Below are 72,089 nucleotides of genomic sequence, written 5' to 3'. Positions count from 1 at the left end.
GATAGCTGGAAGAAAGCCTCATGATGTGATCTGATATAACACTGACGTGTGAGATATGCTTTCTCTTTTTGCCTCTTACTTCACATCTTTTAAAGACCATCCAAATTCACAGTGTCATCTGTGTTTGTCATGGTTCAAGAGCTCTCATAATACAACTGCAAAAAAGAAGATTTTTATCATAGGGTTGAGTTTTCAGGAGAGGAATGTACTCAGTGAATTTGACAAAACGCATCTGAAAAATGAAAAAATGCAAAATTGTGTGTGGCTTGAACGTACCTGACCATACAGGAATGAAAGCAAAAGGAGCATCCAGTTCCCTGAGCTGGAGGTGATAAAGCACCTGCCTGTAGGCTGAGCTCCCTCCTTGTTGCCTTGTTGCTCCTTGTTGCCTTCCCTGAAGATCACTCAGCTTGGTCCATCCAGAATAATGGCACAGCATGCTCAAGGCACAGTCTGATTTTAAAACTTCTTTCATTCCTAGAGAGCAATAACAAACACAAAGAGAGCAAAGCAGATCACGTCATATGTAACATTTGTTAAAAAGAATTTGCTCCTTGGACTTCTGCTTTGGTTAGTAGAAAAACATTTATTTACATTTTTGTCCAAGGCTACAGCATGCTTTCATAAGCAAACTAGGTGAAAAGAACGGAAATTTCTGCATTAAATATATAATTTACAAGCAAGTCATCATCAGCTTGCAAGGTCATACCTCTCCTTGGCTGAAAGGATCTGGTCTGGGTCCAGTATTAGTCAGGATTTTCATCAGAAATATTGTATTAAAGAGAAAAGTACAGCCTAACAAAATTTCTGGATGACAGAGCGTGTACTTCTACTACTGGCTCTGGAAGTGCATTAGGCATGGGGAAAATCCCTGGATATGGCTACAACCTCACCCAGCACCCAAAAGTGCATCCTCAATAATCCAGGAGTGAATAAATCTCCTGGTAACACCCTGATTTGTAAACCTTTTTCATGTGTTACCTAGAACATGGAAAACTACAGCTTGGTTCCTCACTTGTAGCCCCAGGCTAAGTCAGTGAGAGATGACACAGCCATTCTGTCCAGGGAATAGTTGATCTGACCTCTCCTTGCCAGGGCTGCAGCATCCATGGTGATCTTCCTCTCATGCAACCCAGGGGACAGCTGTTCTTATGAAATCTGATTTTTTTTGTATTCACAGGTCAGCAGACTTCTGAATCACTCTTTACTGAATTTCTCCACTCCATACACATAATTAGCTTGTCCCGTGCTGCTCTACCCATATTAAATGAAGTTTGATTGCAAAATGTCTCAGTTACTGTTCAGTTTGTTTTCTCCACAGACACCTGAAAAATCTATCCTGAGGCCACAGTGCCCTTCCTAAGAACACCAACACTTTGAGGTCTCAGTCCTGACTCAGTCAGGCTGTACTATATTTACTGAATTAGACAGAATTCTCTGTAGAAACTGTACTTAATAATTTTGGTAGTTTTATTATAAACCTTAAAAAACATAAATCTACTGATATTGAGAACTGTAACTCTAGTTTTCTGAGGAAACCTGTACATTTTCTTCAAATCACCTCCAAATTTTTGGAAGTGCTGAGAAACTAATATAAAGCAATATTTTAGTTTTCCAGCATCCACAATTGCACGCATATTTGTCTACAGGTGTATGTATAGTCTATGAATACATACTCTAATAACTTCAGATAGATCCAGATATCTGTCTACACTTTATCCACACTAAAGGGTTGTACAGTTTGCCTTGGAAATACATATTGCAAAGGGGTTCAGGTAGATAGTCTATAAAATTGATGCACCAAGTACATAGACTCTTACTCATTTGGATAAAATTCCATTCTTCAGGTAACTCTTCCCCGCCTCCCCTTCAGCAAGAGCATGTTTGTGGTGAGATATTAATCATTTCCTGCAGCACTGTGTGTATAAAAGGAGCCCAAGGCAGAGCCACACACAGTTCACCCAGCTGAGGAGCAGAGCTGACTCTCAGAATGCTGGTCCAGGTTGTGGCTCTGCTGGGTCTGGGGGTGCTGGGCAGCTCAGCACCACTGCCGGAGGAGCGCTCCAGGACTTCAGTGGGATCTATCATTCGAGAACTTCTCCAAGATATGAAGGAACTAAATTTAAATGCAGTAAGTTCCTTAAATTTGAACAACTTTTCCCTAGCTGCCCTTCTATTCCAGGTTCTATTCTGAAGTTACTGACTTCATTTTCTCTTGAGCAGGTTCCCAGCCTTGTAACTGTGAATGCTACGGTAAGCAACCACATACTTTTACTTAAAATTATTGTCTAAAATCCCCAAATTTCTTTCCCACTTCAGAATTCTAATAGCAGTAAGATAGCTTTAGAAACCTATGGAAATGAAAAGTTTTTGCAAGAAGAGATTCTTGCAAAATTTCTGCTTATAGCAAGCAGCTACAGAAAGCTGCTGCCAGTGCTAAAATGCTTCAGTAGTTCTCTCAATAGACAAAGGTCTTAGATGTGCACCAGCATCTTCTTGGAAGCATCACAAATTCACTCTGATCCCTTAGTTTTAAAACAGTGTTTAGTCCATATCCTATACAGACCCATTCATTTCACTGACCTGTACTTTCCTGAAATCCAGTGAAAAAAAGAGTTTTTTATGGAGGCCATGAGGAACACCAATGAGAAACAGCTGCTCATCTCCTATTAAAAGTGAACAGAAGACAAATGGCATCAGTCTCTCTTAGTTTCAGGGAGAAAAGCTGAAAATTCACACCAGCAGCAATAATTGCTTTTATTTTATCAAGACAATTCTGATCTAGTTTCAAGAGAGACACAAAGGCAAGACATGAAGACCTAATGCAGGGTTGGCCCTCCTTTTCCTCAAGGAACAAATATCTCCAGAATTGAAGACATCCAAATTGTATATGTCCAGTTTCTAGAGGCACCTGCAACTTAGTTAAGGCAGTTGGGAGTTTTTGGATGCTGGCATGTTCTTAAATGAAAATGATAGATTGTACTATGATGTCCTAAATTTGGTGTCCAGTAAATGTAAAAATACACCAAGTACAGGATCAGGGCTAGTGTTGAAAACAAGCACTTCATTCCTGTAGGTTATTATTTCCCATGGGTATTTAAATTCCTGGGGTACAGTGTTTTATTTATATGCTACCAATTATTACTGTTGAAATAACTCTTCCCTATCCCTGCAGATGGAGAGATGCATGTACAGCCACCTGAAAACCTTTAATAGCACCTTGACAGGTCTTGACCCTTACAGCAAATTCATTGCCACAAAATTGACCACAATTGACACCTACAGAAACATCCTCCCCAAAGTAAGTTTGGCTTTGTGGTACTTAATAGCAAAATAATCAGCAAAGGCTGTTCAGTGATGGGGTGTGGCAGCTGGGATGGCACTGACCTGCCTGCAGTGGACACTAGAAATTTCTTCTGAAAATGATATGATTAAGAAGGGTGTAAATACATCCACCTTCTTCCTTAGATCACACTCTGACATATTTTCCTGTGGTAATCACAATTGCAAGGAAGATAATAGTATGGAAAAACCCTCAAATGAGAGGAGAAGCTGGGGCAGCTGGGGCTCAGGGCACCTGTGCGTGCTGCCAGGTGTCACCCACACACCACCACCCTGCCTTGGAGCCTCCAGGGCAGCTCACCCAGCTCTCCAAAACACACTGTGGGCTCCTGCAGCCCACTCGTCAGTTCAGGTGTCAAATACCACAGACTTCAATGTGATATCCAAGTTACGTGGCTGAATTATGGTGTCTTTCTTTTTTAAAGGATCTGGATAAGGAATGTCAGACTGCACAAGTAACATGGGATGAGTTCCTGGACACACTAGACAAGTTCTTGAGATTGCTCTCTGAGAAAATTCAAAATGCCTAAATAGAGCAACTAGTCCAAAGCTGAGAAGAAAAGGAGAACCCGAACTCTGTTGCAACCAAACTGTGACTCAATTAACTTATCTTCAGGAATGTGGTAGAAAAATATTTATATAGAGAGAGATACATTGTATATATAAAGATATGTATAAAGAGTGATGTTATAACAGCAGCCATGTTCACTATAATGATTGAAACATGCTGATTTTTCAAAAGACAAGCACTTAAATATTTAAATATTTTAGATAATTTTAATATTTTAACTTATGTCTTTTTTCATTATGACAGAGCAGTTTTTATTTATTATTTATTTATTTATTTATTTATTTATTTACTTATGAAGACTTTGAGATTTTTATTGTAATGCTGCTTTATTTAAGTACTTGCTTTAGGAAACTGCTGTGTGATGGTGTGTGAGGAGGAGCTCTGGGGATCTGCTTTGGGATTGGCTATCACAATATTTGTCTCACAGTGTCCCAAGCTACAGCCCCAGGGCTCTCAGAGCTGGGTCAAAGTCAGTCTGTGGGACAGGGACAAGGCCACTGGTGCCACCCAGCCCATTCACTTCCCCTTGGCTCCTGAACTGGCTCCAGGACTGGAGAAGATTAACTTCAGCTGTGCACTCCCACCTCCACTCTCTCCCTGAGGATTCAGATCCAGGGGGCAACTTCAACCACTACATGTTTCATTGTCGGTGAAGCAGAGCCATACCACCCAGCCAAACTAGGTAACACAAAAGCAAAGAGGTCTTGTTTGTTTTTCCTCCAGTTCACTCAGCTGATAGGAGGTGTTTCCCACATCTCATGTGAGCTGAATTCTACTGAACTGAATCAGACAATACTTGTTTTCCAAACTGTTTAAGTAGCCATAGCTATGGCAGGTACTCACAAAGTGCATACCCATGTAAAGCTATCAGTTAAGATTCTGGAAGTTAATGTTTAATAAAAAAGCATTGAAGGGGAATGTTCTGCAAAGACTGTTTTTAAGGACTCCTGTCATGTGCCGCCTGTATTTATGTGTCTGTTATTCAATGTTTGCACCTTTACAAAAATAAACAAAATTTCCTGCGTAATTTAGAGTCCTTTGTTTGTGAAGGGTGAGTGGTTTCAGTGCTGTTCAGGGGAGCTGTTTGATTTTCAAGTGGGATAGACACAACAGGTGCTGCCAGCAACAGGGGAGATGTCCCTGATCAGGGGGAGCACCCCATATCTCACCTAACCCATCACCTTTCCAAGGCCCAGAGCCACCTGCTGCAGCCTGGCCCTGAACACAGCTTTACTGAGTCATGTTGTGCTTGAACTTTTAAAAAAATATGTCCTCTTGTCCAGGGTAATTCATTCCTGGCTGCACCATGTCCCTGCCACGTTGCAGTGCTGTGAAAGAGGATGAGCTTTCACTTGTCACAGCTGAGAACCATCCCCTCGCCTTCACTGGTGCGGAGAGCTCCCAGCCCTGAAAAACTGAGAAGTGCCCATGTTCACCAAGAGGATTGGAGTGGAGGGACAGCCCAGGTGAGGCAGGAATGAACACCCAAACAGCCAGAGACATACAGCCACCATGGCAAGCACCCTTGGAGACAGAGAATGCCTCACAGAAACCTCCAAAAATGTGTTTTTTCCTGCTGGCAGCATGGTGGCCCTGGAGAGGGCTTGCTGCAGCAGGGGTTGGCTCCTACACACATCCCATTCCTTCCATGGTGCAGAGCACATCCCATTTTTCAGATACACACTTCCAATGGTTGAAACAAGAGCAGGTGCTTTGCATTCAAACAGCACCTCCCCAGGCAAACACCGCATGTGGCAGAGCCCAGGCTCCGTCTCCCGACACAGGGGCAGTAGCCTCAAAAACCTGCACAGTGGGGACACAGCCACCAGCCCTGGATGGGGGAAAGTGCCCTGACTGTCCCTGGGTACCACAAGCTGGCAGGCTCCATGGGCAAGGTCATTGGGCATTGTTTTGTATTGAAGTCTTGTAAGAACTGGGGAAAATGGAAATCAAACCAAACCCTGAATCTGTTTACCATGATCAGAGAAAGGAGTGAGTATCCAGCCAAACTCCCTGAGGTTAAACAGCCAGGAAAATCTCTGCTCCTGAGCTCCATCTCATTCAGTGCTGCACTTGTGCAAGGAATAAGAAGAACCAGCCTGAAGAAATCCTTCCTGAATTTCAAAGTTTTCATTAGCAATGAGGTGTTTAATATTTCAGATACATTATTTGAAATTACATTTTCATATTTTACACTAAATTTTAAATTCACCCTTCAGATAAATGGGAAGTCTCAGAATCATGGACAAGAGAAGAATGTCAGGATTTTTTACAAAGGAAACATTAATCAGGCTCAGCATTCTTGGCACAGCAGTCCAGGAAATTCTGACAGACAGGAGGGAAAAGTGAAGCATTAAATAACTCCAAGTCAATACTGGGCTGGCCGCAGGAAAACGCAGCTGGAGCTGTTGCCCAGGGCAGCAGACTGCCAGGGAAAGCACCGGGGTGGGACAGCTCTGGGACCTGCAGCATGCAGAGAGGGGGTCAGGGCAGGGGGTGAGGGCAGTGGGGTTAAGGCAGTGGAATGGGCAGTGGAGTGAAGGCAGTGGGGTGAAGGCAGTGGAATGTGGGCAGTGGGGTGCAGGCAGTGGGGTGCAGGCAGTGGAATGTGGGCAGTGGGGTGCAGGCAGTGGGTGCAGGCAGTGGGGTGTGGGCAGTGGGATGTGGGCAGTGGGCAGTGGGGTGCAGGCAGTGGGGTGCAGGCAGTGGAATGTGGGCAGTGGGGTGCAGGCATGGGGTCACAGGCTTCCCAGCCATGATGCCAGCAGCACCCTGTAAAGCCCTCAAGCATGGCACAGCCCTTTCTCTTCACCACCCTGCCCTGGCAAGGGAGAAGTCCATTTGGCCCAGGCTTCCAGGGGTTCTGCTATTATCTCTGATCCCCTGGTGGCTCCAAAATAACCTGATACCACGAAGTCAAGCAGAAACTGCTGTGCAAACAGCAGTGAAGGAAATGCCTGGTTTCAGCAGGCGGGACAGTCTGACCGCCAGCACTGACAGCACCGGTGTGCTGAGCACAGCTGCCTGAGCATGATAACCCCAACAGCTTCATCACAGCTCTAACAACCCTGATAAGCATCTTGCATCATCATAATACAACAAAACACACCTGCCTTGATGTCTCAGTCAAGCGGTGACTTTGACTTTCGAGGGCTGCTGCAGATTGTTTGTATTGGAAGCAGCTTTCCCATGAACAAATGACAGTTGCATTCCTCACACCAAGGCAGGAAAAGCAGCTCTGTGAGCCTCAGCAGGGGACAAGATGTGTGAGCTGGTGGCACTGTGGGGGAAGGTGTGCTGCACAGAGCCCTGTGCTACTTTTAGAAGCTGTAGGTGTGAGTTATATTTAGCATTCCCCATTTGATAAGCAAGAGATTATTCACGGTAAAACCCATCTCCCCAACACAGTGACAAGAGCACAGACCCCCTCCAGTCTGCCAAACTGCTTTGGGGTACATACCACATGCCTAGACCTGCCTGTGTTTATGAGGTCCATGGTGAGCTCTCCAGGGTGGAAGAAGTCCATCCACCCTGTGTAGGACCAGCCACAGTCTTTGGGATGCTCTCCAAACCTTTAATGCTGGCAGCTGTCCTGTGCCACCACAGCAAGCAGATCGGGGGGATGGTTTGCCAAGAGACACTGGGCTCTGGGGACACACAATGTAGGACACACAACACACAGGCACCAGCTTCACAAGGCCATGTTCTCCCCTTGGTCTGGGGGTGTCTCTCCTAGAGCTCCACTTTCCAGGCTGTAGATGGTTCTGGAGTAGCTGCACAGGGGAATGAGGCAGGGCAGCCACGAGGGAGGCAGCTGTGCCCCAGCCCACAGGCAAGCTCCCTGCCAGAGGGTCACCCTCATTTTTGCCAGGGCAGAGCTGACAGAAAGCAGCTTGGACATGGAAATGCTGTTCCCATGCTCCATCCTTCCCCTGCCATCCCAGCGCCCCTTCTCTTGCCATCATTGCTTAGCACTAGGGATGAGAGAAATGGAGATCAGCCATGGCATTGCTCCCCTGCTCAGCTGTGCACAGAGGATGGTGATGCCATCACAGCCAGAGGAATACAGGCTCAGCTCCATCAAGGAGCAATCAGCAGCCAGATCTGGGCTTACTCTCTACAAGGGTAATTCCCCTGTTTTCTTTTTTTAAACTTTTGACTACTAATTTTCTGTTGATATTTTACTTCCTTTTCATCTGTAATTCTCATTAGTCACTTTTCAGGATTCACAAACCATCTATTTTCTGCACAACATGATCCCACAGGCTTTGGAAAACCTCCTCCTTATTTCCTCATTCATATGTGATGTCTTTGAAACTGAAAAATTAAGTGTCCCTTTCTGGACACCACCTGTCTGGAGCCAAATTTCATCAGGTAAGTGGGTGAGGCTTGAAAAATACCCATTACAGACTTTTTGGATTGATCATCTGTGTTTCTCTCAGACTCACTTGATTTCAGACAAGTGACTGAGAATGCAATGAATCATCATTAAATACACAGTTGTCCTTCTTTGGGTTCTAATCAACAAGTGCCAAGGCCACTGCACATGGGTGACAGGCTCCAGCTTAAAGATGCAAGAGGTGCAAGGTGCTGGCTGCTCCCAGGGCGCACAGGAGTCCTGGGGGAACTTGAATGGCTTTTACACCATAAACCCAAGTCTAGAGACATCTTGCAATTTCTTCCTATGTGCGGGAAGATATAAGAAACTGTAGATAATTAAAAAAAAAAATAAGGGAAGACTATTCTCTCTGGAAGTTGAAGTTGTGCATGTAGTAATGTTTGTTGTCCTGTGAGCACCAGCCTGACTCACTGGGGCTGGAAAAGTGCCAAAGCTGCCTATGAAATCTTTTCTGATCCAACAGGCATCTCACTTCTTAGAATTTAACACTGAAATCCAAGAAGGTTTTCCTGAAAGGTTCCTGAGAATTTGTTGTGTATCTAATTTTTCCAGAAAGGTTTTCCTAAAGGTTCCTGAGAATTTGTTGTGCATCTCCAGGACACTTCTATGACCAAGGAGGGAAGTTTTCCTTCCTTTTCCAAAGTTGTGTAGTTACAAAAAGTTCTATCCATGAGTCCTAAAACATGCCTTTAACAGGTTAAAGGAGACAGAGGGAGCCCTGTTGACCCCCATCAGCCAGGGAGACCTTGGCAGAGCCTCGACAGACTAAGGGATTGCAGCAGAGGACAGGGATCCAGGGGGTTGAGATGTGCTGGATGAGTCATCTTTGGATTAATTTCTGATGTACAATTCTCCCACTGGCTCCTGCAAGGGAAGGACAGGCCTCTGTGACTCACAGGCACTTTTTTTGAGTAGCTGCAGAAGAGGTCATACAAACATGGGGAACTCCTTCTGATTAAATAAAAAATCCTTCTCTCTCCAGAGACTATTTCAAAACATGTAGCTCTGCTCTCCAATTAGCCTGATTTGGCCCCATGCTCCAAGGCCCCTTTCCAAGGATGACAGCCCACTGGCCAGACAGCTGGCCACAGAGCAATGACCACAGCCAGAGCATGAAACACAAAAGGAATGTCCTGGGCTGGGGAGCTCAGCCACACATCTACTGCAGATGCCCCGACCAGGCACAGTCACCAGTGACAATGATCTCGGTTCTGCTGCTCTGAGCAGCCTGTAAAATCACTCTGCAGGGCAGGGAGAGGCATGGCTTCCTCCCTTCTGCAGGGGCAGACCACAGAGACACAACAGTGCTTAACTCCTGCCCAGACCGAGGAGCACAGCGCCAATCCGCTGGTGCAAAGGATGCTGCAAATCATTTCAGCCTCCCTGGTCAAGATTAATTAAAGTGAAAGGGCTAAGGAGGGGAAGAGGGAGGCCATCAAGGCTGGGGAGCCTGATGGTTTGGTCTGCTCAGAGGTGCACAAGTGCAGCTGCCAGCTAGAAATGCGGGAAACATCCGGGAGAAATCAAAACACTTCAAGGTTGTGCAAGAATGCACAGAGATGGACTTGGCATGTGTGTGACAGGGATATTCAGAAGAGTGAAAGGAGGTGCTGATCAATCTTTTCACAGAGGAATGATAGCAAGAAGATAGCTTTGAGGTAGAGTGCCACAAATCAGTACTGTCAAAACTGTTTGCTTTCTCCCTGATAGGACAAGAAGCCTCACAAGAGCTTGTGTCACCCTTCAGCTGGCTGAACTTTCACTCTAGTGAGTTATATTGGTGTGACAATTTTATAATGGACACTTATGTGGTGATGAACCTGAAGTTCATAATCCTTCTTGTCCAAATCCTTCTTCACAGGGGAAGAATAGTCTCTGTACCATTGCTGAGACTTCTCACCAGGATTTCTACTTGAGTTACATAGAGCCCAGCTCACAGAACTGAAGTTCAACATCTCTCCAGGTTTAGAAAAGTGAGCAATTCTGTTAGTTTTCAGTTAATTTTTCTATTATCTTTTCAGTTTTTTGGTTAATTTTATGTACAGCTTTTGGTTCATTCCTAATGGGCTGGGCTGGGCCATTTTCTGTTCATTGATTCAATTCCAAGGATATTGGTATTTCATATGGCTCTGCCTAGGACTGAAATCATATCAGTGATTTACATCTCATCAGTGCTCATCCTTGTGGGATGTTTTGGTGGAGGGTGGAGTTGGATGGAGGTACTGCTGCATGAGCCCTGGCTGGAAACTCCCTGCAGCCCTGTCAGATTCCTACAGCAGTCATCCCTTCAGTACAGAACAAGAAAGAAAGGTCAATGCTAGTACAGCCTTGAGGGGAGCAGGTTGGTCACAGCAGTTTCACCTCTGAGTGAATATTTGGAAGAGTTGGTGTGTGTGAGATGGATGGCTGAATGTGCATACGCAAGTAGACCACAAATTTCATCTTCCTTTCTGGTTTTATCGCCTCTTTTTTTTTTTCCACCCTGCAATCTAAGCTGCAATCTAAGAAAGTATTTGCATGTCATTAGTGGTTTTAAAAAGAATAAAGAGAAAAAGGTAGAGTCCCAAGTTCTAAATTTGTGGTTTTCCAGCAGTAAAAGTCCATCCTGCCCACACCTGTCCTTTCTGCCCTTTCTGCTGGAGCTCTCATTTCTTTAGATATTTTGGAGATAAAAGCAAAATCCCCAGTGCTCACCAAAAGGTTTAGCTGCAGTCTTATCTCCTACTGCTTTTTCCAAGGGAAGAAATTCCCTGCACTTTGAACCTGGCTAGAATTTATGGTACCAGCAGGTACAGCCATCCAGGCAGGGTAAGGTTAGATGGGGCTCAAGGGGTTGGAACAAACTGGCCTTTAAAAGGTCCCTTCCAACCCAACCCATTCTATGGTTCTATGATTCAACACATGCAATTCATTCCTTCCCTTTAAACCATGCTGTAATCTGTTCCATCTCCACTGCCACAGCAGTGCCACGGACAGGAAAAATCCTGAACCACCCAGAGACAGGGACAAACATTCCAATGGACGCTGCCCCACTGAGGTAACACACAGTGGGTTAAGCTCAACTCTGGAGTAGAGCCAATCTTCTGACTAGAAGGAAGCATTGGGAACACCAATGGCAAGGCAGGAAAACCAGCCCAGGTCCCACACCTGCCTTCCCAGGAAATGGAGAACATTCTGTTCCACAGCTGGCTGCTGCTTTCAGGGTGGCTCATCCAGCAAAGGCTCCTGAAGGCTGAGCTGAAGAGAACAGCAGGGGAGATGCCTCACTCACCAAATAAGTAGCCAAATGACTGAAAACAAAAAACTGGACAAGGTGGCTCTTCAGGGGAGAGAAGCGCCTGGCAGCATCTCGAAAACCTGGTTTGTAGCTAACAAGATGTCTTCTGATTTAATTAATATCATGCAAGGGAACCAATGACACTGTGCGTTCTGTGAAACATCAGCTTAGGCACCATTAGGAAAATGCCATGAGTGTGGAAAAAGCAGCATGTGGGCTCTCATCAGCTTGGATGGTACCTGTGCGTGTGTGGGAGTCACCTGCCCTTGCTTCAGGGAAAAAGCAGAAATGAAGTCATCTCTCTAGCTATGCACCACTTGAGTTTTTTTAAGGGCAAGAAAACCTAATGCACATTAAAGGATGTCAGTTACATAATAAACCCCTGCAGGATTGAAATAGCATAATTTAAATTAAAGCAAAAATATGTAAACATAACATTTTGAGGTTTTGGATAGTAAAGACCTGATGTCCCTGCAGGTGTAATCCTGGCATGGTGTTCATTCCTCTTGGGACGAGTGAAGAGGAGCTGTGCAGCAGGGTCAAAGGCAGCCCTGATGGGGGACTGGGGGACAGGAGAGGGCTCTGCACACCCAGGACCCACTGTGGCCACCCCAGAGCCCACCTGCAGCTTGAGAAGCAATTCTGTCAGTGTCCTCAACAAACAAACTTGAAGTGCTATGTACCCCATCAGGCAAGCTTCCTGCAGATGAAGTAAAATGAGATACCAGACAAACGGTTTAAAGCTCCTCAGGAGAGCACAGAAACTGGACAAATGTTCCTTGAAAAGAGCAGAGGAGCTGCTTTTCTGCCCCCCCAAGACACTGAGCTATCCCAGCAGTTCATGGCTGGTCCCTCTCCCCAGCACAGACCCTGCGTTGTCTGAGCATGGTACCATTGAGCAATTCATGGGGTTCTAATGACAAACACACAGTACAAGGGCAGAGAATCAATTAGTAGAAGTGACAGTAGGATTCAATGTAATTGCAATATTAGGGCAAATATGGATGCAAAGATCCAAGAGACAGTTTCTTTGCATCAACGTTTAGACAATATCAGTTCATAAAGATGCTTCAGCATTTAAAATCAGAATGGCTCAAACATCTGCATTACATAGCTCCCACTGAACTTCTGGGGGAGTCCTTATTTTAGAAACATGTAGTTTCCCCTATCAGATAAGAACAGCTTCCATTCTACAGGTGACTACTCGCCTTTAAGCATGTTTGTGGTTGAGTATTAATCACTTCCTTGCACCAGAGCATATATAAGAGGCAGCCAGCAGGCAGATTAGCCAGTCCAAAGAGGGGAGCACAGACCCTTGCCACCATGCTACGCCTGCTTGGGGTCATGCTGTCAGTGCTGTGCCTGGTGTCCCCTGCACCACACAGCACAGTCAAACCCTGTCCTACCAGCGACCTCTTCAAGGAAACCATCAAAGACCTTCAGGTGTTAAGCTCTAAGGTTGGTCCATTTCCTCTGTGCCCCCTGTCTGACTTTGTGTGTTAGCAAGGAACCTGCTAATGTGATTTCTACCAATCTCTTCCAGGGCAGCAGCAAAATCGTGCTTCGGGTAAGATCTCTCTGTGGTTTGCTTTGCAATGCTGTGGGCTCATGGGGTGGCTAGCTGCTTTTTGAGAGGGAGGGGGAAAGCAGATGTTGCTATACACCATTCAGGATGCTCTTGTGCTCTTAAGTCAGGTCTTAGATGGCAGCCAAGTCACCCTTTTGAATTTTTGGGAGCACCATGGTGGGGTTATATGCGTTGAGAGGTCACATGCAGGGCTTTGCTCCCTCCAGAGTTATCAAACAAAGGTCTCCCTGAAACACCGGTGCTCAGAGCTCTGCCCTCAGTACAGCAGTGCAGAACAGCTGGCTCCCAGACAGCATTGGTTAGCTCTCTTTTCACAGGCAGATAAACAGAACTGACTGTCTTCCAGAGTCAGATGGAGACAGGTACCTCACTGCCATTGGAAAGTGGGGAAGAGGCTGTTTCTCTGCCTTTTGGGGAAAAAGATACCCATGTAGTTAGACAGCAATGCCAGCAGTAGCAGTGTGTTTCTTGGGGAAGCTCAGGAGAGGCAAAGCCCAGGTAGCAAAGCTGGAGGTTAAAGATTCTCCTAAGAACCACTGCCTTCCCATGCCTGAGTCAACTAAGGAGGCAATAAAAATACAAATGATGCCCAGTCTTGCATAGATCCACCTCCAGAGACTCACTGTGTAACTTGTGAAGGTAACATCAGCCTTGAGCAAAAGGAAAGCACTGGATTTCACAATTGCTTCTCTACTCTATAGATTATTATATAATTTTATAATAATTATTATGTAATTTTGGCCTCAAATCATTGTTCAAGATTATTTCTTGTAGCAGGCATTTTGACTGCATTAACATGGTGTAATCTATGCCAGGAGTAGAGAAAAGACAAAATTACTAAACTTTGTTATTCCAGACCAACACGATAGAGGCGGGAGAGAATGCAGCCACCTATCTGGAAGGATTTATTGAAGCCCTAAAAAACAGCAAAGAAAGTGTGGAGCACATACTTGTGAAACTGAAGGACATCCAGGCTTATGGAGAGTCATGCACCGGGTGGATGGTATGTCTGGGCTGATTCCCTCCTCGCTCTTTCCTCCTGTCTTAGAGGACCACGAAGGATTCTGTGGTTTTTCCTGGCTGCACTGAGAACAAGTGTCTGACCAAAGCACCCACTGCCTCCTGGTCCTGTGGCAAGGGCAGCAGCTTCCAGCCAGCAGCTGGCACGTGGCCCCAGTGCCTCCCCTGCTCTGGTCACCTCTTCCCAAAGTCTCCTTGCTGGGACAAAGCCCACCACCAAGAGGAGATGCCCTGGTGCAGGTGGGGACTGGAGCGCTGGCTGAGAAACAGCTGCACAAGGTGCAACATGTAACACATTCCTCAGCCATTCAAACCCCAGCATCTTCAGAAGACTCTTTCTGGTCTTAAAATTAATTATTAAGAAAAAAGAAAAACTAGTCAGAGAACAGAATGCAACTTACATGTCCTGATTCTTTTCGCTCCTCTCCTTTCAGTCTGCCCTCAAGGAACGTCCCTGGAAGGCACTGGAAGGGTTTGATTTTTTCGAGAATTTGGACGAGTTCTTAAGGCTCCTGGGTGAAAATGCCAAGCCACAGGACACAAACTAAGCTTCAAAGGAGTTCAAGGCACCTGTCCAGATTGCTAGAAGACCTGAGCTTAGCAGAAGGATACTCCTTCAAGCACTGCTATTGGGAGCTGTTATTTATTTGCATCTGTATTATTATTTATTTATTCATTCTATTTATTTAGAGAAACTTAAAATTATTTATTTTTACCATGAAGAAATACAATAATTATTTGCTTTAGAAGAGCTGCTCTGGGGATCCGGTGTGGGGGTTGATGTCACACTATTTCTCCTACGTGCTGTTCCCAGCCACAGCCCAGGGCTCAGCTCTGCACCACCCGCGTGCTCTCAGAGGTGGCTCTGGGAGCCAACCTGTGGGGCAGAGCCATCCAAGTCACTCAGCACCTCCACCTCCCCTCTAGGAAGCAGAGGCCCTTTCAGCCTTATGAAAGAATGCACTTTTTCAAATTATACCTAAATACTTATTTTAACTGAAGACTTTTATTATGCACAAATGCAGTGACAATAATTTTAAAATGTTAAACATGTGAAGTGAAAATTGTGTGAGCATGACTGTTCTCATTACAGCTGTGTGCTGCTGGCACAGCACTTGTACATTTTTTATGTTTAAGTTTGAACTTTTATGTTTAAGTTTTAACTTGGGAAACTTGTATGCAGAACTCTATGAAATGTACCCAAACTCTAACAGAATCTATGCAAAATAAATTTCCTGCACAAAAACAGAACTGGCAGTTTTTCTTTTGTGGCACATATAACACAAGCATAAAGACATTTTTATGTAAAAGTATATTGCATTATATATAATATATATAAAATATATAATATGATATATATGTTTTAGATATAAAATATCTAGATGGCACAATATTTGATATATTATCTATAGAATAATTGTTTTAAACATAAATATATATTTATGGTGATGCAAGGAAGGCTCTATCTAAAAATAATTTTGATTGATTGAATCAATGTCTCCTACCCGTGAGGTCTGGACAATGTCAGCAGAGTATTATATTCAGAAATCTTTAAGTTTATTATATTGGCTACAGATGAATGACAAAGAATTGTGTATAGAATTATCATCCTTAGATCTAGATACCACCTAATACCACTAGTGTTTTCAAATTTGGGTAAAAGTAGCACTGAATTACTACATCAGGATTTAGTTTCTTTCTTTGCTTTCACTTCACGATGGAGATCTCCCTCCAGCATCTCCTCTTTCCCATCCAGTTGGATATTCTGATTTCAGGAAAATTCACCCATGCAGAAGAAATCAAAATGTGGCCAACAGAAAAAAATTTCCTTTTTGGGGCTCTGATGGGGATACTAACAGGGACATCAGGGGTTGTTGGACACACACCTTCCCCTCTGAGCAATCCAAACCTAGCCCATCGTATTTATGTACTTTTGCAGGCATTACTGAGCACCTACAAGAAATTTCCCTAAAACATGATTCATGGAGAATTTAGCAGAGAGCAATGGCTGTGCAAGCCATGGTGTGCCTGTGGGATACCCCAAACACCATATCACCTGCAGGAAAAGGCAGGTTGAAGAGGCAGGGATATCCCTGCTGGAATCTGCAGGGATCCCTTAAGGCAACCCACATGTTTGAAAACTCAGCCAATTTCTGTAACAACACCTGAAGGGGAGTTCCTTGAGTGTGGGAGAAGAAAGTAGTCACTGTATGAACAGGGGAAAAACCACAACTCAGCAATAGGTTCAGTCATCATCTCTCTGCCACCCCAAAATAGTCAGGACTAAAACATTAACCGATACCTACCAAAAAAAAAAAATAAAAATAGAATGCAGAAAATAAAGGTTTGACATTTTTAATGGCTTTAGGTCAAAGCAGCTCACCCTGTGAGGAGGCGGGAGGAAGGTGACTCTGGTATGTCAGTGCTTTGGGATGGAGCTTGTAGCTCCTGTAATGACAGGACTCACAAGGGACCCGAGGGAACATTCTAGTCCCATCACCCCCAGCCTGGCACAGCCTGCTGAAATGCTGGTCTGAAAGGGTTGGTGCTGACCTCCAGCTCAAAGGCTGAAAGCTCTTTGGGGAGCAGGAGGACAACCCCACACACTGCATGCAAAGCTGCTCCCTCCCTTGGGACTGGGTGCAAAAGAGAGGAATAATTAATCTTCTAAGGAGGGAAGGGGCCATGATCCAGTGGAATGAGAGAGGAAAACATCGAAAAAGTTTGATTCCAAAGGAAGTTTTACATTTTTTAGCAGAAATTTTCTGAGGAGGAGATAAAGCAATGGGCCAGGACTACCGGGAAATGCTGTGGACCATTGCTCATGGTGGGGAGGGAAGATCAAAAAATGGTGAGACGCTGCAGAAAGCTGCCCTGAGAAGCTGGAGGTGCCCCATCCCTGAGAGTGCCCAGGGTCAGGTTGGATAGGGCTTGGAGCAAGCTGGTATAGTGGAAGGTGTCCCTGCCCATGGCAGGAAACTGGGACTAAAGCAGCTTTAAGGTCACTTCCAACTCAAACTATTCAGAGATTCCATGATCCTACAATAATGTTTCCCTTAGAACAGCCTGGAGAGCAGCAGACACACATACTCCCAGAGCAATCATTTGCCCAAATACAAATACAATTATTACCACTATTATTCATCTCCCCCAGGCGACCCCTCAGGCTGGGATAGGTGGCAGAGCAGGCCAGCCCTCAGAGGGCTGTGCCAAGGCTTACCAGTGATATTTTCACCTGATGTCCATGAGGAATGATGAGGAGGACTCCATCTTATCAGAAGGCTAATTAACTACTTTATCATACTATATTATTCTATATTATATTACATTACATCTAAACTGAACCTGCCAGGCACTCAGCTCCACTCAACTGCCCTTGTGACTGTCAACCCACAGTCCCAACACACACACACACCTGGATCCAATTGGGCAGCGAATCACAACACTCACACCAGAATCCAACCACCAATTCCCTGCAGGTGAACAACCTTCCACAATGCATTCCACTTGTGAACAACACAGGAGCAGCAAATGAGATCAGAACTGTGTTCTCTTTCTCTGAGGTTCTGAGAATATGAATCCCAGAGTATCCTTGGGAAGTTGTGCCTTGCTTTTCTCTGTGAAGAGAAATGTGGCTACAGAGACTGGGCAGGGGTTTGTCCCCAGAGCCCTGGCAGGGTTTCTCCCCAGATGTTCTCCCCAGATGTTCTCCCCAGGAGCTCTCCCCGGCCGCGTGTGCCGGTGGCGGTGTCGCTCTCTAGGTGGCAGCCCTGGCCCGTTCTCCGCCGCAGCAGAGCCGTGAAAACAAGCGCTGCCTTGGAGCTGCTCGCTCAGGCTTTTAATTGTCTTTTCTCAGTATTACTCTGAAGAGCTCAGAAGTGTCACAGAAAGGTGAAGGAAGAGTTCAGATGAGCTATTTTCTGAACGAGCTGGAAAAAAGGGCTTGTGTGCCTCAGTTCCCAAACGCACTGATAAGGCATCCCCTAGGTGTGCAGCTGTCAGACTTTAATGTCAGATATTTTTCACCACTTTGAGAAATTTGGTGTTCTGCTTGTTTATCCCAGCTTCTCAAAACCCCCTGTGCCAACAGCCTTGAAACTCTTCAGCCGGTAAAAAAATATGAGCACTCCTGTTTAGAGTATTTTTGGTATAGAACATGTTTTTTTAAAAACCTATAGATCAAAAAGGTTTAATAAAGCCCAGCAGATTTTCACCTCTCATATAGAAAGAGTTGAAAGGAAAACAACTCTGTCAGGCCCTACAGATTCTAAGAGAAGGCTGGCTTTGAGCAGGAGTCAGTGCAGGCATGAGGGCTGGGCACTGACACCCAGCCCCTGCAGCATCACCAAGAGATTCATCCTGTGCCCAGGGAGCTGTCTCTGAGCAGGAGCCTATTGATAACATCTTGCTGCTTCTCTCCAGCAGCTTCAAAGCTATTTGACACAAAGTCAGAGTATGTCTTCCAGTTAGGCATTTATTAAAAGGAGTGACACTGTTCCAAAAGGTATCTGGTACCAAAATAATTTGATAAATGGGTTTAGAAGGAGTCAGTATTTGCCTAATGGCTTAGGTGAACATACATAGGGCTTTGTATTTGGTGGGTCTGGTTATTAAATCCTTGTACACACTAAGGTGGTGGTTGAACCTCTCACCCACAGCCTCCCCTGGAGCAAATATCAGACAGAAGTGGGAGAAGGTAAAAGGGACTGTCCTTCCCTGATTTCTCCCACCTCCAGAGGTGAGGAGCAGAATGGGCTTCCTTGTTTTACCAACAGATGCTGAAACTCACATAGGAGAAAGTGCAAAGGCATTTTAGTTAACTATTTACATATTTTGCATCTTTTGGTGTGCCAGTTTAGCACAATTGAACTTTCATCTTGGTAACTCATTTTAATCTACTCTACCTCAGGGTGTCAGTTGAAAAGAGATGCCCAAAGCTACTTGGTCTTGCAACAGCCTGGTTGGGAAATGAGGGGGCCTGGACAGCAACAGACCACGAGCAGCTTGATACTGAAATGTTGCCCTTTGAAAGAGGGATTCAGGCTTCTCATCAGAGAGCTGAATCAAAGCAGTGCTGGAAAGTACATCCATGACAACCATTTCCCATGTGCTTTTTGCTACAAGAACCTTTCACATAGCAACGTAAATATCTTCTCCAGTTTGCAAAGCAGGTAAATAAACAGTGAATAACGTGGCCATGGTTAATGTGGATTAATTTTTATAGTAGGGACAAACCAAAACAAACTCAGACAAAGAATTGAGAACATCATTCAGTCTCAAATATTCATATTATTAGTAGTAATGTTATTATTATAATTATTTAGAAGACTATCCAGGAGGAAACATAACCCTGACTCAACACAAAATTCCCTTTATCAAATCTGGAAAAACCCTTCAACCAACTCTGTGCTTTGTCAGACATTTTCTATGAAATTACATATCTAAAAATCAAATATAGACTTAGAATAGAAACTGGCCTATACAGGAAATATTTAGGAGAGACCCTAACACCAGCTGGCCCAGGCTGACAGGGACATTGGCAAAGCTTGGTGCTCTGGCTGGGAGCTTGGCTCTTCCCTCACCCTTCCCAAAGAGCACTTGCCAAGCTCGCTGCTTCTGGCACTGAACAAGGAGTTCCTCCCAGCTCTCTGCTGGAGCCAGGGCTGCTCCTGAGCACAGAACAAGGTGAGGCAGCCCAGCTGTCCTGGGGAAGGTTACAAAACCTCCCACTGCACTGCCAGGCATGGTTGGCACCAATGCTGATGATGAGTGATTTCCCTTTCCCTGGTGGCCAGAAATAACTTCACACTCAGAGCTCCCTTGATGACACCTCTTTGATTGACTGTAACATTAATTGCTACCTAGCATAGAACAAATTACTCTTTTTTGTATTTAGAGCTGCATTGCCTTCATGTTTGGAAGCGAACTGCTTTATGTGTTCACTCTGCTCTGAGCTGACTGTGCTAGGAAAGCTGCAGTTACTCTGAAAGCTGGGGGAGCCCTGTGGGTCCCACCCCAAAGCACCCCTGACAATGTGGCACTGTCCTTGCAGCCCCTCTTGTCCCCATGTAAATTACATGAAGTGTTACATGAAGTGTTACATAAAGGCCCAAATGCCATTAATGAAGAAACAAACATTCCCTGTCCCATGAGAAGGAGAAGCTGCAATTGCCACCTGAGACTGCAGATTTGCACAGCATTATCATACAAATTAATTATGCCAGGGTAAGATGCAGCTCTCACAATGAAGAAACAATCTATTGTTTTCTTTTCAGGTCAAAGAGATGATATTTGCTCTAGAAAAGCAGTCAGATTTGCAAGGCTGCTATACATGTCTGTGCCCCCCCAAGTCACACTGCAGGGATGTAGATTATTAATTAGGTCCTGTGGGCTCCATCTTTAGCTGATATTAGCTCCAGAGGTGCTGAAATTGTTGAACTGCAAAAATTTACAGCTATACAGATATAGTCTTATCTGAGGGGAAGCAATCCCCTTCATGGCTGTGTTACTACAAGTTTGCTCAGATATTTTCCTTGATAGGACAAAGCAGAATGGCTTCAAATTGACAGGGCAGGGTTAGATTGGATGTTAGGAAGAAATTCTTCCCTGTGAGGGTGGTGAGGCCCTGGCACAGGTTGTCCAGACAAGCTGTGGCTGTCCCATTCCTGGAAGTGTCCAAGTTCAGGCTGGATTGGGCTCTGACCAACCTGGGCTAGTGGAAGCTGTCCCTGGCCATGGCAGGAGGTTGGAACAAGATGAGTTTTAATGTCCTTCCAACCCAAACCATTCTATAATTCTATTGTTATTCTTTTATGATATTTATGCCTTTACACATCACTTTTTCTTGCATTAAAGCATTGCTATGAAGTCAGAGGCTTTAGGAAATTTACCAGAACTTTAAGCATAGAAGTTTCTCAAATCTGATATGCTGATAATTCAACTGCTTAAGCTCTTGTTGTTGACTGATTTGAATGATTTATGAATGAGATAAGATAGCAATCACATCCTGCATTTACTCATCTTCTCTATATAAGCCAGCCTCCTATCTGCCTGGAGAGAAGAGCTTGAATTCAAAGCCCTTTTCAGATATCAGGGGTCAAGCTCCCAAATGAACACCTTTAAAATGCATCCTCATGTATTCTTGCTACTACTGAGTTCTGGGGTGTCCAGTTACTTTCTCCCTGAGAAGGAAATGCCTCGTCTGTTGAACAAGGTTAAATACCCACTGGTTGATGAAATGCTTTGTTTGCTGGAGGGTGAAAATGCACACATAAAAGTAAATAATTTCCCCGCTGCCCTCACACCAGATTTTTGAGATGATTTCCAGTTTGTGACTAACAAATTTCTATTGTTTCCAGGTGAACTTCTCCACACCGGTCTACGTAAAGGTAAGAACCTGCTGCTTCCCTTCTATTATTTTCAGTGAGTCTCCAAAGGGTACTTGGAGTGTAACCTCTGGCATAGCAAGTCTGAGGACTTTTAAAGCAAGTTGTAATTGTTGCAGATATAAGTGGTGTCCCAAAATACTGATGCAATGGCCTATTTTTAAAATATTATGAGAGCTACTAACCATTCTAATTGCTCCTAAAGATAACCACATCACAACTCAATTTTTATCAGTTCTTTTTGATATTTTTCCAGAGAAATTTCTGCTGGTGATTGCAAAGTCTGGTCTTCAAAGGGCTGGCAATATTAAGAAAATGTTTAAAGGAGTTCTCCCCAAGTGTCCTACTTCCAAAGCAGAGACAAAATTAATCACTCTCTGACTTAGATGGAATCAAATAAAATTCCCAATGTGGTCACATCCTCCACTGACAGAAACTGGACCCTTTTTATTTCAAAGTTTCCAGCTATGATAGTTAAGAAAACTGCCATTATAACACTTCTGGCAAGAAGGAAGCAAAGAGGAAATCCTAAAAAGAATGAAAGAAGTTTAGATTTCCAGAGAAAAATGGTGTATTCAATATGATTTATTAACAGTTCTTATAAGAAAGAAAAGCTTTCTTGTTGCACGAGAACACTATATATTTTCCATTTTTCTCCTAGGAACCAGACTGTGCACATAAGAATGCTGAAGTATTTATTCATGAACTAAAAAAGCTTCACAAATGGACATGCATGGAAAAAGTGGAGAAAGATATGGAAGAGCTAGAAAAAAATTGCAGTATTTTCAAGGTAAGCTTCTACTATTTTTTCATTTGCATTTCAAACTTTTTTCTCATTGTTATCCATTTATCCAGGGTTTTTAAAACCAAGTGATTTACCATTCTCACCTTTTATCAAAGAAATGATCACTCATTTTTAATTTTGAGCCAGCTACAGCCCTAGGGAAGAATATCAAGCTTTCTCTCCCACACACAAATTCATTCTTATGGAGACCATATCAATATGGCTCAGTTTGACCTGCAGTAATGAAGATTATCTATTAGGCGCAGTTAATAATGACCTGTACCGCTTGTCCTTTAGAAAGAACAAGGCAATTAATAGCAGAAAAACCATATCAGAAATACTACAGAGAAAGGATTGGATTTTGAATCCAAAAGAGAGAAAGACAGAGAAGTTAGGGGATAGAAAATTGTTTTGCATGGACCAGTGGCTAAATTTCCAACAATAACTGTGTTTAGGTAATCGCCTGCAATAGAGAAGCAGGCTTTAGGAAGAAAACCAGATAAGCATAAATTTTCTATCTATTGCAGCTGCAGAATAAGCCATGTCTAAGTAATCCACACTGCTGCAGCTGGGAGTGTGCTGGGACCCAGCCAGTGTCCCTCACATCCCCAGGATTTGGTATTGTTAGAGAAATGTTTTTCACCTTCTTGATTGGCAGATGACTCCTCTGCCCTCCCAAACTCAGAAAAGTCTGCAGTACTGTGAAAGTCACAGAGAAATAGCTAATGACTAGCGATCTCTAAGAATTGTGTGAAATGGTTTTGGGGGTGTAAAGGACAACATCCTCCTCCATCCCAGTGATCTGAGACAGAATGTACAGCATCTGTAACTCATGTATCAATACCTCCTTTTTCCTCTTAGAAATCTTCATCCAACAAGAGCTGCTCAAAGAAGTCAAATACTGATTTCTCAGAATTTAAAGCGAGTCTGAAAGAATTCCTGGGATGGATCAATCACAAGCAGGAATGCAGGAATGTTGGGAGAAGCGAGTTTGGTTTCTACCTGGTTAATAGAAACCTGGATGGTAAATGTAGCTGCCATGACCCCTGGAAATCCCACCAAGCCTTGGGCTAGGGAAGAGCTGCCCAGGCACTGAGGGGCTGGCTGGGAAGGGGTGGGGGACATATGGCTGTTATAAAGTAGAGTCTTTACTAATCAAGGCAAATATTCTGATGCTAATTAATGTTAAATTTTGATGGCTAATGCAAGGAGGCAAATTAAAACTCTACACGGCAATTAAAACTTCATATAGCAAGCATGACCAAGCCATCATTTATTTTGTGCAGTTATCAAATGTGAAGTGTATTGTGTCACTAGAGTTTTATGGTATAAGGATATACCATAGCCCTATACCACATGTGAGGGGAAAAAAGGAACAGAAAACCAAACACTGACCCACAGAGCAGGAAATAGAACCCCCAGGAGGGCTGAAGAGACCCAACAGCCACCATTCCATGTTCTTTTACCCTGAGCACAAAATTCATGCTTCTAGTTTCCACTGCTTTACAATGAGCTTTAACATGAGCCTAGCTTAATAAACCTTGATGCTCCATGTGCCACTGTGGCTGCAGTGTCTTCTCTCAGTGCACTTAACAGACTTTGCTTTGAATTTTTCCCTTTTTTACTATACAGAATTGTACAGGTTATGACTAGGTCCAAACTGGTGCTGAATATCATGCCTTAAAAAGATACTGAGCATAATATTCCTTGCACAAGATCTCACACAGCTCTGTGTAGGTCAGTATAAACTGGATGCCAATGCTGTTTTTCTGTTATATATCTGTGGGGTTTTTTCCTGTTATATTCTGGTTTTTTCTGCTATATATCTGTATTTTTGAACAAGTCTTAGGTAGAGACTTAAATGGGAAGAAGTTTTTAAAAATGCAGACTACCTCAAGGTAGTGGTTAAGGCCAGTTCTAGTTGTGGCAATACCAGCACTCCTAGTCTGCACTAGCAACACCAAGGTAACAGATAGAAAAGGTCGTGGATGATGGGTTTCCCAAGGGTTGCTGACAACAGTTCCCATGAGATTCAGAGGCACCACAGATTTAAAGGGTTGTGTCCTCACAGCTAGAAAAGAGGGGGCAACCCAGACTTCTCTAAGTACAGATAGAGCTACAATTTGCCATAAAATTGAGCCAAAAAACAATTGGCTTGTATAATAACAAATCTAGCCAACATCAGTTAAAAATCCATAGCTCTTCTAAGCACAGAAAAAGCTGGACCTAAATTTGAAACTACTGTGATAAAACATAATGGAGCCATTAATTGGTTTTCTAACTCTGAAACGTGACAGATATTTTTTTGCTAGATGAATCTTACCTTGGTGCTTAGACCACTGAACACACTTCACCCCTCCCACTCACAGCCTACCTAAGGTTGGTGAGCTTTGGACAAGGAATGGTCAGGACCCAATTGATTAAAGTCACTAACAACCATGGAAATTCCTTGTTATGGCAGTACAATTCATCACAGATGTAAACCTTGTAATTCATACACACAAGCCAGAAGGTTTGCACCATTTCCCATCATGTCTAGATCACTAACCAATACCCAATCTAGACTGGACCATCAGAACTAATTTTTGCAGCTGATGAAATAGTGGTAAGAGGAAGGGAGAGAGACAGCATTTATAAAGCATGTGGAGAAAAATATCTGTTCTATTGTCACACTTCAGTCCCAACATAAGGAGTTTTCTACCATGCTCAGCAAGCCCTGAACCATCTGGCATCTCCTGGTTAAAACAGCAGTGGTGATGGGGTCATACAGGTCTTGCTGAAGCTCTCTGCGTCTTTTTGCATCCTAGGCAAGATAAGCACTCTGGAAAGCCCCACATCATAGACAACCTTGAAAACTGAAACAAAATTATAAAGCTCAAAGTCTACGAAAACATCTGATATCCCAACAAGATCTGAATTGCAGCAGGGTTCTGTAGGGGCATATCCACACAGCCACATGAAGGATGAGTTTCTGTGGTTGTCTGAGAAAGGATGGGACTACACAAAGAAACAAATCTGCTGAATTGCTGTCTTAAATTCCCCACAGAACATACAGTAAATGCAACCAGCTCCTGGCCTTCCTCTCAGAGCAGCTGCTGAGTAATATATGAATTTGCTCATATATTCAGCCTCGCCTCAACTGCCAGAGGATCTCAAAAAATATTAGAAGATACCCAGTTTAATAGTGGTTGTTTTAAGCCTCGTGTGTTTCTTTCTCAAAGTCATTGTTTAATGTGATGTATGTGTGATCTCACCTTTGCCCTGAGGTTTTCCTCTAGGTCATGCAGCTCCTTTCTCTGCCCAACCATTTCAAAGCAGAGCTCAGTTTAAAAACAGAAAGAAATTGAACAGAACTTTGTTCAGTTTCATGAACCCTAGAGATGACCAAAGTGCTCCTGTCCAACCCTATGAAAAATAACAAGTCAGCCCACAATATTTCCTGGAGCTGGCCTTGTTCAAACACACCCTAAGGGTTTCACAAAACCCCACAGAATAAGATATATTGCACCAGTCAGTGTTTGAACTGGGATGGTAAACAGAAAAGTCACATTATCATCAGGAAGGTATTTATTCTGCAGGAGTCTATGATTTTTAGGAGCTCTTGCCAGGGGACATCTTTTTATTACTGCCTGTGGTCAAGTTGGCTGAGATACAGTTGGGTTTTCCCACTGAGCCCTATCTACTCAAGCAGCTCCTCCAAGGTTCAACCTTAATGTAATTCAGTTTAACTTTTAAAATCCCAAGCATGGCATTAGGGCTTAGTATTCCATTGACCTGATCAGAAAGTCCTGTAGCACTCCCAGCATGACTCATATTTGGCTTTTTAAGTCCATAAAGAGAGAGGGAAAAACCCCTACTCACCTACTCACACTCTACTATGCCCACTCTTAATTCAGGTCACTCCTCCTGTATAAATGTTTATTTTTCCATACATCTACTTGCAGCCCTTGCATCAATAAAATGCAGGAAAGGAAATCAGATTAGAATTAAAATCCGACCTTTCAAACTGGTAGGCAGCAGAGCATTTTCCTCACTACTTTATGAATGCATTTATCTTGCATGTTTCCTGCACACATATGTTGCCCTCTCACATAAGGTCCTCAAGGTCAAAGCCATGCTCAGTTATTCCTCATGTTTTACAACATGAAGTAACCAAGTAAAGCTTACAAACAAGCATAAAAAATTCTACACCAGCGCCCTGATGTTTTTTCAGGTATCAGAGCATGTATAAGGATAAACCAACCAAACCTGGGCAAAGCTTTTAAAATACTCTGATGAAGCCTATACTTAATGCAAATGCTTCTATAGAAAAAAGAAAACACATAATTTAGGATGATTCCTGATATCACCCATCAATGTGAAGTTATGACAGGACTCATACAAGTTTAACTCAGAGGATTTGACCCAAAGGAAGCACAGGCAGATAACTTCAGCACGTAAATTCTTCCCATGACTTTATCAGAGCACGGAAATAAACCAGGCACTGAGGCTACAGTACCTGTTTACCATAGCTGACATATTTGAAACTCTTTTTTTTGTGTCTTAAGATACAAAAAGCTGTTAGCCACATCCTTGAGTCACAAATGCTGTGAGCGGACAAAAAATGTAAACTTATTAAAAGAAACCATAAACTTCAATAACAATAATAGAAATAACTACAGCACAGAATAGAAAATAATTTTAAAAGCTCATATTAAAAATGTCAGTGGAACACATGGCAAGTATTAAATAATTTGTTTGAACTAATGGCACATCAGCAATCCATAGACTATAAGCCTGGTTATCATTGACTGCAACCTTACGTAAAAGATATAAAAGAATTAATTTCCCAAAGATGTAAGACCTACAGAAACCCCATCTGATTCTGGTCAGAAACAATCCTGAACCAACCCTAATTCTCTATATACAATTTCCTAAGTTATTTGAATCTTCATCCAGACTTTGAAACTTCTCAAGTGCAATGCACTAAATACTCTCAAAGGCAATGGAAAAAAAAGAAATCTGGATCTAATGTTCTTGGCAGCAGCACAATCTGTGTTCTAATAACTTCCATAAGGACCAGGCTTGCATGTCTTGAATCCTATTTTATGTGATACACTTCACATGCAAGGAGTCTTAATTTTTATTACTTGCAATTAAATGCTTCTTATCTGCCCTCACAAAGGGTCTAAACTTAGGGTGCAGGACAGAATGCTTGAGGGACCTGAGTGCACTTTTAACCACCTCCCATGAGCAAACAACAGAAAGAATGGGAAAGCCCCCTCCCTGCCTCTCTCTGCTATCTGCAACAGCATCATCCCTGTCCTCTCTCCTGATCTGAGCAATCCTGCTTGCAGAGAAGCAGGAGGCACATCCCATCCACCTCCTACTGAGTCAGCATGGATCCACGCTACAAAAATCCAGACACATTAGCCTTGAAAAGTCACAGTTCCCCCAGAACCTGGTGGCAAATACAAATGTATTGCTCTAATAGTTGCTCTTCCTAAACTTAAATGTTACTCTCTAAAAATTGCATATTTCAAATAAATTGTGAAAAAAATACAACAGCTAGAGCCAGAGGAACAAATCATTTTTTTGGTGGCCATAAGGCTACTGGATGTATCTGGTAATTTCCAAAGTACACCACAAGAATAAGCTTACCTTATTGCTTCTTTTTTCTTGCCAAGGTGTTACTCAGAACAGAGTCACCTGTGATCATTGACAGCATGCAATGGAAGAAGTGTAAAGGGGGCTTTAGCTTTAGAAAAGTTATAAAGGAAGATAGAAAATAAAACACAAAGAGGTGTGATAGACTGAGACCTCCCTCCCTGAGATGGAGGGGTGAGATAAGGCTGTGGTTGATGTGGTGGGAACTGAGCACAGGCAGTGGTCATCGCTGCACCCCCACTTCCTGCCCCATCCAGAATTCATTCCCCAAAAGCACATTAACCAAAATTAAATGAGCTTACTTCAGTTTCTGATGTGAATGGAGTGCTGCTGGAAGGTTGGGGATGGATAACCCTGGATGAAGTACTCAGCATCCCAGGCACAGGTCCTGCCTCCCCAAACCACACAGCTGAGAGCAGGGGATCTTGCTGCAGTGTCCACCTGGTTCCCATCCTCTGCCAGGCTGTGAGTGCAGGGCAGGCTCAGGCCCACAGTGCCAGGTCTGGCTTGCAGGCTGGAATCCAATCCAGCAGAAAGTAGAACATGATTTCCCGGAGCTCAGAGGAGCTTCTCGTTCTGTGATCTCACTAGGATTCAAATCAATCATCAGAAACCTCCTTTATCCAGTTGTTACTCACTGAGCCTCTCAGTTCTAGAGAATGCATCCGTACCAAGCAGCTCTTCTGCCAGTGTGGCTTTCCAGTTACAACAGCATCCCTTCAGTTAAGCAAAAAGGCACTGAAATGTAAATCTGAGCACTAACCAGTAGCCCCAGAGCCAAGATTAATTACTTGCAAGGCAGTTTAAGCTTTGGTTGATCAAGCTAACAATGTCCATGGCAGGTAGTTACACACCTGGAGGTGATGATCAGCTGGAAAGCATTGCCCAATGACTGACACTTGCAGAAGCTGCACAGCTCATCTCCCTTAAATCATCACCACCACCAGGCCCAGCTTTAACAAGCACCAAGGCTGGTTCTGAGCAGCTTGTACAGGTGCTGTTTCACACCTGGTGCAGATCAAGGTTATGCTAGCAAAACAACAGCTCTTGATAGAAAAATTTCATTTTAATTTCCACGCTATTTTAATGAAATATTAGTTCCAGTTTTTACGTGTAAACCGTGGTCTGGCTTAGAAACAGAGCTACCAGCCTGTAGCAAACAGCAGGACTGGGGAAGGACAGGACCAAGCTCTTGGAGAAGAGCAGAGCTTCCACTGTCAGCCCTGTGGAAACCTCCTTTGCACCACACCACCTTGCCTCTGAATTATTTACTTTGGCCAGAAGGGTTAAAAATTGTTTTGTCAGTAAAACCCAAACCAACCACACGGTCCACACCGTGGTGTGGTGCAGGTGAGCAGTGCTCTCAAGCAAATTAAACTCCTTAGGCTCCACTCTGCCTTGATTTGATGTGCTGAATAAGAGGTGCCAGGTGTGCTTCCACTGCAAGGTACCTCAGATCCCACCCACACCCTCTTCAGCTCAGGGAAACCCCACTGTGAGTTATAAAAGCTTCTGGAAGTGTAAAATATCCTATATTTACTCCAGGTAATATGTTAAGGAAACAAGGTCACTTGTTTCTCCTGCCCCTCTCCAAAGGATATTGCATTAACTTACTGTGTAAACTGAGCACAACTATCTGATACTTTGTCTTGTTCTCTGGAAAATAACGTTTTCCAGTTTTGGAATCCACAACTATCACTTTGTCCTTTCACCCAGCTGTGGCTCAGGGCCACCACAACAAGCTGGCCACTGCTCCCACTGCCAAGCACTGCACAGGCTCCTCAAAGCACTTAAGGGATAAACATCACTCACAACTGAGAATTCAGCATTTTATTAAAGAGGAGTTTTTTAAATAAGACTTGGCATATTTTTAAATTGTTTTTGCTTTCTTGTTTTTTTTTTGTTTGTTTGGGGTTTTTAAAAACAAATATGCTTTTAATAAAGTTGGTTTCTAGGAAACAACTCAATCCTGGAGTGGCCAAGCAGTTGGACCAAATGATTGCTGCAGGTCCCTTCCAGCCGAATGATTCCATTATTTTCTCCCTCCCAAGCTCCAAATGCTCCTTCTCACACGATTCTGGTGCTCTGGCCAGCAGCTGGCCCAGCTGCACAGGATCAGCCTCCCAGTTCCCCACACAGCTCTCCAGCCACGCTGCAGCTACGTGGCAGCCTGAGCACGAGCTGGTGGCACATCCAGAGGAAAAGCAGGGGACACCTCAAAGGTGGCTTCAGAGCCAGCCATGGTCAATCCTGGTCGAGAGGAAATGTTCAACAGGGCTGTCTTTGAAGAATTTCCCAAGTTATTATTTCCCATAGGATTAAACCCAAACTTCAAACTCATTGTAACTTTACAAACAGAATTTGGATATCTCAAGTGTCCAGCTAAAGGGAGCTGTTATGTATCAGTAGCTCAGGAAGTTTTTCTGATAACACAGGCTTGGCTGGGTAAATCCTTTCTTTGAGAAAGGGATTTCTTGGTCATCACTGTGGTACAGGACACATAAGGGATGTAACCTGAGAGATATTTAGAAGAAAAGCAGAGCCAGCATGGTGCTGCTGGGGCAGCTCTGGGGGGTTCCTGAACCATGAGGTGCAGCTGCTCAGCCCTGCTGGGCTCACTGGCTGTTATCCAGCCCCCAATCACCTCGGCTGCACAAGTGGCTCCACACATCCTGGCCTTGACTCTGAGAAGTGCTGAGCTGTGCACCTGTGACTGATGAGGTGGAAGATGTAGCTGCCTTTATCTGTGTATCGAGCCCTGGAGCTGTGCTGGGGCATTTCTTAAAGAACATTTACTGCCTGATGGTGGTTTCTTCATGCAGCAACATCCCATGTTGCGCTGCCTTTGGGCAAGAATTCTGAGAGACAAAAACCTTCCTGGCCTGTTTTATCTGCTGTCAGCTCTTAAAGTTTTTATGCTGTTTCAATAAAAACCAGATAGGTGCCCCCAAACAGCCATGAAAAGTGAGGAAGGGGTTTTTTCACAGTTAGGTGGATCACTGTGCACTTGTTCACCCCAGCCTGATTGTGCCTTTTCTCATCTAATGGAGGGACAGGTATTTTCCAAGCTATTTGCTGTTCCCTCAATGCCTGCATCTTTCCTCCTCCCTAAGGAGGCACCTGGCACTGGCTGAGACAAACCCCATCTGGCAGCCCACCAGGATGGCAGGAGCAGAGCAGTGCTGGAAGATGAAGTTAAATCTTGGATTAAAATACCAGGAGAGATGAGGTAGAGGAGCACTCCTGGGATCACCCAGTCCTCCTCTAGACTTGGGTTTGTAAAATCCAATTTCCCAGCTGGGTATAAGACACACTTCAGACTTCCTGAACTCAGAACTGCTATTTCTGAAAGACATCAAATTGCAAGCAGCCAGAGCAGCACCTCAGCAGAACTGAATGCCAAGTGTCAAAAAGAGGCACTGATTGCACAAGGGTTAGTAAGAAGCTTCTGATCAGTCTGGAGCTTCAAATTTGTGGCTTCCCAGATATAACTTAAAAATGGCATTTCATCATTTAATGGTTTGCAGAAACAAAGGTCTGATACTCTCAAGGGTGACTCTGCTTGACACCTTTGCTTGCTTTGGCTGCCTGGAGCCACTGGGGACAAATCACAACTAACAAAGTATGGCAATAATACTTTGAATTCATGCAAAAGCTTCCATTAGCTCTGACTCCAGTCCTGGCAGTGCTGCCATGGGGTTCTGGTCAGTCCTTGGGCACATCACACTGCTGCAATGTCACTTGGTGCCAGATGAGGTTCTGCTCACCGAGGCTGCAGTCCATGGCTGCTCCCCTCCACCTTTAAGCACACCCAAAGTTCTACAAGTGTTTCCTCTGTACTGCTTCAAAACCAGCTCCAGCTTGCCATTTCCTCTTTCCTGTGAGTAAACCCAGACTAATTGTCTTGAAAATCCAAGCTATCATTTACTCAGAGCAAAACACAGAGATGAAAACCACAGCAGTGCAGCCTGTGCAAAGCTTCTGACTCAAAGAGATTTTTTGTCAGTGCTCTTCTTTCATGGGCAGTGCAGTCATGGGCAAGCTCTTGTGGGAAGGAAGATTCAAAGCTGGGAGCATATAACAACTCAGATGCTCATCTTACTGAGGTACAAACCTGAGTCATTGAGCAGTCTGAATTCCTAGGCAACATGTCAATGCAGAAATAGTTTCTTTTAAATGAACTGTGTGATGTACAAACTCTTTGTTGCTTGAATGTGACATAGTACAACATTTCCACATAGTGACAGTGCCCAAAAATGTGTCAGACCAGGCCACTGTACCCAGCTGGCTCTCTGTGTATGGAGTGTCCATGGGCCACACTGGTCAGTGAGCAGAGCCTCAGCTGGCCAGAGGGCTTGCTAGGAGGTTTCTGTCATTTATTTTGGCAAGGGTAAAACGACATTAATAAGAGCTCAATTACCTCAAACTCTTTGCTAATTTGAAACAGCTCTCTCCTTCTAAGTCGAGCTACAGCAAGCCCTGTGAGAGGCTGAGCTGCAGAAGGTGGGGATCCAATTGTACCCAGTACATCCAGAACAAGAGCATGTGCTTCTGGCTGCTGGAGGGGCTGGAGAAAGCCATGCTGGAAACACATCAAACACACGGTAAATGACACCTGTGTTAGAAACAAACTAACTTCTAGATACAATTTAATTCGGGACAAAGTCGTGAAAGAAAACTGTTTATTTGTACTGACTCAGCTGAGCCAGCTGTGAGCCTCGCTTACCCCAGAACAGAACACACCCTCCAACAAAATGGCAACTTTTTATGCCCTTTGGGGCCGGGGCGGTCCCTGTCCCCTTTCCCATCAGCTGGGCACTCAGGAACCCACATTCTCTCCTGACCACTTATTTTTGTGTCCCCTCCCCTCTCATCCCACTTCCTTTTGGTCAGGTCTTCAACTCCACCCCTCTCCCAGCTCACAGCAACACCCAAAAAATTAACTATAGCAGATCCAAACCACAAATAACAACACATAGAACCAAGAACTTTCGTTCTTCTACCTAATAACCTTCTGGCTGCAGCAAAATATTACCTCATCTCTCACACCTGCCAGAGCCAGATGTGGCTGCATTTTAGCAGGGTGACATCCTGCAGGCTGGGGACAGCACAGCCAGCAACTGCCTCCATCCTGCAGGCATGGGTGAGTGAACACATTTTGCAGTGTTTCTCCCACCAAAATACGTATGTGGGGGCAAAGTGAGAGCTGAGAGGAGAGCATGACTAAATTAACACTTGTTAGGAAGTGACAGCCTAAGGCCACAGATGGTACTAAGGCTCACAGATTCCCATACCTCACTGAGTCAGAAACATTTCACTTGTCTGTGCCTACTCAAAGAGGAGGAAATCAGTGCACAAACAAGCAAAACCATACTGTAGCAGGAGGAGGTGAGCTCCCACTGCCAGCCTGCCTGGGGGGCAGCAGCAGTGGCTGCATCCTCCATAGATGGCTCAGTGATGCCACTGGGGCTGCTGCACACCTGGAGTGCAGGTGGGTAATGCTCACAGCTGACTGCAGCTGCCCCTCTCGTACCAAATCCCACACATCTGCTCCAGGGCCAGAGGAAGGAGCCTCATGGATGCAATCCATCTTCTGCAGAGGAAGGGATGAGTGCCAGGGTCAGCCGGCTCCTCTTCCAGGCGATGAATCACTTGGAGACTTTGTCCAGGTCTACAAATGGATGTGGTCACAGGACAGCTGAACCTCGGTGGGTGAGTCACTCCACCCCAGCCCAGACAAGCAGAGAAAATTCAGAAAGTTCATTAGGTCTCATCGGGTCTGAATGTTCAATGTAATACATCGATCTTCCATCACCTTTGCAGATATGGACTCTGACAGCAATATCCTCCGAAGCCATAAGGAATGAGGGAGTGCCCAATGTCCTGAACAATCAGCAATCACACGGGGGGATGCTGGTGTTCCCCCAGCTCACTCCTGGCTCGTTTCACACCATGCTCAGGTCCAGCAGCTGCCGCGCGGGGGAATCACTGCCCCGGCCGGGAGCCAGCAGCGCCCCTGCCGGCCGTGCCTGGAACTGCAGCGTGGGGGAATCACTGCCCCGGCCGGGAGCCAGCAGCGCCCCTGCCGGCCGTGCCTGGAACTGCCGCGCGGGGGAATCACTGCCCCGGCCGGGAGCCAGCAGCGCCCCTGCCGGCCGTGCCTGGAACTGCAGCGCAGGGACAGCCCTGAGCCCAGGGGAGGCCGCGCTCGGCTCCTGCTCTTGGCTGGGGCTGCTGGTGCTGCTGCCCTTGGTTTGCCTTCTTACACACACACTGGCAAAGAGCTGCTATTGCTTTCCCACACTCTTGCCTGAAAGCCCCTTAAATGCAAAGTTATAATAACTTAGAGGGAAGAGAGTCAAACTCCCTATTCCAATGGAGCTTCCTGCCTTCCTTGGCAGACAGCTGTCCTTTAAATCAGGACATGAGGTCTGCTTTTTGTGACCCAAATCTTGATGCGAAACATCTGATAAAGTATATTTCTAGCCCAAAACAACACACCACCAAATAGCTTCACTCATACTCGCCTTGGCCAGCAAATAATCAGCTACACAGCTGCTTTTGTTAGCTGGGCTTCACTGTGGTTACACGTGCCCTTACACAGCAAGCTGCTGCCAGGTAAGCTCAGGCACCATGACCCCAGTTCCCTACATGCTGCTGATACAGCTGAGAGGCCTTAGAGAATGAGAGAAAAACAGATTTCAAGGAAAAATAATTATCAGTCTGTGTGAGTTTTGACCCAGCTGATCCTAACATCGAGTGAGTGGTTTGGTTTTATCCTTGACTTTCTCTCAAAGCCTCATCAGGAATTTCAGAAGCATGTGCATGCTCAAGCTAAGAGCTTCTCTGAAAGCTGAAAAATAACTGGGGGACATTTCTCCCAGGGCTTTGCAAACCAAGTCTGTCTTTGGGGAAATCCTTACCAAGCAGGGGTAAGTTTTGGGCATGAACTGCCTGGCTTTAGTGGTCACCTGCTGTGCTGAGCCACCCCAGCACCATCTCAGGGTGCAGAAGAACAGAAAGAGGCTTGGAGGACAGCTAGATCCCAGGCTGCCTTTTACACATGCACCACACTGACCTCAAACACAGCTTAGCATCACTGAAAAAGGACCCTTCCTCTTCCTGAATTAGGCAGTCCACAGCTCAGCCAAGGTACAGAACTGTCTTGTATAACACAAATGTGGTCCCCCTCTGAGCAGAGTATGTCAACTGCTCTCTGCCAGGGCTTGCACCCCTTCCCACGTCCATCCCAGCCAGACCCTTTCAACCACTCCCTCCACACACTTGACCCTGGATACCAGTTTTTCCATCTAAGATGATTAAATTTATGGTTTTCACATGCTGTTCTAATGTAACAGGAAAGACAAATAATTTTTAATGCAGGCAAAAAAAAAAAGATAAGCAATTCACTGAGTCTGTTCAGCTGAACATGAATATTTTGGGTCATTTCCCAACCCAGCTGGAGGGCTGCACAACTGCTCAGTGACCCAGTTTATATCCACCTAAGCAGCACTCAGGCTAGAATGTGGATTACTGGCATGGGCTGGGGTGGTTGCTCCTCCTATGACTACAACATCTACAGAAAATAAGAAATCACCTTTCCATAAGAGCTCATATGGTGTCTGCCTTCACCAGTATCTGTCATGCAGAGCAGCACCTTGCAGACCTCATCTCCAGCTAATTCCACCAGATGTGACCAGAAAAGGTCCAAAGCACTTCAAAATGACCGGTAGCCACTGGTCCAGAGTCAGCCTCTGCAGTGTCTGTGCAGTAAGTACTAACCCTGTGAAATAAAGAAGAACACACATGATGGCAGGAGAAAAACCACTGCAGTCTCAACAAGAGAGTACTAAGTATTTCCCTTACCAGTAATACACTGGCAGGAACTCCCTGTGCCTACATGCAGGAAGGCTGATTTGCTCCAGAGTTTGAAATTTCTTTGTTTTAGGTCTGAGAACTGTCCCTTAAACAAATTCAGGCTCAAATTTAGGTTAACTGCCATATGCTGTTCATCTTCTGCAATGACAGGAGACAGAATAGGGAGTATAATGTGACAGACTACACAAATATGCTTGGGAAGTTACTGGATCTCAAAAGCCACATATGCTCTTTTCTCTCAAATTATGATATTTATTATCTATTACTCTTCAGATCAGATTAGCAGTAAGCAAATCCTGCATAAAATACCAAAACCAGCTTGGCATTCAAGCAGTTCTGCGTCCACACTCATTGCCTCCTACTTTAGGTGGGAGCAAGGTCAAAGACAACTGGGAAGACAGAATAGGATTTTTCTGAGAGAAAACAAGCAAGTAAAATTATCTTTACAAGTTCAGTATGATAACACACAGTTAACAATGGTGTTTCCCAGCCAACTATGCTATTTCAGAAGTGGGATATGCAGTTTTTGGCCAGAGTCCTGATGTAAACTTTATCTGTCAACATACCACGTCGACAAAGCCTAAGCAGGCTCCTCTTCTTCCCCTGAAACCCAGAGTGCTCCAACCAGAGACAGTGGCTTTGGCTCATCATCACTTCTTCATATCTGCGAGACTGTCATACATTGAATACTTTGTTATAAGGCAAAACTCCTTATTTCCCAAGTTTATGTTATGCTCAGACATTTTACTAAGAAAACTGGAGGTCAACAATGAGGAATTCTAAACAGCCAGCCAGCAACCACAAAATTCATGGCAAGCAAAGAAGGGCCCTGGGAGATTAGAGAGCATTATTGAGCTCTGCTGTTCTGGGTCTACAAATCTTTTAGGAAAAAAATGGTGCAATTTCTATAGCTACCTACACTAAGTATTCACACAAAGCTTAGTCACAAGTCTGAATTCTCATTTCAGTATTATTAACAACTTGAGCTCAGTAAGTCTCTGTCTGGACAATGCAAGGCCTCTTTCTTCAATCAGTTGTGCATGTTTAACAAAAAAATTAAAGCTTTAGTGAGTACAGGTGCATGCTGCACCTACATGAAGGAATAACCCTCAAATTCATCAGTTCTTTACATATAAAATATAAGAGCACACAAAGATGCATTGCTGAGGCACACTGCTTTAATACTGATTGAATAAATTAATGACATTTGTTATATCTAACATATAAAACTCTCCCATACTACCAATCTCTCTCAAGAAGACAGCAGGATGTGGTTCCAAAGTCAATTCAGCTGCACAGCCACATACTAGTACAAGAGCCTGATACTAACACATTTCTGAAACATTGCCTTGTTCCTCTATAACTTTTGCTTTTTTTGTCAGCAATTAACTCTAATTTCTTTGTAAATAATTCAGAAATGGGAACTCATTCCAGTCCTCCATGTGTTGGCAAGGGGCCAATACTCACATGTTAACAGAGCAAAAGGGCAAAGGAGAATCACAGGGAATGATTATTCCCAGCCTCCCTGAAGGGCATGACAAAACCCTCCTCCAGTCTACAGAAGTAGATGAAGATTTGCTTGCAAGACATCCTACTGATTTCCATATGTGTTGAGACAGAACACTGTCCAAAATCATGATGTATTTTCTACAGGAAAAGGGCAACAAGGCAACAGGCCTTCAGAGAAAAAGTAAAAGCCCAGTGTTCCTTACATCCAAATACTGATGCACCAATCAAGGACTCCAAATAGAGAATCACTTTATGGAAAGAACATTTATTTTTGCTTTAAAACTTGTGATCCACAGAAATACAATAAAATCAACATGTACACAAAACTTTTTTTAAAAAAAAACTTTGGTTCAAAGAAATATTTAACATCTAAATCTGAGGTACAAAAGGCACAAGACCAAGCACCCAAACAAACAGAATTGATCACAGCACTGTTTGCACCACTACTACAGAGGGAGACTGTAGGGAGGAAGGCAGGGAAAATGTGGAAATAACTGCAACCAAAAGACATGAATGTGTACAATGCCATTTACTTTCTTTCACAGGTGTTACATATTTTATTGTTCTTTTGTAGTAAAGTGCCAGGACTCTTGGAGAAAAAGATGGATCATTTCTTAGAAATGAACTGGAACAAACAACAGTAGAAAAGGAGACAGAAACAAAGGTCTGCAGCAGGCTGGAGTTCAATCAACTTCTGTTCTCCCACAAGGTCTTAAGAATTCATTTCCTCTTTCATGAAACCATTTGTTTGAAACTGTGGAAACAGAGAACTGGAATTAGTTATCACCATGTAGCCAGTGTGGATATCATCACAACCTAGACGGATACTTTAGGTAAATCTTTCACATTGGGGATCCATGCTTATACTTCTCTACTCACCCAAGGGAAAACACATAGAAAGATGTAAAAGGCTGGGGAAGAAATGATCTACCCCAATGCACAATTCTGGAGCCAACACTAAGAGAGCAGTGTATTCTGGGGCTTGTGTCACTGACAGTCAGCATCTCTGGCACTCCAGGGACATACCCTGGGGGCTAGGGGATATAGGTATGGGAATAGATGATACAAAGCTTGATAAGCTTTCAGCAGGAAGCAGAAACTCCTGATGTCCAGACACTCCCATTTACCTTACAAGGAGCTCTCATCCTTTTGCAGCTCAAATTATGGGCAGATCTTTGTAGGAATAGACCTGATTCTAGTCAAGTGACAATTCAAGTCATTCTGATGCTGATGCAGTACACAAACCCAGTGACAGACACTTTGTGCTGTCACTGACGAAAAAAAACTCACTAGAAAAGCTGTAGCTGTACAATGCAGCTGCTGAATACTTCATGAGATCAATGGCAGGAAATTTCACTATGGCCAAATGACTCCAGAAGTTGAAGGGGTGCCCAGGTTATTAAATGCTTTTTTAAGAGGTCAATGTACCCCCAGCTTCACATACATGAGCCTTCCTTCAGGATTTGTTTCAAAATAGGAATTACTTACCCCATTTACACCCTACTAGTACTGGACAAGCTGCATGTCTTGTTCTATAATCCCCCTCACCACTTCTGAAGAGATTGTACCAAAACACTGCTGTTCCCTGAAAAGTGAGATCAGATCTGGATTAGTCACAACCTAGTCAACATAACCAGGTTAAAGTAAGGGGAGGAAGATGCCCATGGATTCAGCTGCAGGCAAGAAATTTAACAGGTCACCATCAACAGCACATGAAAAACTCTTAGTCCTGTTTTAGTACAGCCATGTTCAGGGGACAGAGGAATTCTACTGAACACAAGTTTACTTTGTGAAAAACAGCTGTACAGAGAAACTTGTCACTTCACAAATTACCAACAAAGGGAGATGCCCTTTGGTCTGCAAGATCACTGCAGCTGCAATGAACTGCACTTGTCACATCAGCTGACTGACACAGACTGTGCTGAGGGAGAGCCAGGAAGTGGAGAGAGAAGGAATAAACCCAAACACATCAACAGACTTTACCTTCTTGGGCCATATTGCTGCCCCAAAATCTGGGAAAACTGTAGCTCCTCCAGCTTCTACATCACTCATCTGAGAAAACAAAGTCCACAAACTGTACATTTACAAGGCTTTTTATACAGTCCCACAAGCTATAAATGTCCCAAGGCCTGACATTTCCACTTGCACCTCTACAAGCAGCACTGATGAGGAGGGTGCACTTCAACCAGCACAAACTGCAGAAGAAGCAGTACCTGCTGTTGAAGCATTTTATTGCAGCTAAAGGCTTTTGTGCAGCTTATGTCCATCTGCTCTCTATTTCCTAGATTATGTATCCTCTACTTCAAGTAGCCACTAGAAGTTGTGTACCTGCAATGTTAATAAGCTAATACTCTAGAACAACAGAGAGGACTTCAGAGTTAGCTGGTTTCAAGAATTTCATTCTACTTTATGATCCAATTAGGAAAACAAGTGTCTGTTAAACCACATATTTCCTTGTAAATTGAAACCATGCCTTTGGAACCCATTTTCATAATTTAGTTTATGCATCTTGGTCAACCACTTCAAAAACTACACAAACTATTAGAAAAATCTCTTTCTGCAGTTTCTGTGCTGTTCACCAATAGTCTTATGCAATTTCAAGTGCTTTAGGCAGCTCAAGCTTCAACAGCTACAGCTATGTGACTCTAAACAAAACCATGTATCTTTTATGTTTTACACTTCTACACTGGAATGAATTTAACCCTATTGTATTCATCAGGAACAATGGATTTATTGTAAATTCTAGACTTGACTCAAACCACAAAGTTTCTAGAAATGATCCCATTAAAAACAGAATGTCTTTCCACTGAAATCAGTAAGCTTTGGGTCAGATTCTAATTAAAAGAAACAAATTAGTCAGATCCAACTCCCACCAAATTTAAAAACTACTATTAATACACTCCCCAAATTTAAAAACTACTATTAACACACTCCCCAAATCCCCACAATCTCTATTGTAACTTGGATTTCTGTTTATAGGAAATGTTGTTACCACTCTGGTGTCCTCCTGCTTGGTCCAATAAAAGGACCATCAGATGCCACAGGTGCACAGGTTTTTGCCCATTCCAGGTAGAAAGCGTGTGCATGCAGCCTTGCAAGTTAATACACGTCTTAGCCAAAAATGACTCTTTTTAGTAAGGCTGGTGGTACATGTATGATGTGTAATGAGTTCTGTATTGGACAAACAAAGGCAAAGTGCCTTTGACCATGTACAACTGGCAGAGATGTGAATTGTTCCTTCTAAATCAAAGCTCATCCAAAATTCCAAGAAGCAAACAAAATATTGACTCAATTTAAAATTTCTTTGCAGCAGAATATTTCACAGTTACTCCAATTCTTGTTTTGAAGATTATATCCCTCCCGACTATACCAAGTTGAAAGTGTTTCTGATTCTGTTTTGACCTTTGTATTTCACTCTCAAATATGTTATCAGCCAACAAATTAAAATTTCTATGATAAAATATTTAAACTATATCACTAAAATCTTAAACACAGAACATGAGGTGATCCTAAAGATATAGTGGGTACAGGTTGATAGATAGTGTCAGAAGACTACTGTGAAAACAAGGCCACTATTCCCAGTGGCAGCTGTTTAGGATTCCAGTGTACATGGTCTGTAGGCTGCATAATGCATGCAACTAATGAATCTTTCAAATCTACACTGTAACCTAGTTGCACCAAGTCTGTCAGCTCTGCCTGCCTTTGTTTGTTAAAGCAGCACCTGTGCTGAGCAACTGAGCAACTCTGGCTTTGCCACACAGCTGAGGAAGAGGATCACAGACCACAACATCACGTGCTGTCAAACAGTGGTGGAAAAATATGACTGTCTCACATGAAGTGGCTGCTAGTCAAGTTCTCCAAAAGCACACCACATGAGTGCCCCACCTAGTTCCCTCTCAGAATTAAGCCAAAGTCTCCTTTCCCCCACGGAATCCACTTAGGTAAAAGATTCCATAGCAGAGTGACCGAAAGGAGAAGATGGGTCCTGTATTCAAATTTTCTGCTCTGACGTTAAATACCACCAAAATTCTACCAATTCAGATGGGACAGCACCTGATGCTGCAGGAATAATGAAATCCCTACTGCCAGATGCCAGGAAATCTCTACAAATAACAACTGCACAAGCTTTAAAGAGATGCTGCTGAAGTTACACTCAATGCATAAAGGATCATCATACTTACATAGTTTAAAAAAGTGGCCACACGATTTCCAGTCCCTAACCGCTTGAAAGCATCTGGCTCATCTTTCTATAAAATTAAATGAGAATAACTGCAAATTTCCAGCTCCCAGACAGCAGACACACAGAGGTACTTACATAGTTAAGAAACGTCGCTAGCCTATTTCCTTCCGATTTGAGTGTGCTGTCAAAGGGTCGCTGCAACAGACAACAACTTTAACCCAGGTTCCCAACACAGCTACCCACGTGCAGCTCTGCGGAGATCCTCAAGCCCAATTTAAAGAGTTGGAACAGGAAGGGGATAAGTGATACAGGGAAATGTTAAAGCCATCACAAGTTGCAGCCAGGGTGCACAGCTGCATGCACAGAGCACTGGGATGTGACAAGGAGAAGTTGCACTGAACAGTTCTGGAGGGAGAATGGAAGCACTGATTTCAGGGCCTGTGGCACAGATGTTATCCCAGTAAGGTCAACAACAGGCCATTATTGTTCTGGGCACTGATCCAAAGTCAACAACTGACATGAATACAAAAAAATTAATCTTCAGTGGGCTTTAGATAACAGTCTTGTAAATGTAACAACTCAAAGAAATACTATAATGAGAAGAGCAAATGCATGTTTTGACAGCAGACAGAACTATAGAGTAGTTTCAGGTGGTTGCCTGTCTAGGACTAAAGACCACATCAAAAAGATCAAATTGTCTTTAGTCTGTAAAAGACATTGAGTTTCATTTGTTGAAGTTGAGATCATACTGGTGCCAGTGTAGAAGCAGAAAGAACATCCAGAATACCAGTGTCTTTCCTTCAAAAAAAATGAAATTAGAAATTTATTTACATTGCTAATAGTCAGGAAGTCATTCCAGTCAGGAGACATCCAGCTGCATTTTTACACATAAAAGCAGTTATGTTCAACATTTAAAGAAAACAATAAATCAGTATTGAAAAAGAAACAGCAGGGAAAACCACAGTGACCATGTCTAATTTGTTGTAGTTCAATCTGCTTGGAGCATGTTTTAATGAACAAGTGGTCTTTCCTGAAATGTGTTCACAAAAACCCCAAACTTGCATATGCAAATCCCATCCAAAAAAGCCAACATAAGAACACAGATACAGAAAACTCCCTGGTTACTGCCACTGCTGTGGAACCCAGGTCCAACTATGAATTTCTGAACTTTAACAGCAAAAATCTAACTTGAACAACCAATAAAATCTTCAAGTTGTAGTAGGCAGCTACTGAAGTGCCTCTATTTGAGAACTGCAAGGGAATAAAAAGCTTCAAGGCTGATCAGAAGCTGGGGAGACACAGCAGCACCTCTATTTCAACACAAAGTCTGTGATCCACAGAGAGCCTGCAGGACCAGACCAGAACTCAGGCAACCTCTGCAAGTGCCTTGCCTCAGCTGACAAATGCAGCCAAGGTTATGTTCCAAGTGGAGCTCTGCTCCAGCTCCTAATCCAAAAGTAAAGTCCACAGTGGCCAATTTGATGCCTGAGGTCCTTGAGTTCAAAGGATTTGAAGAGAATTTAAGAACACTTGCTCAACTCAGGAAACTAAGCAGACTTGAAGTTAAGAGGAAAATTCTCAGAATGGGCCAAAGCTAATGAATACAAACTTCCATAGTGTTAAAACTTGGAATTTTTTTATTTTTTAAACAGTGCTAAGTTGGGAGGCTTCAATTCTGCACTCAATTATTGGGTTGTATACTCTGGCTGCAGCAATCCCTCCTACCAGGTAAAACACTGGGACAATCTGAATTTGCCAGATCCCACTGAAATACCACGGAAACCAAGGCATCACATGGATTTTATATTTGAAGTTAACAGTCACCACAGCTCCTCAGTATGCTTAGCACAGCCATGAACTTGTTGAGGGTCATTATTAACAATCTGCTCTTCTTTTCTCCCACAGCAAAGCAGAGCTGTTCTTTGCCAGGCAGAGCCCTCTAGTGCCTTGTGAAGACCCAGCACCAGCACCTGTTCATGCAACCTGCGCTGGAGCACTGCCCTCAAAACCAACCCAGGGAACTCTTTTCAGATCCCAGTGCTGCAGCCACTCTCAGGGGTCTGCCAGAAGGGCTGTACAACCCATGAGGATTTCCATAATGTTTACTTTTCAGGAGGAAAGTGGAAGGATATTGCCTCCTCAGTCAGCTCCTGCAAAATGCTTTAAAGCACCCAGCAAAGCAGGGTTTGGACAACATCACTGCACTCAGAAGCCTAATGGAACAAGGCAGACTCACAACCCAGGGCTTGCAGACCTCAGTTTACAAATAAAACAATGCAAAGAGCACATTCAAGTGCTGCATGACTGTTTTAGAGTCTCTGTACTGTGTAAGGAATCAAGGTCCCAAAGTAAGCAGGGAGGTTTGTTCATAATTCTTTTGAACCTGCAGCATCAGAGAAAGCAGTGCAAAGGCTTTTCAGGATTCATAATTCATCCATGAAACAGGGCTACATATTAAATGCTCTAAAAGAAAACACCTCCAAAATTTCTCTCAGACCAAACTGCTCCCTCCTCCCCACCCCATTAAGAAATAATTGCAAGTGTGATCTTACCCTGGAAAAATCAAAGTGTGGCTCGTACTGCCCTCCCATTCCATAGTTGGCAACCTACAGCATGGAAGAAGGAAGCACATAAATATGTACTGAACTGCAAGTGAGTGCTGCAGAACAGCACTTGCTCTCAGAAATCCAAAGCAGGCTCTGAGAAACAGCACTTTGTGGCAAGATGATTATCTAGAGTACACTGGATTTATTTTTAGATTGCCGGAACTGAGGTACACAGATGAGAAACAACTTGAGTGCTTTTTCCCTTTTGTAGCTTGAGGGTTTGTACTTATCACTACAACAGCTTGTTTAACATTCAGCAGCAATAGTTCCACCTCATTTTTTCTTCCTTCCTCTGAAGGAAAGGCAGATCAAAGTGTGCAACTCCCTGGGAGTTCAGTCTAGGGGACAGAACTGGACTCTGTGCCACTCATGTATGATCTGTTACAAACTAATGCCTCTCCAGTGTCACAGAAAATTAACTTAAAAGCACCTCTTCCCTCACCTTATAATCAAATAACACGCCTTAGTTACCCTGAGGCTGTAGTTAACGTGTCTCTCAGACCACTACACAATTACCTGGTTTCTATGGATAGCCTGTAATCGAGAGTATTTCTATCAAGCTCTGAAACAGGAATTCAAGGAGCATGGAGGAAGAGAAACAGTGAATAGACTAACATACAGCTATTCTGGCAGTGCTGTACTACTGGCACTCTTCTTCCCAACAGCCATCCAAAGATCAGAATTCATATCAGACTATAGCAAAAAATACTTAGGTCTTAGAAACATTGAACTAGGACAGAAAATAAGCTTTTGCAAACTTGAAAAATAAGCTGCAGGCACTTCCCTCAGAACAAACTGATAAATATCAGATTTCTGCATTAAGTTTTCTTATATTGCTTTGGTCTCTCCACCCTTCTCTGCTTGGCACACACAGAAAACATCTGTCTGCACCATTCCACCTTAACCAGGGTGAAGCCAGTGCACCGACCTGCAAGAGCTCAGCTGTTTCCACTGTTAACCCTGTGATCTGCTGCATTCGCTGGTTCACCTTGGCCACAACAGGATCATCATCCTCCTCCAACCACGAGCTAAGGGAAGGACAGCAACACATGACTTTACAATACCAATCACCACATCCCATTTCCCAAGGCAGAAGGATTCTCCTGCCCTTTGTCAGATGGCTAAAAGAGCCATTTTCCATGCATTTGTTGGGGAAGCTTTGGTTACATGCAAAGCAGTTCAGGTTTTCAGACATAGGAGGTAGCAAACAACAGCTGTTAAACACAAAAACCTTAAAGCTCAGCCCTTGCCTCTGCTTACCTCTTGGATACCCTGTAGCTGGCCACTGTAAGGACACCAGTTTTGGGATCACGTACTGTGGCTCGTGCCAGCTGTGCCAAAAAAAATCCCAAGGGGGAAGAAATACATCAGCTACAGGAGAGAAAATTTCTCACATCTTACCAAAAGCAACACCTGATTTGTCCAACTTCAGTAACTCACTGGATAAAAGAGCTTCAACCTAGAATATGATCTGACTTCATGCTAAAACAACACATGCAGAATCACAAGTACAATCCATCACCTGTATTTGACCCTGGAAAAAGAGTCTGAGGGACTGCCCAAGCCATGATATTGATTAAATCCATGAGTTGCTTGCTTAACAGGTTTTGAAGGCACTTTTTTAAACAGCTGAAGTCAATATTAGCAAGAGGGAACAACAACAAAAGTTAACAACATATGAAGTCCAAGTTCCTGGCAAAGAGAAAATCATTGGATAGTCCATGAACTTAATCAGCCTGCTCCTCATATTGATTAAAACTCCAACCTCATTCTCAGATGTAAAATAACAAGTGAAAACTTTTACAGAGCAAGTTACAAACTATGGGACAAGCAAACCCCCAGTAGCAGAAAACTCCCAAATACAACTCTCAACATTTCCATGCTTAAATTTTCCAGCTGAGAGATGCCTGGAACATCCAGCTCTGATGAAGGTAACTCTGCAAAAGCACAGCACACCTAGACATTTTAAACAGTCAGTATCATGACATGTAGGCCATATGACCAGATCTGTAGGGAAAAAAAAATGGAACTTGGCAAAACTGATAGTTTGCTGTGGTGTCAGAGTGACAGATGACTGCTAACAATACACCAGCTCACTTTGGTTTCATTCTTGCAGCTGAGAACAAGAACTGGGATACTCTTTTCTTTGACTGTAAACTAAGACCACATTTAAATTTAACTCCTGCTAACCACACACACTCTAAATCATACCTCTTTCCTTCCACTTAATTATAGGTCATAGAAGGCCTTTTTATTTGCCTCTTCTTCAGGGAATGCAGTCATTATTTCCTTCATTTTTCCTCAAATAAGTCTCCAGCCAGCTTTACACTACTTGTCAGCTGTCTTGTCCCTATACAAGAGTTCTTGGCTCAGCTGTTGCTGTAATTCTGACTCACTGTTATTTTGTTCCAGATTTTGCCTGTGTAAATTATAACAGAAGAGCCAGACTGACTGGATGTTGTTCTTCACTGGTACAGTGAAGCATAGCTTTGGGGATATATATTTTGCTTCCCAGACTTTTCATTCTGATGCCATTTTCAAGCTTGTACATGCTTGCTTGATTTCTGCACCTAGCATATGATATAAATAAATCAGAACTCAAATAAGCCTGACTGCTTTGATATTATTTCCTATCTGCTCTGACAGATAGTCATTTAAGACACCCAATCTACGTCTCAGTTGGTACAAGCAACTGATAAATGTGAGGCTTCCTCTCTCAGGGTGGAGAAATCAGCCTTGTAAGAGGCATTTGCTTTCCAAAACCATCATAACACCCTTCAGAAAATTGGTCAGAAGCTTCACTGACTGTTTCAGAGTCTGTTTAGTTTAGCAATCTGTGTTGTTATTTCCTTCTGAAATTCTGCACTGCTGAAACCCTGTAGCATGAGCTCAGATATTTATGCCTCCCCACTTCATGCCATGTTCTTGCCTGTTCAGACATTCCTGGCTTGCAGGTAAAACTAAGATTTTAGGAATATGTTTCTCATACTATGATGGACCTGCCTCAATGCTATCCACACCAACAGAGCTAAGAATTTTCTTGATCCTCCCCACCCAGTTCTGATGGATTGCCTGAAAAGCTGGATCTACTTTTTGGAAGTGGAATAACAGTGATTGCATTTTGCAAAACAAGCATAAAAAGCAACTCAACTGCAGCTACTCCCAATCACATACAGATGTTCTTTCTCTACAAAAAGTATTGGCAAGTGTAAACTGCAGATAATGCTTAAGTGCTTGGACTCAAAAGTAAAATTGTCTTGCAAATGCATTTTAGAATAAACAAAGTGGTCACCTTTCTGAGCCTAAAATAAAATAACACTTCACAGTTCTGTCTGAAAGCTTCCATGATTCCCAACTAAAATTTCCAGGCTAAAATTAAGCTGTATTTATTAAGGACCATCTCACCACAGGACTTGCATTTTCCATTCTTTCAGTAGTAGTGCAGAATTTAAAGTTACTCCAGCAGCTGAAGTTTAGAACAAACAACTCATAAAGAAATGGTTGCTTTTTTAAAATTGACAATTTTCATCTGAATCTTAAGGCTATAGTATTTATCTACTCTTCTAGGGACTGACTGCAGTTCTACACTACACAGATTACATGAAAAATTCCTCTAACATTAGTAATATATGCAAAATTCAGAGACCAAGCATTAAGACTTTCCATAAAACTCTGAATAAAAAACAGCAGTCTTTAGACAGTGCTTTTATTTGATAAAATAGATTAAGTGATATGCTCTATGTGAATACTTCCATTTTATCTGAAGCTCTTGAAGTTTTCTACTATGATGTAATAGGAAAAATTCTCCATTTAAGGAGGTGAGAGCCCTCACTGAGACAGGAGTGTTCAGCCAACATTTCCCTAGCTGGCTGATAGTCATAGAAGACCAGCTTCACAAACATCCCAAATCATTAATCATCTGGGGAAGCATCAGTTTCTCAATCTGTTTCTAACTATTTATGCTTACATTTAGAAATACAGAAAGCTAAGTCTTCACTAGAATTTTTGTACCATATTTCACATGGTAGCCTGAAGAGTGCTAAAATGAACCACTCCTCTATAAGCAAAGATTTGTTGTTTTACATTCTGCTCAGACCTGACAGAAAATCTATGGGGGCGTCTACTACTATCACACTGCCATACTACTTTTTGCTGGAAAGGTGACAGAAAATTCCACCTCCAGAAAAACCAGATAATTACTAGCTTTGCATGAGGTAGCTGTCACCAGAACTCATATCATGAGTAACAAGAAACATCTATGGTTTAGAATAGAAGCAGTGGATTCCAGGATACACAAACAAACAAAAAAAACCCGAACAAACCCAAACCTCTAGGTATTATTCTAGCACAACTTACATTTTTATCTTTCCACTTCTCTTGAGATTTGGGGGTTTTAAATATCATTTAAGTTTGGCTCCGGTTCAAAAGGCAGATTCAAGACACATTGCACACCTACTCCCATCATTTTAAGTCAGCCATTTATCTTTTCAAGTCTAGTCTCTAATTTCTTAAAGCTTTCTAAGCCATTTAGTGAGAATTTTGCATAATTAAGTGCAACAATGTATAAGTACCTTTAAGTACCTTTGGGAGCCTGGGCTTTATGGTCCTACATCACCAGGCAGTTTCAAAATCTTTCCCTTTAGGCTCACAGCTGCAGTGTACCATCTGTAGTATGAAACCAGATCTTTCAAATCCTTAGCTTAGTCCTTGCTAATAGAGACTGAAGCATGAAATTGGCAGTTATTAGTGAGATGGAAAAAGGGAAGCTTACCCTTGGCTTAGCTAGTTGTTTAATCTTCTCAATTTCTTCATCAGACATGACATCATAGTATCTCACAATGTGAGGACTGTCCCATTCATCTTCCTCTTTAAAGGGAGCTATCAGCAGATGAGGGTTTCTGTTTCCATCGTGGTACCTACAAAACAGCCTTTTTTGTCTTCGAGGTGTCTGAAACAAAATGCCAAACAAAGCATTGTTTGCTCAAACACTTGAACTTCAAACAGGCAAGGCAAGAAGATGAGCTTCATTCCACACACACTGTAAAAGCCATCAGGTGACCAGAAGATAGAAGAGGTAAACAAGAGCAATTCTGCAATTCACTGCAATTAAAAACAAGATATCCTGCTCCAAATACCACTGAGTAGCATCTGAAATACTCATCTTTAGGGGAATTAAACCATAATAGGTTACAGGTTAAGAACTATGCAAGCAGCGAGCTGTAAAAAAAAAAGTCTGGTTTCCATAATTAAGACTATACAGATGAAATAAATTGCTTCTTTTCCCAGGACTAGGAATTGAAGTGATATTTATTGAGAGGTACTGGAAATCACTTGGTCAAAATAGTCATTCCAGAATACACGTCTAAGATGCAAAAGGGAAGGAATAATGTGATTCCCTGAGTGTGGTAAAGCATAATCAGCTCTCAGGGGAAAAAGCCCTGTATGGCTGACTTTGAAAAAGCTGAGTAGACAGACTGAGGAGAATCAATTTTCAACAACCCTTAAGAGGTACAGCTAAGAGTTGCGTGTAACAGCTGAAGATTGAGAAGTCAAGATGTAAGATACAAATCTCAGCCTGGACAGAAACAAACTTAAATTTTTCTTAAAAAAAGAGCTTCACAGAAGGAAAAAACAACATGTTCCACCAAGCTTGACCACCCTTATGCAAAGGCAGCATCGTCAGGAAATTCTTGTCCCTTACCATTTTCACCCCTTCACCTCGGCACAGGGCCTCGTAGATATCACGCTCAGGCAAGTAGTCCAGAGGCCTCTCATAGGCTCCACTTTGCACCACAGCTTCTGTGCTTGTCACAGTCTTGTTTATTGAATTTTGTTTCTCCTTCTCCTCTCTTTCCTTCTCCAGCAGCTTCTCAAAGTACCGCAGGTTACTGCCCGCTCTCTCATGAGTGCTGTCTTCATTGGGAGAAAACCAGACAGAAATGGTGATTTTTGCAAACTGTTAGGACAAACAAGTCCCTGTATCAAGACAGCAACAATTCTTATCTTCCTAAAGCATTATCAGGCAAACAAAGGCATTGGCTTCAGTCTGCACTGAAAATCCATGCCAGGAAGCTTCTGTCTTTGCAAAGGAGAGCTGCACTAAGGATACAAAAGAATCCTTTCTGGAAGAACCCATAATGAAAATTGTATTCCAAGAAAAATAATACAAAGTTTTTGTTGTTCACATTCCTCCTTTTCTCTCAACTTTTCTGACCAGTTCTACCCAAGATGAGCAGATCAACAGAGTTCATGAGCAGAGACCAAGGTAGCCCACTTGCTGTACCCCTCCTTTCCATGCTGCTCACCCACACTGCACAAGCAGACTTTAGCCAATACTGTGGTGGAGTCCAGCCACAGTCTTCAGTCCCAAACACTTCTCTCAGGCTGGGAAGCTCTGAGCCCACCTACAGCACCCATCTGCAGCTCTAACAGGGTTATATGGGAGGGAGCATCTTTGGACATACTAGTGATTTACTAATGATGTTGGTAAGAATCAATTATCATCATCAATAGACCTTTATCCCAGATAACTAAGAAGGAACAATTCCTTGTTCATCTGTGTTTCTGGATGCTACAACCTACAAGAGATTCTTTCCTTTCTGGCCTTCCCAACTTCACTGTGTTTATCTCACGGAACCAACCCAAAAGCTCACTCCAGTCACCACTCATTAGAGCACAGGGTAATAATGGCCAGATAGGGAAATTGAGCCCAGAGCAGAGGAAGCTGCTGCTTTCAGAAGGGACTGCCAACTGTGTTCCACTGTTTGCTGCTGATCAGGATTTGCATTCTGCTATCAGTGCTAAACCCCTAGAGCTAGATTCAATGCATATTCATATTCTTGTAAATTTTAAATAAAGAATTCTAGTTCTGCAGAAATTAGACTAATAAATATTTTTCAATAGGAAAGTTTCACCCACTCTCAGGATGCTGCTTATATCTAAACAACCAAAGTTCATTAAAAACCCCATCAAATACCTAACACAGGTAATGTTAACTCTAAATTAAGAGGACAGACCTTTCCACTGCAGGAAGTAGGCAAAGCTGGATAGAAAGCTTATTTGCTTAGTCAAGGGAAAACTAAAAACAGTTCAGAAATAAAAAGAGGTTTTAAGAAACTCAGTTTGTTCTGAATATTCAGAAATATTGCAAGATCTCAGGCAAAGTATTCCAGCATCCATGATTACCTGCACTGAGGAATAAAGAGGTACATGTAAAGTTAGTAGGACTTCACAGAAGGTGCAGCACTGCCCATATCTGTGGTAGCCTTGATCTCTACTTGAGACAAGCAAGGCTTTGACCACTGCCAAACAAAGCATCTCAGTACAGTCCAGCAAAGCACACAGGCAGTGAGTGCAGTCAGACACACCAGGGCCTTGGGTAACAACACCATGGACCATAAGACAGCTTGTTAAAGATACTTCATGTATAAATAGACTTTTTTCGAGGACCCACATTTATTAAAGTGATCTGTGAGGATATCCTTTCCAATCACCTCACCAATGTGGATGGGCCATGACTGTTCTCAGCTCTGCTAAAGCAGCTAAAGTAACGTGGTCTTTGCTCTTACCGAGGGATATCAGGCGCCTGGTGAGCTCCATGGCTCTGTGCAAGTCCCCAAACTGGAAAACAGCATAGCTGAGATAATCTAGGATCTCTACTTTGCTGACTGTTGTATCCTCCCCCTCATCATGCTGTTTTAAGGCCTGCTCCATCCAGAGCACAGTGTGGTAATAGTCCCCATCGTTGTAGGCTGTCTTCCCCATGCCAAAGCAGTCACCAACTGTCAGGGAGGATCTATATTTTGTTCCTAAAAACAAAAATACAGCTTTCAGCAATCCACACAAGCACCTTTGCCTTAAATACATGGGATACAATGAGAAGTATCTGTAAACACACACTTTTATCATCCAAAAATGTTTCTAAGAAACAATGCTTTGACAATATTGTAGGTTCAGTACTAAAATGATCACCATCAGAATTAAAGAGTAAACTACCTTAATTTTATTCTAACTCATTCCTTTGGAAACAAAGGGAAGTTAACAGAAGTTACAGTGGTAAGCTACTGTGTTTTCTGCTGTAGACAAAGGAAGAACAGACTAACATTGTAACAGATTTCACCTAAGCTACAGATTAACACCGTTAGATGATCAGAGAAGCCTGACTACATGCTGACTGTGCAGCTTCTCTTTACTATAAATCTGTATTTGTGCATAAGCAAGCTGATGTTGATTTAAACAAACTGAGTGTCCAGTTGACTGCACTGATTTCCAGTTGCTCCAGCTCAGAAGACGCACATGTAAGACTTAAAATTTAGTTAATTATTAATGGCTAGTAATACTTACAACAAATAAAAATATTGTGTCAGCTCATTTACCTACACATCAACAAAGACTATTCAGTTAGTAAACACCATGTTGGTAGCCACCATAACCTGTTTCAGTAGGTGTCACAGCAGCAGCAAACATTAATCAGGACTTTGCTAATAATCAGACATCCCAGTATTTTTTTGAAATTTTCTGAAACATCTGTGGCAAAAACAGTTAACCCTCATTTTATAAAGGACTTTTGGAGAGAGTTTGAGGATGTTACCATTTCCTTCCTGTTAAAGCTGAGGAGCCCTTGGTGCACTTACCTGGCAAGTTCCCTCGAGAGAGGGTTTCAGGATCCAGTTTGTAGGTGTCCTGCAGGCGCATCAGAGCCTTCGCCGCTCCGGTCTCGTCTTCTTCAGTTGGAAAAAACTGACGCTGGATTGTAAGATTTGCAATAAAGCCTTTGCAGTAAAAGGGCAGATGTTACTTCCAAAGCTTGAATAAATATCAGCACAAGATTGACACAGAAGAGGAAACATCTGCTCTGGCTTGAGAATTAAGTTTCAAATAATCCAGATTTAAAGCCTCTTATTAGGCTCAAAAGTTACAAACACATTGTTTTCTGTCCCTTTTCAAGAAATACAGCTCACGAGTAAAAAATAAGTAATAAATATCTAAACTCAGTTTTCTTGTGCAACAAAATCACTGATGTACAATGTGAATCTAATGATCTTCATTGTCCTGCAATATCTCTTTCTGACATGAAAACTTAACAGCTTTGATCATATCTCCTGCAATACCCATAGAGACAACTGATGTCAGGTTGTAGTACTAGTCAATGATCTCCAACTTGGTATTCCAACATCTAACGCTACAAGAGCTTTTCAAGTCTCAGTTCCAGGGGCAGAGACCCTGATTCAGGATCCCCTCACTAGTACAGGACCTTACTCAGTGAGAGAATGAAACCTGACAAGTAAACCAGGTGATACTCAGAAATAAAATTAAATGCACTAAGTAAACATGTCAGGGTTACACAGCAGGTTGGTTGGGCAGAAGAGGAAGCCATCAACTGAAGGAAAACAGCCCAACCATTTCTAATCATACAGAAAGCCAAACTGGAAAAAGAAGCATTTAGAAAAAATTAGCGACAGACATATTCAATAGACATGAGTATTTTATTTCCATTTAGGATAACTATTCCAAAAGGCAATAAAAGCCTTGTCTGGAAAAAAACTTTCAAGTACCTAAACTTTAGCATATGCAGAGTAGAAGGGGAAACCATGTGGTGTTCTGCCTGAAAAACACAACCACCTCCTCCTCACTATCCAAGAGTCCAGTAAAAATAAACCTCCACTTAAAAAAGGTATGCAAGCAAATTCAGGCAGACATGTGAAAAAATGATGCAAACCCAAGGATTAGTATTGGAAACATTTGATTTAGAAGGATAGATTTAGAGACAGCAATCATATAGCAATCCTGGTTTTGGCAGACTACAGCATCTGCCAACTCTAACACTGAGGCTGATACAAGTTCCTCCACCAGTTCAATATGGGACTCATTTTGATTCTTAATCCTATCTCTGATCAACACTGTCAAAAAACAGTGATCATCAAGAGAAGCAGCAGACTGGGAAAGCAAATAAAGCAGTTTGTATACAAGAGAACAATAACACTTAACAGTTACCAGCACAGCTTTAAGCATGTCCCATTCTCCCTTCTTCCCCAAACAAAACAGTTTGAGTCTTGACTAAGACGTGTTCAGTTGCAAGTCTCACTCACTTGGGTAATCAGTACATACAAGTCAAGTCCTTAGCTGCTTTTTAAACAAACTTGGCAATAATATTTAAACCACAGCCAAGCTTGTGGTTTTCCAGAACACAAGGCTGCCTCCTGACAGCAGTCCCCTGTAACTCCTCACCATTTGTTGTGTCCTGAAGAACCAGGTTTTCCAATTCCAGCCAGTCAGTATTCAGACGCTTGACAAGCTTGTATGCATTCACAGGGTGTGCCAGGTACCCTTCTGGGTCAGAGGCTGATTTGCTGGTCAGTACATCCATCTTTTCAGCCCAGCTGGAATGAGAAGTGTGCACATGATTTAAGAAGGAAGATGTGCATTCATAAATTGTTCTCAGGCATTTATGAATGCACATCTTCCTTCTTAAATCATTCAAATTACACATCTAGATCAAATTATTGCTGCTTTTACTGTCAAAACTGGCTTTCAGCCTTTCAAGTTCACAAGGATAAAGTGGAGGTTTTTTAAATTACAATAGTCTCATTCAAAGGGAAAGTATTTCCCTGCTTAGTATTTTAAACTTCAGCAGGCATGCATCTCAGTTGTAACAAGCCTTAAAAATACCAGTGTATTCACAGACTGAACAGATATTCTCTTTACCAATACTTGAAAAGGATACTGCTTTGCCTCTGAAGGGCAGCTTTTCAGGAAAAGAACATTTTGTGCCTATGTGACCAGAACTCCTACCATTCCACTACTCCATAGCTCTATTCTCATCCTACACTCCCACAGGAAGGTCAGATTGACACATACAGCCTCGAGCTGAGAAGTTTTTTGGAAAGCACAACTCCTCCTAGAGGCACTTGGCTCTTCTGAACCTGGACCTCATGCAGCCTATCCTCCTGTCATACCTTAGCATATATTGCTTTTGGCTAGAGCAGAATTAACAATCTTCCTACATGACACAAAGTATCAGCTGTCAGCAAGGGCCTTTCAAGTGATCCAAGCGATCAGGACAACATCAGAGATGTGCTGCAGCCAGGCTGGCACCTGAAGAGAACAGGGCAGAACTGTCCCTGAGGGCAAAGCCAACACAGGAAGGAACCCAGAGATTTGGTAAATGCCACTGGCACACCTGGCTCCTGTAAGCAGGGCTGGTGGCATGAAACAACAGGCAGCACAGAGCATTGGCACACAGAGGCATTCAGCTCTCATGACAAGACTGACATGACTCTGATGTGTCCTCTTTACAGGAGTCCTGTGATGGTACAAGGACAGGGCAAAGTGGGGAGATCCCACCAGAGCACCATTTCTAAAGAAGTAAATTCTAAGTGACACTTGCGATTATCTACTGAGGAAATACCAACAAGATTTAGCATCAGAGAGTGGTGACAAAGGTGGGGTGTGACTGAACACAAATGAGCCATTTTGTCACCCTTCATTACACAAATCTCCCCTACCTTTTAATCTGAGAGAGCTTTTTCTCTTCTGCTCGGATATATTCCTGTAAAGACTGTACCAAGTCCTTCTCTGCATAAATCAGGTCTGTCATTTGACCTAAAAAGAGTAGGAGCAAATATTCATCAGTCCTAAAAAAGTAACAATTCCCAAGTGCACAGAAAAGAAACCTTAAATGCTCCAGGGCTATTAAAACCATCACAAACCACAGACAAATTGAGGATGTGCACTTCAATGCCTATACCCCACAAAAGCTATCAGACACACAGGTCTGGCATTCAAATGCTTCAAGGGGCTTTTAAAGTCCCAGCTTCAACAGTTCATGCAGCTTCGCTCTGACCCTTCCTCTGCCTCTGAATTACTTTTAGTACTACAAGTGCAAGCAAGAAAATGAAAAGAAAGGTTTGACACTCATACAGCTATGGAGACAAAGCAACAAAAGATGCAAATGGTTGCCAAAGCATCTGTTCTACATATGGACACAGATTAGGTCACACTAACAAATTGCTAGTGTAACCACTAACATCATTTAAAGTTACAGCTTTACAATATGGGTAACCATGGGAACAGCCTAACATTACACAGAGAGGAATTTCAGACTAATGTTCATAGACTCACACACACTCTCCTGATTAGCATTAGTGGAAATTGCTAACATATCAGTCCTAATTGCTATGACAAACTTGGCTTTTCAAAGCCCAAACTGAAAGAACATTATTAGATTCATAAATGCAACCACAGTTCCAGCATTCCAAAGTAATTATGAATGAGGCATGATTAAGCAGATAGAAGGCAGCAGGATGTGCTGTTTTCAGAGTTAGCAAAGGTTCAGAAATAGGTAAGTGTAAAGAGAAGGTGATCCTTTGTGGAAGCTTTGTATAAAATGCTACTTAACTTAGAAAATCAGAAGCAAATAATACACATGTAGTTAAATATTGTTGAGCCAGCCACAGGGCACGTGAGGAGCTTGGCAGCAGGACTGGCTGAGCAGTTCCACACAGTGGTGCACAACAACCCACCAGGAGCTCTGAGCTCTGCCATTCAGAACCAGCTCCACTGACTCAAAGAACATTCTGGAGAACAGCCAGTGGCAGTTAATCAGCCTCTAATGCCCTTATGGAGTGCAAGTCCCCAAACTGTTCAACAGGAAAATGTTACAGCAATTAACAGCAGAAAACTCAGTTTGTGCTCATTTGAAGCTCTACCACAATCATACATTATTGGATCCTATTAGAACACAGGAACTAATTTGTCATAAAAATCAAATTATTTTACAGATTTAGTACAATGCAAGTTCTTTAGGATTTAGTCAGGCCTAGCAAAACACACAATGTAAAGGAGTTACTGATTTTTCCTTCTGACACCTAACTTCAGCTTTTTGAGAAGACAGGACATTTTGGCTGCTGGGGAAAAAGAAAAACTTCACATATTTACCACTTAAACTATTTTCATAACTCAAATTCAGGAGACTAAGCTTTCTAGCATAAGGTGGTGTGCTCTGTTTAAAATGACAACAGATACACAAACCCTAATAGAACACAGAGCCCATCCTATTTTACTGACAGAGGCCCCAGAGAAACTTGGATCATGCTGGTCAGTGTTCCAAGTCAGCCAACTGCAAACAAATTGCACTGAGGCTGCAGAAGAGCAGCTTTTCCTAATAGAGAGTGTTGGCCAGGGCCACATTTAGAAAAGCATATGCTTCAGATGATAACTTCAGCAATCACAATAACCACATCACATCATCATGCACTGATTCTTCCCACACCTATGGAGGTGAAGAACTCTGCCTCTGCGTGCCAGATCAGGAAAACACAAGGGAAGAACATCAACTGCAGCCAGGGCTTCATCTTCCAGATCTGTTAAAAATTAAAAGGAAAAGGAGGAATAAAAATAATTAACTTATTTGTGAGAAACAAGCCAAAGCATTAACCTTTATCTTCAGTCATTTTAACCTCATGCAAATTATTTAGACACTCCAAATTTTAATTAGTAAAGCTTGAAAAAACTCTTCTTCAACCATAGGAGCTGTTACTTAACAGTATCAAATGCTATCTTGCATACTCTTTGGGATTTACATGGGAGACACTGGAAAGCCCACATGAGAAAAGGGAAACTATATACACATTGTCCACTGAGAGTGAGAAAAAGCTCTTTTGCAAGAGCAGTTCAGCACCTTCCATGTCAGACATAACTAGAGCTGGAAAATATGAGATCCACAAATTATATTCCAATAATAATAAAAGTCTAAATTAAATGGGTTTATAGCGTTCTATAAAACTCAGTTATTTAAAAACTGTCTAGAAACACAAATATTGAGAAAGCCAAATAGAGAAATAGAACATTTTGTAGTGTAGAAGTGGCAGCAATGGCTGGAAAAGTTAGAAGCGAAATTTCAAGTTCTGTTTATTCAAGATGCATTATCTCAGCATACTGGCCTCTGGGCACAGCCCTTATAACTCCTGTATTTCAAAGGCTGTGCCAGTTTAGAAACCCAGCCCCAGAGATGGATGTTGAAAGCAGATTGTTCCACTTCCAAAAGCACAGCCTGAGGGGTATGGGAGGAGAGCCAGTGTGAGCAGATGGGTCAAGAGAAGCAAGGGATGCAAGGGGCACACAGAAGAGCCCCTGGGAGCCCTGATGACCAGAACACCTTCCCCAGGGGCTCTGTGAGCAGCACTGCACTGGGATCATCCACAGCTCACCCCAGAGCTGCCTGCCCAGCAAGCAGGAACAGCCCCCAGTGGCAGCCTCATGCAGGAGCACTGCTGCTCAAACTGGAGCTCCTGGCACAGCCCTGCACAGTGTCACCAGGGAGGTGACAACTCCCCACCTCAGCTCAGTTATTGCTTTTTCCTGCTCAATGTAACTGGGCAAACTGGTGGCTCAAAATTACCACATGCAACCCAGTAACTTGAAATACAGTAAAAATGCAACTGTTGGGGACAAAATGGAATCAACTTGAGAAAGGGGAATGGAAGGGAAAAATGAAAGAAAAATACATGGAGTGTCCTGAAATTTCAAGCAATGTAGCAAATAGGAAGGACTCAAGGTAATTCTGCATTAACTCTTGTTCCCTTGGGCTCCACACATCTGCCTCCAAAAGATGAAATACCCACAAGGCAAAAGATGAAAAATGAATATTTCTTTTTTTCAGTCCCACAGCACAACTGAAACTCTCACCCTCAGCTGGGCTCACCAGTGCCACAGAAACAAAGACCAAACACATCCTCAGTGACACCACCACCACTAAAAACACCAGGAATAGCTCTGTCCTCTGTTGTGTATTATCACAAGACAAGATGATTATTTTTAAATTATTCTTTTGATTACTTTACAAGACTACACAAGGAATCAGAATCATTCACCACAACAGTCTGCAAGCATGAGTAAGCAGGAAAATGTCTCACAGTATCATAAAAAGTCTTCTCCTTTCCCTCTTTTGTTTCTCACCCTCCTGCAAACCACATATTCCCCAACTGCTTGTTGAAGTTAGTTAAGAACTAGTACATGGGTAATCTGAGAAATGAATAAAGCTGAGTGAACAGTGCCATGCAGAGGTCTGCCAACATTGCAAGCCACAGTAAGTGATGTAGCAGAAAGCACAGCAAGTCAAGTGCACTTGGGAAGTACATTAATTTGGATATATTAAGCCTCATCTGTCCATCTGAATAGTCTGCCATCATTTAATGGAGTGGGTTTTTGGATGCACAACATAAAGCCTGGGAGAACAATTACAAGTGAATATTCCAGTTAAAACAACTGTACACTTTGCTGCACCTCCTCACCATGCTCTCCCATGGCTGAGGAAATCTGCCAAGAAGTACTACAGCTACCAGCTTGTCTTCATAGCAGATCTGCAACAGCTTTACCATCCTACTCAGCTTTACTTGAGTCAATAAACAGAGACCTCAGTAAAAAGAGAAAGCAGCTCTTGCTCAGACAAGCAGGACACCTGGCTGCAGGGTTGGCAGATGGTTTGTACATTCTTTTGACAGCTGTTACTGGGAAAACCAGCACAAATAATGAATTACAGGAGGCTGAATAACCACAGGCTTGGCTGGCAGGAGCGTGTGTGCACAGCAACACGTACCTGTGCCCACCCCACTCAGCTGAAAGGAGGGCAAGAGGGCAGAAGGGGCATGAGCAGCTCATGCCTCAATAAAGGAGCCAAACGTTTGTAAAGCAGTGTGTTTTATTCAAACAGAAATGCCAAACAAGCCTTTGTATAACAAACACTGCCTACATTTCTGGCTTTTCTTTTGTGGGTTTTGGGTTTTCTTACTTCTTTACAGTACAAGACCTCAGTGAATCATTACTCCTATGGAAAGAGTGCTGTCAGGCCCAGGGAACACTGGCAGAGGGAAAAAAGTCCTAGACAAAATACACAAGGATGGAAATTTTCTCCACAGGTTAGACTGAATTTTTTATTAAATAAGCTTTCTGAAAACCTCATAAGCAACAAGATATAAAAATAGACTTGACCTATTAAAGGGGAATTGCTTGCATATCTACCATGGTTCTCAGTTTCTCATTCACTCAGAATTCCATATCTAGTCACAGGGAGCATAGGCCAAAAGGGAGCACATTTTCCAGGTCAGAAGAGGAAACAAATACCTCTTACATCCAGTGCCTTCAGGACTCAACTTCTGATCACACTGATATGCCATGGTCTCCCTTATGCACCAAAGTACAAGAGAACTCCACTTCCTGACAGCCTAACTAAAAACAGGGACAAAAAAGCAAGTCCTTCACCCAGCTCCAAATTTGCACAGACTTCTCATGCAGGAAAATTAAGTGGAACCAACATAAGACCAGTCTGTACAACATAAAGAACACAAGTCATAGCCTTTATTGTGGTAAATTAGACCAGAGTGTTACTTGTACTCATGTGAACACTTTTTGATCACATTAACAGCAGAAGAACAAACAGTGTCCTTCCACTCCTCAGGTAAAGGTGGCAGCACTGTCTCTGCCATGGGGCTTCTTTAGGGGAGCTGGGGAACTGGGGTGCAATCTAACTGCTCCAAACTGCTACCAGCAAAGTCACCTCTTCTTCCAAAGACTAGCTGGGGGAAATTTTTTCCGAGCACACACAGCAATGGTTTCTTCTAAGCCGTTAATGCAGAGTACTGCTCTCTGCTTACAGACCCAGAACCTGCTGCAGAGGAATAAAGCTTGGGAGACAAAGTAACATAACCAGATACTGTCAACATCTGATTAGGATACCATTTTTCTGAGCTACTGGAATACAGCATGCAAGCTGATGACACAAGGAAGGGTTACAGCCTGTCTCCTCTTCTGTGCTTGTCTGTGCTGTTAAAGACACCTGGGAAACCACTCTTAAAGCAGCTCCTTCCATTTAAGTACCATTTAAGTACCAACAAGCAAATCACAATTCAAGATCACCCCAGGCCACTGATGAGCTCTTGGTGCATGTCACCATCATATTTTCTGAGAAAATCCCCTTGCCCAGGATTTTTCTCCTGGGAAGCTGAAAAGCCTCAGAGAAAAAGGAAAACAATATTATCTCATTTGCTTCTCCTGTGTTTTGCTGCTTTGGAATGTGGTTTGGACACTGTTTACCAACAGGTGCATGTTTCATTGGTTTCATGTGAATTGTTTTTACTTAATGACCAACCACCACCAGCTGTGTCAGGGCTCTGGAAAGAGTCACAAGTTTTCATTATTATCTTTGTAGCCCTCTGCCTGTATCCCTGCTCTATTCTTTAGTATAGTTTTTGTATAGTATTCTTTAATATAACATCATAAAATAATAAATTAGTCGAAAATACCACAGGTGCACACAAAGTTGAGGCTCTGAAATTTGGTCAATACTGAAACAGCAATTTGAGGTTGGACTGTTGGATGAGACAGATCTGTCTGGGGCTCCTCCAAATGCCACTGCTTTCCACCCCATCCTCTTGCTTGGAGGCACCCCAAGGGGTGCTTTCAGATGCACTGAACTGGGGCTGCAGATGGCTTCATCCCTTTCCTCTCCACAAACAAAGGAGCTTCACAAGGAGGCATTAAGCTGCTATCAGTTAATGCTATAAATGGCTATAAATAAGGTTAATGATATCCAAGTAGAAAATTATACAAACCAAACCTGCAAGGCTGCTTATTTGTTAAGAGCCAAAAGATAGGCTTAATTACAAACAGGTTTTCAAGATGATGCCAAGGAGGAGCCTCTCAATATCAAGAAAGGCAGCCATAAAACCATTCACATGTAGCAGTATTTCAAGTCTTGCAGATTTGCCCAGCACATGATAGCAGCTATAAAACATTTAAAAAGTTATTAAATACTAAGGAAGGAAAACCTATACCATTGGCTAAAGACTTTGAACCAAGTAATTCAAAGCTGCAATTCATTATCCACATGAACTCAGATGCACCAGTGTACAATCCAGCCCCTTCCTCCAGAGCACACTTGTTTTACTGCTTGAAGCAGCCTATACCAACATCACTGCCTTTCTTTACAAAGCATTTTAATATGCATCTAAAACCAATTATAATTACCTAGCAAAACCAGCAATGTGATTGCCTTGTGCTTCTCAAGGCAAGCCAAAAGAAAATGAGGAAAAGCTGTTTATTTGCAAGCATTAACAAGGACACAGCACAGTCATGCAAAACTGCTGGCATTTCTTTTAACATAAAATAAATTATAACCACCTTAGAAGCCATAATCATCCTGATTACCTCCCAGTAAAATTTTAAAGCTATAACAAAACATTTCTTCCACACTCCAGTAGAGAACAAAACTGATGCAAGTCTAAGGCACAGCAAATCCTCTTGAATCTTACTCTGCAAGCTCTGCCTTTATAAAGCAGCCTGGAGTCAAATCCCACAGTGTTGGTGAGACAAAAAGACCCCGGGCTTTTTCCACTACAGCTTATTTTTTTAGCATTAATATCTAGACTGCATTTTACTGTGCAAAGGCCATAACTTTAGTATATAATCATACTTAACATAACTTGGAATAACTTATCATTTGCCATATAAAGCATTAAAAGTATTTGTTCAGAAATAAGAGGAGTTATTTTCATATTAAAAAGGTCTGCTGTCAGTGAACTGTTTCTTTCAATTCAATTTAATTAAAATCAGGCATTATCTCAGAGGTTGATTCTGTTCTAACATCCCCCTAGAACATGCCTGCTTCCACACTCCATGTTCTCACATTTCTGACATATAGAAAACCATGCACAAAAATCAGAACTAGTCATAGGAAATATCTATGTTTACAGCTTGCTTCTTTGGAAGTTTGCCAACACACACAGCATGGAAATTATAAACAGATTGGATTCCTGACTTAAACCTCCAGTGAAAAATTTCTTATGCTTACTGGTAAATCCAGCTCCCTCTGCTGTTACTTTCTTTGAAGTATGTAATTCCTGCACTGCTTCCCAAAGTATGATTAGTCATATTAAAAAATGAATCCCAAGAAACTATGGCATTAGCAGGAGGCCACATTCTTGTCTGTTAGTGTCACAGCAGTGCCAATTTACCAATGCAGAATAACGTTCTACTTGTGAAATATGAATGGCAGTTATTGATTGCTACATATATTCACAACATACCTGTGGGATTATTTCCAAGTCCTTAATGCCAGAAAGATGAAATATTACCCTGGTAAAGATGGCCACAGCAGCCTTCCAGCTCCACTCCACTCTTACAGGGCACCTATAAAGCTAAAGCACAAGAGGTTTTGTTACAAAAATGTCTGCTGGGGAACATTAATACTGAGGAAAAGGGATGATTATTGGCTGGAAACACCAAACATCAAAAAGTCAGACAGTCGCAAAAATAGCCTTTATTTACATATCCTCTCTCCTCCTGGCTTCCAGGTTACAAGGACATTCTTTGCTTCCTGAAATAAAATTACTCCTGTCTAGTCAAAGGTATGTTTTGCCATGTTACGACCCGCCAAGCTTCTGTGCCCCAGCTGAGCTGTGGTAACACGTAAGTAGTGCCTTCAGTTTTCACACCAGCTGCTCTCCCCTGCCTTTGCTCAGCCTCTTCCACCGAGGCTTCGGTCGCTGCATCGCACAGGTCACACACAGCTGCCTGTGCTCTCCTGGCTTGTCCCCAGCTCAGCTGCACAACTGTCCAGGGACAGGCTTTTTTTGGTAAGCAAAGCTCAGAGTAATATAAAATGAGACGTGAGCAGAACAAGTGGGGTTTGAACACCTCTACGAAGCTCAAGCCACGGCTTGCTCTGTGTGAGCCTGTGGCAGGCAGGGAACACGCACAGCCAGTTAACGCAGCTGGCAGAGTCAGCTGGCAGTGATTTACCCGGGAATGCCAGTCCTATCAAACCCAAACAGCGCGGAGAAGGGCAACAAGCTCTTGCACTGTTTTAGCGATGACAGCTCTAACACGCTTACAGAGACGCGGGATGTTTTGTGATACCGCCATCCCCCCGAGCCCGGCCCGCGGGGACCGCCGGCCCCAGAAGCGGAGCCAGGACCCCGGAGAGGATCGAACCGCGTCTCGCCAGGGCTGAGCAGCCTGCAACGCGATCGGACCGCGCTCAGGGCTCCGGCAGCGGGACCCCCGCGAGTCCCGGGGGGCTGCGGCAGCGGGCACGGCGTGCTGCGGGCTCCGGCCGTACCTGTGCCCTCAGCCCTGCCCCGCTCGCCCCAGCGCGGGCTCTACCTGTACCTGTGCCCTCAGCGCGGGCTCCGGCCGTACCTGTGCCCCAACCCTCAGCGCGGGCTCCGGCCGTACCTGTGCCCCAACCCTCAGCGCGGGCTCCGGCCGTACCTGTGCCCCAACTCTCAGCGCGGGCTCCGGCCATACTTGTGCCCTCAACAGGGACTCCGGCCGTACCGGTGCCCTCAGCCCTGCCCGCTCGCCCAGCCCCGCTCACCGTGCAGCCGCCGCTCCCGCCGCCCGTTCTAGAAGCGCCCCGGCCCTTCCAGCCCCACCTCCCGCCGGCCCCGCCCCTCTCGGACGGCCCCCCCGCCCGAAGCCCCGCCCCCCGCCCGAAGCCCCGCCCCCCGCCGTAATGCCGCGAGTAGCGGCGCCCCAGTAGCGCCGCCCGGGCTGTGCCGGGGTCTCGCAGCGGCTGTTCCGCGGTGCAGAGCGGATCCAGAGGGAACCCAAACACCGCTATAGCCCCCGCTCCATCCCTGGAGCAGCCCGCCTGGCTCTGGACGGGCTCCCTGCAGGCCGGTGGCGCTGCTCACAGGGCCGCCGAGCCAGCGCGCAGCAGTTCCGGGGGAGCCCCAGGCAGGCGCCGGGCTCGGGGCAGAAGGAAAATGATGAAAATGAAGGAAAATTATGGAAATGAAGGAAAACAGTCTCAGTGCCGGAACGTGGCACGGCCGAATGAGCAGGTGATGTGTTCACCTGGCCTGGCTCCGCCGAGGGCAGCAGCAGCCGGGGCCCCACTGGGTCTCCCCGGACCGCGGCACCGCTTGGGGCGAGGACGGACCCGACACAGGCACGGGTGGAGCTGAAACAAAGAGAAAGTCATTCCCCAGCTCACCAGAACATCTAATTTACTGTGCTTCCTCTCCAGAAACCAGTATTCACACCAATTCTGAGTGACCATCATCATTGCCAATCACCCTAACAGTCACCTCTACCAAAACTTTCCAACATTAAATAGAACCAGGAACCTCATCAGACCAAGCAAAACACCATGCACAAGCTACCTCTTGCTTTCCAAATTCACTCCGTCACAAGTCCATTTTCTAAAGAGAGATCTGGTGAACTACAATTGCAAAAACAAGGTTGTGGGAGATGACTCACTGAAGCACAATCCATAAGAAAAATAGAAAATAGGGAAATAAATATCTAACATAAGGGGGCAATTTCACTGAGGCTTTCAACAACTGCTAATATCATAAACCATAATAAAAGGGTCCAGCTGTCCTGACACCAGAGCATACTAACACAGTACCGTATGTTGCACATACATACACCTTGTACATTAACATTTATTGGGTGAATTCAGAAATGACTGCATCATTATCCATGAGAGAAGCAAGCTGTGAGTGTGTGATGGCATTAAAGATATTAGTACATTTTAGAGACTGCAAAAACACCATTAGTCTTCAGACCCAATGACATGAGTCAGAGCCAGATTTCTTACTCAGTTCTGATGCTTCTTTTTGAACCTATTTTTACTACAGACTTCTCACTCTTTTGTTTGGGAGATACAGATCTTTTTTCCCTCTTTTAGCAGAAAGAATTTAAAATATGTTTTTGTAGAGGTATGTTGGGTTTGTCTGGCAACATTTTGGTAGTGGGGGGTTGCAGGTGTGGCATCAGTGAGAAGCTGCTGGAAGCTCCCCCCATGCCTGATGGAGCCAATTGTCCACTGCTGCTGGACTATGCTGAGCCCATTGGCAACAGCAGCTGTATTAATGTACTTTAAAAGGGAAAAAAGCCCTGCACAACTGCAGACAGAGAGAGGAGTGAGAATATGTGAGAGGAACAACTGAACCTGGAGTTCTGCTTTAAAACCAGGAGAATCAAACATCCTGTGGGTGTTGGAAGCTCTTATGTTCCTTTAAGGTAAAAATCTCTTTGTAGAGAGCTTGTCTGCAGAAAGTGCACACAAGTATTTCTGGATTCCCCCTTGTCTCTCATATTACAAGGGTTTGGTCAAGACCTAGGCAGAGGAAATATTAAAATTAACCGAAGAGCACTTATGTCATGCCATATAGGATTTCCCATAAAACAATGCAATGAGTCAGAACAGAGGAGGCAGGAATATGCCTGGATAACAACTCTTTCTGACCTCAGCAGAGCTCGGGTTTCTCCCTGAAACTGAAGCTAAAACTTACATGTGTTAAAAGGCCTTGTACAGGAACAAATTCTAAAATTAGCTGTGTCTGTTGTGCTTCCTTTTTGTTTCATGAATGAAAAAATAATCACACCAGATCCTAGAAAAGCAAGGATGGAAGCCAAAAGTCAAGGCATGCCAACATCCAGTGTCTGCTGTTCAAAGATCCAGCCAGAAGTCTGAGCAATTCTTTACATCAGCTGTAGATAAAACATTGTGCCATGCCGAGGAGGTGCTGTCTGCTGAAGTATCATCTCATTTTTAATCTTCCTGGGTACAGGTGGATTTCACAAGCTGAGGATTTGGTGTACCAAAGGAAATACAAACTGTATTGCTGATGATGGGCAGAAGCCAGGGGGCTTCTGAGGCAAGGGAAGGGTACATGGACTGGGACAGACCTCCTGTGCCAGGTGTACCTAAGGGCTTGGCACTGCCAGGTACCTGACAGCAAAATCACAGAGCATTTCCAAACACCAAAATTCCTGAGCATTTGTCAGGAAGCCATCCTGAATCAAACCCTTGGAGCATTACAGAAACATCCCGGTCACAAGAAGGTGGGACTAAGATGCAAACACTGGAAAAAGTTAACATGGCCAGATACACACCTCACCATGAACAGACTGAGTACATCCTCCTCTTGGAACAACACACTGTGCACAGCAGCAACAAAAAGCCACATCAGGTTACACAGCCCACTGCTCTACATGTCCCCACTGCTCCCCACTGGGCATCTGCTGTCCTGATTGCAGGTAACTTTGTCCAGCAGCCAGCCCAGGCCAGCCCAGGCCAGCTCAGGTGTCTCTGCATGGGGCTGCCTGCACAGGCTAAACAAACCCAGTGTGTGAAACACAGAGGTATCAGCTATACCATGCTTTGTCCTCTGACAAAACTCAGAGACCCTGGCTGTAAACAAACTCCTGCTCTGCAGGTTTCCTGAGCAGTCTGACTCGTGCCAGGATTCTCCTGGAATGGGCAGAAGGCTTTCTGCTGACAGACTGTTTTGGGAAGCCAGCCCTGTGAGGCCCTGAGCCACCCCAGCGCTGGTGCAGCTGAGCTGAGCAGACAGGGAGGCTGCAGGCAGTCATGAATAACTCAGTGTTATTCAAGGCTGCACCCCTTGGGGACACTGAAGTGCAACAGAGAGAAGTGAAAGGATGGGATTTGTGCCTTAAATTCTGCTGCAGATAATCTAGACAAGAGGTGAGATAAACACGCAGTGTTCAGATGGAAAAGGTCTGGCACACAGAGCAGGACCTCCAGCTGTCCCTGTGCCAGGCTTGGCAGATAAAGCTGGATTCACCAGGATCCTCCCAGGGAGGGACCTGACAGCTCCTGCTCCTATTCAACATAATTATGGTCTGGCAGGGCTCTGAGACGTGCCCAGCTGCACATTCACAAGGCCATTTAAACTTCTGCAAACACAGAAAAAACTGGTAATTGCCTGACTGGCTTATTTAAAACTGTACAAGTGCACCCATACAGAATTTGAGGGGTCTGACTGCAGATATGGAAAAAGACACATATTCTCCCCTTTTTATTTAAAATTGCATTGCCCATGTTTTAATTTGATTATCCAGGGATGCCCAAAAGAGTCAGGGGATGTAGTGATGCAGACTGCAGTCCTTGCTAAGCATCCAAGGGGCTTGCAGGACATGAGGCAGCTTTTATAAAAGATGTTCTGATATTGACCCTTGAGATCTGTCAGGGAGCATTTGGGGTAGACAGCTCTGAGGACTGTGACCTCCATCATTTGCATGCAAAGGAGGCAGTGTCCAGGCTGAAAAATTTTTTAACCATATCCACATTTCATGGTTTTTAACCAAAACTTGGCCCCTGCCTCAGCAAATGAATAAACTCTTTTGTAAACTTGGCTAGCAGGAATGATGAATCACCCTGTGTTCTCTGTTTGAACTAAGAAGGAAATGCCCTAAATGGCTGGAGCCTGAGGAAGATGCTGATTTGTGCAGAAAGACACATTCCCATCTCCCTGTGTCAGCACAGCTGGGGTGTAAGTGGAGTGGAATGCACCTGGGTGGCTGCAAGCAGGCACCTCTGAGCATTGCCCACCCAACCCCTGTGCTCTCCACAGAGCAGTGAAAGAACTGAAGACTTTGAAGTAACACAGATGACCCTGCCTGAAGGTCAGAAAGCAAACTGCAAGGGATTTAAGCTTGTGACACATTTAACATAGGGGCTTGTGGAGGAGAAGCACATTTCCTGCATAATAAATTCCAAGTGGGAATGGGGAAGAGGATTGGGTCATCCCACACTGCACTGGGCAGGCCTCTCTGTGCATGCCCTGGATTTCAACACAGATTCTGTACAAGGCTATGCAGCCAGTGGAAAGGCTCTGTAAGTCATTCCTTCACAGACTGCAGCATAAATCAAATCCAGAAATAGGAAAGGCCAGCCAGTCACATTATTCCTTTTAGGTTTAGAGAAAGATGTCATTAAGAAATATGGGTAAAAGACATTACAAACCCACAAAAAACCCCCACAAAAATCTCTTTATTTTATTTAGGCTACTAATTAGTGAATGAAAAAACAGACCTTAAAAAAACCCATATTGAATCAGTCTGAAGTCAGACAGGATGAAGTATTTCTCTCTGGAGAGACGGTAATTTGCAGTCACTGCACTTTAGGTGGCAATCATCTGCTGGGCATAGCTCCTGCTATGTGTGTGGGTTTTCCACATGGAACTGAGGTATATTTATCCAAAAAAGATTCCTCACACGGAGAGAGGGTCACTGCATCTGGGTTTTTGTACTAAAGAGAGCAGCCTGGGCAAATGCTGCTTGCAAGCTCTGTGGTTTCACTGCTGACTGGCTCCAGCACTCTCAGCTCCATGTCCTTACTCATTCAACATCAGCCTGTGCTGGCTTTTCACATCCCATCTTTGTAAATATAATTTACAGACACCTTGGAAGGGAAACCCAGCTGGTGAAAAATGCTTGTGCAGAGGGCTGGTTAGTTTTGTGCAGAGATTCTGAAATCTCAGATCTTAGAATTGAGATCCTAGGGAGGATGACAGCATCCTTCCTAAATTTGATCAGAGGTGTAAGTTCCACTCTGACGGACTCATGGCCTCCAGTCCTGCCAGTAGCCAGCCAAGCAAAGCAAACATATCTTTCTTCCAGCTGCTGAATACTTTGTCTTTTAGCTTCTCATCATTCTCACATAACATCCCTTCATTAGTGTTTATCATTCATGATTCGTGCACAGCCATGCAGGCCAGGGGGGGACAGAGTCAGTCTTGTTCCCAGAGGTGCCTCCTCTCCTACCTGATCTGGAGCTGCTCCTGCAAAGTGTCTTTGAATTCCCATTTCAGTGCTCAGTAAAGGCAACCCTGGCACCATGAGTCCTGATCCTTCCTCTGAGCAGCAACATCTGCATAGCAAAATGCAGTTGGTGGAATTGTTAACTTCTGGAGTTCCTGAAATCCTTTCTGGCACATGGCTTCATTTTAAAAATATTTGTCTGACTTGAACAGTAGATCTTTATTCCTTCCCAGGCAGAAGAAGAGGCACAGTGTGTGCACTGTATACTCAGCATAAGTAAACAGTGAATACCTGAGCATGAGCATTCATGCAGAGCTATTAAATAGGGCAGTGAACTCCTTTCACTACAGCTGCTGGAAGGGAAAATACATCTTCTGCATATACCCATGCTACAACTCCATAAGTAAAGTCACACCATTCATTTGCTGGTGTTATTCCAGAGCAAATGCTTTTTCTTGCTCTGCCTGTGATAGCATACGCAAGACAGTTCATTTTTGCATGATCTGGGGAAGTGCAGAGGCAGAGATTTCTCCCACAATGACTGGTTCTGCAGTAAATAGTGTGTGGGGAAGCATCTTCAGCTCCACATTTTCTAAGCACATTTAAATAACTCAAAGTATGGGCTCTGTTCTTCCCCTACACTAGAACATCAGCAAGAAGAGAAAAAAAATAAGTAGAAAGGCAATGGATTTAAACTGCCCTTGCAGAAAATGAAATGAAATAAATAAATTAAATTATAAAGAAATGAAATTGCATATCTCTAAAGAGTATAGACATTTAACAATTTATGTCACTTGAACAGATTCCAGTGTTCTTTATAGGCATTTTCATAACTTCTGATATAATTGCAATGATGTAATTTTGTGGTTTTATGTTCTAATCTGCTCTTTCTTATGTATGGTCTTCACTTCAGCTCTGTTGAGCAATTACTGAACTGAGCTTTTCTGGTTAATGAAGATTTAAAGCTCCATGGTTAATGGAGCCAGACAAACCCAACATACCTCTACAAAAACAGAAAAATAAAATGTTTGGAAAATATGTAATGCAACAAAGAGGCTAATAACAATATTTCCTTTAACATAAAAATGTCCCTTGACTTTTTCACTTGCTGTAGAGTTGGATGGAAATTCAGAAAAAAATTAAATTGTATTTTCTCATTTGTAATTCAAGAAACACATTAAAAGATCATAAAATAAATATTCATTTTCACTCTGCTCAGTCTGGCTTGTACTGAATTGTATGGGTGTAACAGAGGAAATTTATCACAAGGTAAATAATTTTGGCCCTACAGACAAATCCTCAGGTTATACAGATTGTAAACCCCTAATAATTTCTGGAGAGAGACCCTAATTAGCAAAGTTTTAGGTCCCAAGAGATGAAGCTATTTTTAATTAATTAAAAATAATTTTTAAAAAATTAAAAATCCAACCCTGACATTGTGCCCTAACTTGCTGTCCCTGTAATGATTTTGGGAAGTCAAAAATGAAATGACTCACCCTGGGCAGAGCTAGGATTTGTGCTCAGTCTTCCTGGAGGGTGTAGCCTGTGGCACGGCTCTGCTGCTGTGGTTTTACACCCTGCTGCACACATTTACACATTTACATTTACACCCTGGTCATATTTACATATTTACATTCACACCCTGCTGCCCATGGGCTGCCAAAGGCAGCCAGGAACGTGGCCACGGCAGAGTCTCATGCCTGGAGCTGCCCTTTCAGCATCATTTTGCTGTGAGAGATTCAAGGACATTATTGGGCTGCTGGAATTATAGAATCCCTTGGAATCATAGAATATCCTGACCTGGAAGGAACCCACAAGGATGATGGAATCCAGCTCCTGACCCTCCACAGGACAGCCCCAAAAATCCCAGGATGTATCTGAGCGTTGTGCACTCTTGTTAAAGAGTTGTGTCTTGTTAAAGCCAGAGCCATGTGGCTGTGCGAGGTGAATTTTGGTGCCTCGGTGTGGCACTGTTTCTTTCCCGGAGCAGTTTCCAGCAGCCATGTGGTTCGCACTGAGGCCCCAGCTGCTGCCCAGCTCCCCGGCTTGCAGAGAGCCTTGCTCACCTGGTGCTGCTCCAGCTCGGTGGCACCCCGGCTTCTGTCCTCACCAAGCGCTTCAGCTGCCATCCCTTCCTGAAGGGAAGCTCACCCACCCTTCCCACGGGACAGAACACTGCTCTACGCTTTGTGTATCGTCTGTGTGAGCCCGGCTGGCTGTGCCTCGCCATCCCCCCGAGCCCAGCCCAGGCGGGCACCGGTGACCGACAGCCAGGCCCTGTGCCCGGGGCGGACACCGGCGCTGCCTCCGGCTCGGCCCGGCCCTGCCT

The 72,089-nt window shown here is 43.5% G+C and overlaps 1 protein-coding gene across 6 annotated transcripts; it reads right to left on the bottom strand.

The window, feature by feature from the left end:
* Positions 1-37,648: 37,648 nt before the first annotated feature.
* P4HA2 (prolyl 4-hydroxylase subunit alpha 2) lies at positions 37,649-64,567 on the bottom strand. 6 transcript variants are annotated; one of them, XM_058815286.1, is made up of 17 exons: positions 64,451-64,530; positions 63,265-63,375; positions 57,456-57,546; positions 55,690-55,786; positions 54,413-54,564; positions 52,819-52,956; positions 51,754-51,993; positions 49,887-50,098; positions 48,957-49,133; positions 45,446-45,516; positions 45,114-45,213; positions 44,132-44,185; positions 41,715-41,774; positions 41,581-41,646; positions 39,383-39,451; positions 38,888-38,984; positions 37,649-38,153 (listed from the first exon to the last, which is right to left on the bottom strand). In XM_058815286.1, the coding sequence occupies exons 3-17, from the start codon at positions 57,535-57,537 to the stop codon at positions 38,083-38,085; spliced, it is 1,686 nt and encodes a 561-aa protein (XP_058671269.1). In that variant the 5' UTR covers positions 57,538-57,546; positions 63,265-63,375; positions 64,451-64,530; the 3' UTR covers positions 37,649-38,082. The 6 variants fall into 6 exon arrangements, with proteins under 6 accessions (XP_058671269.1, XP_058671265.1, XP_058671266.1 ...); XM_058815282.1 differs by lacking the exons at positions 41,715-41,774; positions 64,451-64,530 and adding an exon at positions 64,557-64,567; XM_058815283.1 differs by lacking the exon at positions 41,581-41,646.
* Between the last annotated feature and the right edge of the window lie 7,522 nt (positions 64,568-72,089).

Source organism: Ammospiza caudacuta, chromosome 16, assembly GCF_027887145.1.
Source record: "Ammospiza caudacuta isolate bAmmCau1 chromosome 16, bAmmCau1.pri, whole genome shotgun sequence".
NCBI classification, from domain to species: domain Eukaryota; kingdom Metazoa; phylum Chordata; class Aves; order Passeriformes; family Passerellidae; genus Ammospiza; species Ammospiza caudacuta.
The sequence above is the reverse complement of the archived record's forward strand: the minus strand, read 5'-3'. Positions and strand labels throughout refer to the sequence as shown.

Excerpts from the sequence above, each read along its gene's own strand:
- P4HA2 (XM_058815286.1), bottom strand. The coding sequence starts at position 57,537 with ATGAAGCCCTGGCTGCAGTTGATGTTCTTCCCTTGTGTTTTCCTGATC. Across the intron at positions 52,957-54,412 it reads TCTTCAGGACACAACAAATG|GCTTTATTGCAAATCTTACA; the intron begins GTGAGGAGTTAC and ends TTTACTGCAAAG. Across the intron at positions 51,994-52,818 it reads CTCTCGAGGGAACTTGCCAG|GAACAAAATATAGATCCTCC; the intron begins GTAAGTGCACCA and ends TTTTGTTTTTAG.